Here is a 65,631-nt window from a genome sequence, read left to right on the forward strand (position 1 = left end):
CTGTTCTGAAATGTGATTTGTCCTTTTCATATGTGTTCATTTTTTTAATGGTATCCTTTGGTATATACGGTTGTGACTACTTTCTTCCACTATTTGATCTGAGGAAGTGGGTCTGGCCCACGAAAGCTCATCATCCAATAAACCATCTTGTTAGTCTTTAAAGTGCTACATTGTCCTGCATTTTGCTGGAGACTGGAGACGTGGAAGGACGGGCCCAGCGAGCGCTTGGGGGGAGCCGAGGTGCAAATCACCCCGGGCCTGGGGCTAGTGTGAGGGCGAGGGGGATTCCCCCGACCCTGCACCCCGGAGCAGCCAGAACAGCCGGGAGACTAGAGGGGGGTTTCCTGGGTGTCCAGCACAGCCCAGCACAGACGGGACCTGGCTACCGGGGGCAGGGCCAGGATGGCTCAGGCCCTGGGGTTAGGGGTCCAGGGCCCCAGCTTAGCCTGTTCTCTCCATGCTTCCCAGACAGCCCTGCCCCCCCAGCCCTGCCCCCCAGCCAGGTGCTGCTCTCCCCCCCTCCCTTTGTCTCTCCCTGGGTGTCTGGGTGAATCCACATTTGGGAGAGTCAGTGAGAATCTCCCATCCCAGCGCAGGGGACCCCGGTCACAGAGCAGACAGCCCCCCCCCCCCCCCCCCCGCGCCACAGCTGGTCCCTTGGGACTGGGAGAACCCAAGATGGGGGATGGGTTATAACCTCTCCCCTGTGTAAGGGGGGGGCTGGGGGGAGGTGGGGGATGGGTTATAACCTCTCCCCTGTGTAAGGGGGGGGCTGGGGGGAGGTGGGGGATGGGTTATAACCTCTCCCCTGTGTAAGGGGGGGGCTGGGGGGAGGTGGGGGATGGGTTATAACCTCTCCCCTGTGTAAGGGGGGGGCTGGGGGGAGGTGGGGGATGGGTTATAACCTCTCCTCTGTGTAAGGGGGGGCTTCGGGGAGGTGGGGGATGGGTTATAACCTCTCCCCTGGGCTGGGGGGCACAGGGAGCACTGGGGCGTCTGAGGGGATTTGCTGGGAGGCTTTTTGCTGGCCGGGGCGCAGCTGAGGTGCTCGGTGTGGCTGGTTTGGTGCCTTATACGAAGGGGAACACCGGGTCTCTGCTCTCCACTCTATCCCCACAGGTGGCCCCTTGCAGGGGTCAGGTCCGGCCACCAGGGCAGGCTGTCGGCCAGTTGCAGCCACACCTGCCCTGGGGTCTGTGCAGGGTCACACCCCCCAGACCACCCCCAGTGCTAAAGGGGAAACTGAGGCGCACACACTGTATTCAGAGAACACCTGCAGAACCTCCCCACGAGGTGACACACGGCCCTGCTCTTCCCCTGGGGGTGTGCCTGGCTGGCCCCATCTCTCTCCCAGGAGGTTTCACCTCTCCCAGCTCAGCCCCTCCTGGGCCACAGCAGCCAGATCTGCAGCCGGGTCTGGGGGGGCGAGACTCAGGGCCTGGAGAGGAGCACTGTGTGCCGGCCCAGACGAGCCAGGGTAACCCCCACAGCCCACGGAGCCGCACTGAGAAAGTCACTCCGAGAGGAGGAGTTTGCTCTGTAGCCTGAGCAATAGCCGGCTGCCTTGTAGCTCAGTGGCGTCCAAATCTCTCACCACAACACTAGTCACTGGCCACACCGCTAGCCAATAGCCACATTGCTAGCCACACCACTAGCCATACCATTAGCCACTGGTCACACCACTAGCCCCGGCTACACTGCTAACCACTCCTCTAGCCACTGGCTACACCTCCAGCCACACCACTAGCCACTGGCCACACCGCTCGCCACATCTCCAGCCACTGGCCACACCCCTAGCCCCTGGCTACACTGCTAACCACTCCTCTAGCCACTGGCTACACCTCTAGCCACACCGCTAGCCAATAGCCACATTGCTAGCCACACCACTAGCCATACCATTAGCCACTGGTCACACCACTAGCCCCTGGCTACACTGCTAACCACTCCTCTAGCCACTGGCTACACCTCCAGCCACACCACTAGCCACTGGCCACACCGCTCGCCACATCTCCAGCCACTGGTCACACCACTAGCCCCGGCTACACTGCTAACCACTCCTCTAGCCACTGACTACACCTCTAGCCACACCGCTAGCCACTGGCCACACCGCTCGCCCCTGGCTACACTGCTAAGCACTCCTCTAGCCACTGGCTACACCTCCAGCCACACCACTAGCCACTGGCCACACCCCTAGCCTCTGGCTACACTGCTAACCACTCCTCTAGCCACTGACTACACCTCTAGCCACACCGCTAGCCACTGGCCACACCGCTCGCCCCTGGCTACACTGCTAAGCACTCCTCTAGCCACTGGCTACACCTCCAGCCACACCACTAGCCACTGGCCACACCCCTAGCATCTGGCTACACTGCTAACCACTCCTCTAGCCACTGGCTACACCTCCAGCCACACCGCTAGCCACTGACCACACCACTAGCCCCTGGCTACACTGCTAACCACTCCTCTAGCCACTGGCCACACCACTAGCCCCTGGCTACACTGCTAACCACTCCTCTAGCCACTGGCTACACCTCCAGCCACACCGCTAGCCACTGGCCACACCGCTCGCCCCTGGCTACACTGCTAACCACTCCTCTAGCCACTGGCTACACCTCTAGCCACACCGCTAGCCACTGGCCACACCGCTCGCCCCTGGCTACACTGCTAACCACTCCTCTAGCCACTGGCTACACCTCCAGCCACACCGCTAGCCACTGGCCACACCCCTAGCCCCTGGCTACACTGCTAACCACTCCTCTAGCCACTGGCTACACTGCTAACCACACCCCTAGCCCCTGGCTACACTGCTAACCACTCCTCTAGCCACTGGCTACACTGCTAACCACACCCCTAGCCCCTGGCTACACTGCTAACCACTCCTCTAGCCACTGGCTACACCTCCAGCCACACCGCTAGCCACTGACCACACCACTAGCCCCTGGCTACACTGCTAACCACTCCTCTAGCCACTGGCCACACCACTAGCCCCTGGCTACACTGCTAACCACTCCTCTAGCCACTGGCTACACCTCCAGCCACACCGCTAGCCACTGGCCACACCGCTCGCCCCTGGCTACACTGCTAACCACTCCTCTAGCCACTGGCTACACCTCTAGCCACACCGCTAGCCACTGGCCACACCGCTCGCCCCTGGCTACACTGCTAACCACTCCTCTAGCCACTGGCTACACCTCCAGCCACACCGCTAGCCACTGGCCACACCCCTAGCCCCTGGCTACACTGCTAACCACTCCTCTAGCCACTGGCTACACTGCTAACCACACCCCTAGCCCCTGGCTACACTGCTAACCACTCCTCTAGCCACTGGCTACACTGCTAACCACACCCCTAGCCCCTGGCTACACTGCTAACCACTCCTCTAGCCACTGGCTACACCTCCAGCCACACCACTAGCCACTGGCCACACCGCTCGCCACATCTCCAGCCACTGGTCACACCACTAGCCCCGGCTACACTGCTAACCACTCCTCTAGCCACTGGCTACACCTCCAGCCACACCACTAGCCACTGGCCACACCCCTAGCCTCTGGCTACACTGCTAACTACTCCTCTAGCCACTGGCTACACCTCCAGCCACACCGCTAGCCACTGGCCACACCACTAGCCCCTGGCTACACTGCTAACCACTCCTCTAGCCACTGGCTACACCTCCAGCCACACCGCTAGCCACTGGCCACACCGCTCGCCCCTGGCTACACTGCTAACCACTCCTCTAGCCACTGGCTACACCTCCAGCCACACCGCTAGCCACTGGCCACACCGCTCGCCACATCTCCAGCCACTGGCCACACCCCTAGCTACTGAGCCCACGTGGCCATTTTGCCAGTCGAGCGTGGCTAGGACTGGTTGGACACCACTGCATAGAGGCTCCTGCACCGGGCTCCAGAAGACCACAGTTGGGGTCCGCCCGTGGGCGTTACACCGGCGCCTGGGGCAGGGCACGTGCGGAGCGGCTTGGTGCCACGCGTGCCAGTGCCCTGGGAGGCCCAGCCTTCGCCGGGCTCGTGGCTTGGTAAGCACGGTGCAGGCCGTGGGAACCTGGCTGGCCCCAGATGGCCACGGGGCTGGCATGGGCAGAGCCAGGAAAGCCAGAGCGCTGCCAGCGCGGGAGCGGGTGGGTGCCAGGCTGTGCGGAGAGGCAGGGTAGGAGCCAGCCTGTGGGCTCTAGCGGGTGTGCGGGGTCTCACCTGGCAGCTCCTGAGTGCACCGGACCAGCATCCTTCGGCTGCCCAGGAGATCTCATGCCCCCATGGAGCCCATCCCCACACAGACCCCACGCCCCACGGATCCGCCCTCTGCCCCACACATCATGTCTCAGGGTCTGTCTACACTAGCCCCTAGTTCGAACTAGGGAGGCTAATGCAGCATTCGAACTGCAAATGAAGCCCGAGATTTAAATATCCCGGCTTCATTTGCATCTTGCCGTCAGTCACCATTTTGAAATGCCCCAGCCCAGACTAACGGCCGGCGGCCACAGGCAGCCGTCAAACGGCAATTCAGACGAGGTCTAGTTCGAAGGACCTGTCACTCCTCCGGGCCCTGGGTTACCGTCACCAACGTCCCTCCGGTGTGTACCGCCAGGGCTGTTCTGAGCACCCAGGCAGGCGCGGCAGTGCACCACCAGGACTCTCCCCTGCCGGCGGGGCGCTCTGCTAATCAGCTGGGTGGCCCTGAATCTTCCTGAGCCGCTGCCCATGAGCCCGGCTTACAGCATTACCAGGAGCACTGACGGGGCGCTGGCGTGCAGGCGGCCGTGCCGGGGGGAGGAGGGAGGGGTGCAGGCGGCCATGCCGGGGTGCAGAGGGCCATGCTGGGGTGCCAGGGTGAGGGTGCAGGCGGCCATACCGGGGTGCAGAGGGTCGTGCCGGGGTGAGGGTGCAGGCGGCCATACCAGGGTGCAGAGGGTCGTGCCGGGGTGAGGGTGCAGGTGGCCATGCCGGGGTGCAGAGGGTCGTGCCGGGGTGAGGGTGCAGGCGGCCATACCGGGGTGCAGAGGGCCGTGCCGGGGTGCCGGGGTGAGGGTGCAGGTGGCCATGCCGGGGTGCAGAGGGCCGTGCCGGGGTGAGGGTGCAGGCGGCCATACCAGGGTGCAGAGGGTCGTGCCAGGGTGCCGGGGTGAGGGTGCAGGTGGCCATGCCGGGGTGCAGAGGGTCGTGCCGGGGTGAGGGTGCAGGCGGCCATACCAGGGTGCAGAGGGTCGTGCCAGGGTGCCGGGGTGAGGGTGCAGGCGGCCATACCGGGGTGCAGAGGGCCGTGCCAGGGTGCCGGGGTGAGGGTGCAGGTGGTGGTGCCGGGGTGAGGGTGCAGGTGGTGGTGCCGGGGTGAGGGCGCAGGCGGCCATACCGGGGTGCAGAGGGCCGTGCCGGGGTGAGGGTGCAGGCGGCCATACCGGGGTGCAGAGGGCCGTGCCGGGGTGAGGGCGCAGGTGGCCATGCCGGGGTGCAGAGGGCCGTGCCGGGGTGAGGGCGCAGGCGGCCATACCGGGGTGCAGAGGGCCGTGCCGGGGTGAGGGCGCAGGCGGCCATACCGGGGTGCAGAGGGCCGTGCCGGGGTGAGGGTGCAGGCGGCCATGCCGGGGTGCAGAGGGCCGTGCCGGGGTGAGGGCGCAGGCGGCCATACCGGGGTGCAGAGGGCCGTGCCGGGGTGAGGGCGCAGGCGGCCATACCGGGGTGCAGAGGGCCGTGCCGGGGTGAGGGCGCAGGCGGCCATGCCGGGGTGCAGAGGGCCGTGCCGGGGTGAGGGCGCAGGCGGCCATACCTGGGTGCAGAGGGCCGTGCCGGGGTGAGGGTGCAGGTGGCCATACCGGGGTGCAGAGGGCCGTGCCGGGGTGAGGGTGCAGGCGGCCATGCCGGGGTGCAGAGGGCCGTGCCGGGGTGAGGGTGCAGAGGGCCGTGCCGGGGTGAGGGCGCAGGCGGCCATGCCGGGGTGCAGAGGGCCGTGCCGGGGTGAGGGTGCAGGCGGCCATGCCGGGGTGCAGAGGGCCGTGCCGGGGTGAGGGTGCAGGGGGCCATGCCGGGGTGCAGAGGGCCGTGCCGGGGTGAGGGTGCAGGCGGCCATGCCGGGGTGCAGAGGGCCGTGCCGGGGTGAGGGTGCAGGTGGCCATGCCGGGGTGCAGAGGGCCGTGCCGGGGTGAGGGTGCAGGCGGCCATGCCGGGGTGCAGAGGGCCGTGCCGGGGTGAGGGTGCAGGCGGCCATGCCGGGGTGCAGAGGGCCGTGCCGGGGTGAGGGCGCAGGCGGCCATGCCGGGGTGCAGAGGGCCGTGCCGGGGTGCCAGGGTGAGGGTGCAGAGGGCCGTGCCGGGGTGGGGGTGCAGGTGGCCATGCCGGGGTGCAGAGGGCCGTGCCGGGGTGAGGGTGCAGGCGGCCATGCCGGGGTGCAGAGGGCCGTGCCGGGGTGAGGGTGCAGGTGGCCATACCGGGGTGCAGAGGGCCGTGCCGGGGTGAGGGTGCAGGTGGGGGTGCCGGGGTGAGGGCGCAGGCGGCCATGCCGGGGTGCAGAGGGCCGTGCCGGGGTGAGGGCGCAGGCGGCCATGCCGGGGTGCAGAGGGCCGTGCCGGGGTGAGGGTGCAGGTGGTGGTGCCGGGGTGAGGGCGCAGGCGGCCACGCAGGAGGACCTAGGAGGGACACGTGCCCGCTGGCAGCCAGCAGAGAAGCTCCCGTCTCATGCTCCTGCCCGCGAGGGAGGCAGATTTATGGCTCCCAGCTGGGATTTGCTGCAGCGCCCGCCCCGGGGATCGATCGCTGCTCCCCCCACCAGGCGCACAGCCTGGCGCTGCTGAACCCGCGCTGGCCAGGCACTGGGGCAGATGGGGCCGGGGAGCCAATGAGACCCACGCCCCCCCCCCCGGCCAGGGATGTGAGATTCACCCCATGGCTCTACAAGCCCCTCAACTCCCCACAGCTCCCCCCGCGCCCCCCAGGCTGGTGCCTGCCCCAGCAGGACCCCGCCCAGAGCCCGTTTCCCGAGCGCCCTAAGGCCCCACGCCGAGGGGCTGGGGGGCTGCAGGGATTCTCCAGGTGATGTCGGTGCAAACTCAGGATGAGGGGCCCCTCTGGGGGTTGCCGGGGGTCCCTGGGCTCACAGCTGGGCAGCCTGGGGGTACGTGGCAGTCACAGGCCGGGGCGCAAAGCTCCTGGGGAGGGGCCAGCGACAGGGCACCCCAGCCCCTCAGGCAGCAGCTGGTCCTCAAGACCTGCCCCCCCGGCCCGCACTGGGGGTAACCGCCCCCCCCCCGCGGGATCCCTGCTGCTCTGCAGGAGCCAATTAAACCCCGAGTGCAGCAGGATCCGCACCCCTGCCAGGCGGAGTCGCAATCAGCGTGAAGAGCCCCCCCCACCCCCCCCCCAGCCCTCTGCCCCCCCGCACTACTCAGCCCCTCCCCCACTCCAGTCAGCCCTCCCGCTGCTCCCCCGCGCTGCTGCGCCCCAATCAGCCTTCCCGTCCCACGGCCCCTCCCCCGCAGCACGCAGCCCCCACCCCACGGCTCAGCCCCATCTCCTGCCCCTCCCCCGCAGCACGCAGCCCCCACCCCACGGCTCAGCCCCATCTCCTGCCCCTCCCCCGCAGCACGCAGCCCCCACCCCACGGCTCAGCCCCATCTCCTGCCCCTCCCCCGCAGCACGCAGCCCCCACCCCACGGCTCAGCCTCATCTCCTGCCCCTCCCCCGCAGCACGCAGCCCCCACCCCACGGCTCAGCCCCATCTCCTGCCCCTCCCCCGCAGCACGCAGCCCCCACCCCACGGCTCAGCCCCATCTCCTGCCCCTCCCCTGCAGCACGCAGCCCCCACCCCGGGCTGCCTCCCGCCCCAGCCCCTGCCCAGGCTGCCCCCAAACCCTGCTGGACCCCTGCCCCCCACTGACACACCCCAGGCTGGCTCCTCTCAGGGAAATGGGGCAAGGGCCTCCTGGGGTCTGGGGCAAGGCTGCGAGCCAGAGGGACCTTCCCCCGCTCAGGGCTGGCCCAGACTCCCACACGGGCTGCCCCCGGGAGGCTCCTCCGGATCCCTGACCTGGGGCCCCCGGTGCTGCCTGGACGGACCCTCGTGGGAGCCCTGTGCCGGCGCGTTGGGGTCCCCGCCTCCTGCACCCCCGAAAGGGCACGAACAGACTCCCCCAGCCGGTAGAACAGAGGGTCTGTCTACACTAGCACCCTATTCGTGGAACAAGGAGTAACGGTAGGAACAGGAAGCCTAGTCTGAACTACCTACTCCGTGCCGCGTGGAGCCGCGTGGAGCTGCGTGGAGCCGCGGGCACGGAGTCCGCACTAGCAGACATTTAAAAACGGCGGCGCCCGGCTTTATGCAAATGAAGCCTGGGAAATTCAAATCCCGGGCTTCATTTGCAACTCCGGTTGCCTACATTAACCACCCTAGTTCGAACTAGGGGCTAGTGTAGACAGACCCAGAGGTGGTTTATTGCCTCTCCAGGATACAGCCCAGCACAGATGTCACCAGGTTCCAGGGCAGGCCTAGGATGCCTCAGCCCCCCTTGATATGGGGGGGGGGGGTCTCGGCTTCTAAACCCCCCAGCCTGTTGCTGAGGCTGCTTCCTCCATGCTCCCAGACAGACACTTACTCCCTCTCCTCCAGCCCTGCCCCCCGGCCAGGGCAGCATCCACCTTCCTTTGTCCCTCTCCATGGGGGGTAGCTGGTCGGACAGGTTTGGAGCCCCCTTTGCATAACGACTCCTGTCACAGACAGCAGAGGTGGCCACAGCCCACTGCCCAGCATAGCAATGAACAAGGCACCCCCACTACATCACAAGCCCGTCTCCAGCCCCAGTGGCAGGGAGTCCCACAGGCCAGCCACGGGCCATGGGGGGGAGGGGCGCGGTGGCTGCAGCCCTGGGAGCCACGGGACACGGGGGAGGGGCGCGGTGGCTGCAGCCCGGGGAGCGACGGGACACGGGGGAGGGGCGCGGTGGCTGCAGCTCTGGGAGCCACGGGACACGGGGGAGGGGCGCGGTGGCTGCAGCCCGGGGAGCGACGGGACACGGGGGAGGGGCGCGGTGGCTGCAGCCCTGGGAGCCACGGGACACGGGGGAGGGGCGCGGTGGCTGCAGCCCTGGGAGCCACAGGCCATGGGGGGAGGGGCGCGGTGGCTGCAGCCCAGGGAGCCACGGGACACGGGGGAGGGGCGCGGTGGCTGCAGCCCTGGGAGCCACAGGCCATGGGGGGAGGGGCGCGGTGGCTGCAGCCCAGGGAGCCACGGGACACGGGGGAGGGGCGCGGTGGCTGCAGCCCGGGGAGCTACAGGCCATGGGGGGAGGGGCGCGGTGGCTGCAGCCCGGGGAGCCACGGGACACGGGGGAGGGGCGCGGTGGCTGCAGCCCTGGGAGCCACGGGACACGGGGGAGGGGCGCGGTGGCTGCAGCCCTGGGAGCCACGGGACACGGGGGAGGGGTGCAGTGGCTGCAGCCCTGGGAGCCACGGGACACGGGGGAGGGGCGCGGTGGCTGCAGCCCGGGGAGCCACGGGACACGGGGGAGGGGTGCGGTGGCTGCAGCCCAGGGAGCCACGGGCCATGGGGGGAGGGAGGGGGATGGCCGGCTGCGCAGGCAGGGGGGTCAGCACCAGGCCAGGGTACAGCCAGTGTCACTGGGCCCCGTGCCGGCCATGCCAGCCTGAGACGTCCCCCTGCGCCCTTGCTGCCCTGCCCGGCCGTGCCACAGGGCCCTGCGGAGCATCCTGCCCTGGGTCTGCCAGCGTCAGTGCCCGGCTCCGAGCCCCTGGAGCCAGGACAGTGCAGCTCAGCCCACCCCTCTGCCCGCGCTGGGTCCCCCAGCATCGCCCTGCACCGAAATGGGGATGTGCAAGGTGGGGCTGGGGGGGCACAGGGAGCACTGGGGTTTCTGAGGGGAGGGGGGGAGGGGTTATAACCTCTCTCCTGTGTAAGGGGGGGCTGGGGGGCACAGGGAGCACTGGGGTGTCTGAGGGGAGGTGGGGGATGGGTTATAACCTCTCCCCTGTGTACGGTGGGACTGGGGGGCACAGGGAGCACTGGGGTGTCTGAGGGGAGGTGGGGGATGGGTTAGAACCTCTCCGCTGTATAGGGGGGGGCTGGGGGGCACAGGGAGCACTGGGGTGTCTGAGGGGTTTTGCTGGGGGGCCGCCGGGGGTCTCGGTGGCTGGTTTGGTGCCTTGTGGGGCGGGCCCCGGCCTGGCTGTCAGTGGCCCTGGATAGATCCTCTCCGAAGCGGCCCCAGGAACTGCTTGGGACACCGTGTGGAGCAGGCTGCAATGCGGAGAGCAGCAGGCCGCTGGCCCAGCCCCACCTCTGGCAGCCAGCCCCCAGGCCCTTGGCCCCCTGGCACAGTGCAGCCCCCACCCCTGCCAGCCAAGGCACCAACCCTCCTGGTCCTGTCCAGCTGCCCCCCCCTCCCCGCTCTTGGCCCCGTGTGACAAAGTGGGAGAATGTCTTCATGTTGTGCACAGACACGGTGCGTGCCTCAGTTTCCCTGCGCTCAGCATGTGTAACAAGGGGCCTAGCAGCCGGGGCTCTGGACAATGGCCTGGAGCCGGGAGCCGGGAGCCCAGCAACCAGTGACCCGGGGGGCAGGAGGCGTGGCCCAGCGTGGAAGGGGGGACAAAGGGCTGAGGAGAGGGGCCCAGGCCGGCGGGGATTCCAGCGGCTGGTTGGGAGGAGGGGGCTGCGGGACCCCGGAGCCGGCTGGCCCTGGCTGGGGACACTGCTGCCTTGGGGGGGGTCGAGGCCAGGAGGGGGAGGGGCTGAACCCCGAGAAGGGGCAGTCGGCCCCGGGGACCGGACGGAGCCGAGCGCCTGGGGCTGGGAGTGCGAGACCCCTGGCAGCTCAGGCCCCGGCTCCTGCCTGCTCCCCGCGGACCAGGGACCCTTCGCTTCCTGCTGCCTGCGCCTCCCGTGGCCCCCGGCCCGCGGCCCCTGCCCCCCCAGTGCCCCCCCTCCGGCCCGCGGCCCCTGCCCCCCCAGCCCTGCCGGGGCCCCTCCTCCGGCCCGCGGCCCCTGCCCCCCCAGTGCCCCTCCTCCGGCCCGCGGCCCCTGCCCCCCCAGCCCTGCCGGGGCCCCTCCTCCGGCCCACGGCCCCTGCCCCCCCAGTGCCCCTCCTCCGGCCCGCGGCCCCTGCCCCCCCAGTGCCCCTCCTCCGGCCCACGGCCCCTGCCCCCCCAGCCCTGCCGGGGCCCCCTCTGGCCCGCGGCCCCTGCCCCCCCAGTGCCCCCCCTCCGGCCCGCGGCCCCTGCCCCCCCAGTGCCCCTCCTCCGGCCCACGGCCCCTGCCCCTCCAGTGCCCCTCCTCCTGCCCATGGCCCCTGCCCCCCCAGCCCTGCCAGTGCCCCCCTCCAGCCCGCAGCCCCTGCCCCCCCAGCCCTGCCAGTGCCCCCCTCCAGCCCACGGCCCCTGCCCCCCCAGCCCTGCCGGGGCCCCCCCTCTGGCCCGCGGCCCCTGCCCCCCCAGTGCCCCTCCTCCGGCCCGCGGCCCCTGCCCCTCCAGTGCCCCTCCTCCTGCCCATGGCCCCTGCCCCCCCAGCCCTGCCAGTGCCCCCCCTCCAGCCCGCAGCCCCTGCCCCCCAGCCCTGCCAGTGCCCCTCCTCCACCCTGTAGCCCCTGCCCCCCAGCCCTGCTGGTGCCCCTCAATCCCGACCCACAGCCTCTGCCCCCCCAGGCCTACCGGTGCTCCTCCTCCAGCCTACAGCCCGTAGCCCCCAACCCTGCCCCACAGCCCCAAGTGCTCCTGTGCGGAAGGTGAGATTTATGCCCAGGCTCGGGCTGTAAATATGGATCAATAATTTAAGGGGGTAAAATTATTAATAGAAAATAAAAAACCCGCGAGCATCTGAGGCCTCAAAGTCAGAGTGAAGGTCACTGCAGAACCCTGCAGGGGCAGGCACGGGGGGGGCTGGGGGAGGGGCTGCTGGGGGGCTGGGGGGCGAGGCTGGGGGGAGGGGCTGCTAGGGGGATGGGGGATGGGCTGGAGGGAGGGGCTGCTGGGGGGCTGGGGGCGGGGCTGGAGGGAGGGGCTGCTGGGGGGCTGGGGGGCGGGGCTGGAGGGAGGGGCTGCTAGGGGGATGGGGGATGGGCTGGAGGGAGGGGCTGCTGGGGTCTGGGGGTGGGGCTGGAGGGAGGGGCTGCGGAGGGATGGGGGGATGGGCTGGAGGGAGGGGCTGCTAGGGGGATGGGGGATGGGCTGGAGGGAGGGGCTGCTGTGGTCTGGGGGTGGGGCTGGAGGGAGGGGCTGCGGAGGGATGGGGGGATGGGCTGGAGGGAGGGGCTGCGGAGGGATGGGGGGATGGGCTGGAGGGAGGGGCTGCTGGGGGGATGGCCTGGAGGGAAGGGCTGCTGGGGGAATGGGCTGGAGGGAGGGGCTGCTGGGGGGCTGGGGGGCGGGGCTGGAGGGAGGGGCTGCTGGGGGGCAAGGCTGGGGGGAGGGGCTGCTGGGGGTTGGGGGGCGGGGCTGGAGGGAGGGGCTGCTGAGGGGTTGGGGGGCGTTGCTGGAGGGAGGGGGGGATCATAAGAACGGCCAGACGGGGTCAGAGCAAAGGCCCATCCAGCCCAGTGTCCTGTCTGCCCACAGTGGCCAGGGCCAGGTGCCCCAGAGGGAGGGGACACAGCAGATCATCCTCATGTGATCCCTCTCCCGTCATCCATTTCCAGACAGAGGCCAGGGACACCGTCCCTACCCAGCCTGGCTAACAGTCACTGATGGACCCAACCTCCATGAATCTACCTAGCTCTTTTTGGAAGTCCTGGTATTCACAATATCCTCAGGCGAGGAGTTCCACAGGTTAACTATGTGCTGAGTGAAGAAAAACTTCCTTTGGTTTGTTTTAAACCTGCTGCCTGTTCATTTCATTGGGTGGCCCCTAGGTCTTAGGTTGTGGGAATAAGTAAATAACTTTTCCTTGGTCACTTTTCCCACACCACTCATGATTTTATAGCCCTCTGTCACATCCCCCTCAGTCTCCTCTTTTCTAAGCTGAAAAGTCCCCGTCTCTTTAACCTCTCTTCGTATGGGACCCGTCCAAACCCCTCCGCATTGTAGTTGCCCTTTTCTGAACCTTTTCCAAGGCCAGTGTATCTTTTCTGAGCTGAGGCGACCACGTCTGTGCGCAGGATTCCAGGTGTGGGCGTCCCGCGGTTCTAGAGAGATAAGAAATAAGATATTTTCTGTCTTATCTTCTATCCCTTTTGAAATGTGCAGCCCCCTTTCTCCTGCCTGGGCCACGTGGGAGCAGGTCACACTCCCAGGTGAGTGCCCCGGGGTGGTGGTGTTAGTCGGGGATTCCCTCTCCACCCCCTGGCTCCTACAGAAGATACAAGGGCCGTGCCTCCACCTGGCTGGCCCTGGACACACGTATGGTGCCTTGGGAGCCGCAGGAATCTGGACCTCACCCGGGACAACCATTCCAAACAGTGTCCGTCTCCTCGGCCACACAGAACGAACCCGCCCTGCTTCACAACAGACGGAAAGTGAACAAGCCAGTTCACAAAGCAGCGGGCAGGAAGGGGACGTGTGTGGCTGGATCTGCTCTCCTGCTTGTCCCACCCGGCGCCCGCCCTGCTCCGGAGTCAGAGTTCCCCACACGTGCCGGCGTGGACGCGCTTGGAGGGCTGCAGCTGGAGTGGAGTCGGCTCTGGGCCGGTCCTGCGAGTGCCAGCTGCAAAAATCCCTCTGCCACTGGAGCAGCCCCACCAAATGCCGGCAGCTCCGGTTCCCTGGGCTGCTCACTCGGCCTCCCTTTGGGCCAGGGCAGTCTGTTCTCCGAGGTCCGTCCCAGGCAGCACTTTCCCAAACGCCCAGTGTGAGGGCGCGCGGGGGACCCCGACCCTGCACCCCACCCGCAGCCAAACGTGGCTCCGCCGGCCAGGAGAGCAGGGGGTTCATTGGTTCTCAGGGGCACGGCGCAGCGCAGGATCACATTAGCGCAGACACGGCGAGCAGGAGCCGTATTCCTCTCGGGCCCCCTTAACTCCCTTCCTGCTCCCTGTCTCCTTCATCTTCCCCCGCCCAGACTGACCCACCCCCCAGCAACTGGTCCCTCAGCCCCCAGGCGGCCCCGCCCCTCACTTTGTTCAGGTCCCACCCCCTAGCCGGGTGTCAGGCGGCTGGGCCATGCCCTCAGGGACCACCCCCCGCTGGGTCACTCACCCCCCAGAGCCTCTGCAGAGTCGGGGGTCACCCAGCCCAGCACGGACAGGCAGACACACAAGGTTACACAGTAGACGTCACCCCCAGTTACTCAGAGTCACCTCCTGGGCAGGTTTGTGTCACCCCTCTCAGCCACAGGCACAGCCAGAGTCTCTCCCCTCCAGAGACAATCAGCAGCCCCTGAAGCAGTCTGCTAGGTCCAACCCCGCAGGCTCAGTCCCAGGCTATAGCTGCAACACAACAGGCTCCACACCAGCCTGGCTCCTCTGTCCCCAGAATGGAGAGCCCCTCTCCCAACATGCCCAGACAAGCCCCACTTCCCCGTTACCTCAAGGGCTCATGGGAGTTGTTGTCTCTAGGGCTAGATTGCAGCACACAGGATCCTCCCAGAAAACGTCAGAGGCCCCTTTAGTAAGGGGACGAGCAATGTTTCCGAACAGTCTGTTCGCTTTTCTGGCTGCTGCTGCGCACAGAGCGGATGTTTGCAGAGAACTCTCCACAGTGGCGCCAAGATCTCTCGCTCGAGTAGCCGGAGCCAGATTAGTCCCCATCACATCGCATGTCTCGTTGGGACTATTCTTTCCAATGCGCGTTACTTGACATTTAGCCACATTCCATTTCATTGGCCAGTTTGTAGCCCAGTCACTCAGTTTGGTGAGATCCTTTTGGAGCTCGTCCCAGTCTGCTTTGGTCTGAACCGTCTCGAGCAGTTTGGGATCATCCCTGTTTCCCCCTTTCTCCAGGTCATTAATAAATAAGTTGAATAGGACGGTCCCAGGACAGACCCTTGGGGGACCCCACTGGTCACCTCTCTCCTCTCGGAAAACTGACCATTGATTCCTCCCCTTTGTTTCCTGCCTTTTAACCAGTTCTCAGTCCATGTGTGGCTCTTCCTTGAGGTTGGGCTGGAGAGAGGGAGCTGCTGGGGGGATGGGAGGGGGCAGGGGGCAGGCAGAGCCCCCCTGGCTGCAGGGAGACACAGATGTGCCAGGCTGTGAGGGGGAACAGGGGGGACCAGGCTGTGGCGCAGTGGGGGGCTGTCTGCTCTGTGACCCGGGGCCCCCTGCGCTGGGATGGGAGATTCTCACTGACTCTCCCAATGTGGATTCACCCAGACACCCAGGCTCAGCTGCCCAGGGAGAGACAAAGGGAGGGGGGCGGAGACCAGCACCTGGCTCGGGGGCAGGGCTGGGGGGGGGCAGGGGCTGTCTGGGAAGCATGGAGAGAACAGGCTAGGCTGGGGCCCTGGGGCGATGGGCCCTAACCCAAGGGTCTGGGGCATCCTGGCCCTGCCCCCGGTAGCCACGTCCCGTCTGTGCTGGGCTGTGTCCTGGAGGAGCAATAAACCCCCGGGACCGTACAGGCCACGTGTGGGCGTGACCTGAGAGCCGGTGACACCCGCCCGGCCAGGGGGAGGGGGAGGGCCCCTGGAGCGCAGGGGCTGCAGCGAAGGAGCTGCGAGAAGCAGGCGCCGGCGTGCCCAGGCGGGCCAGGCTGAGCTGGGCACAGCTGCTGCTTCCCCGTCACTGCGGCTCGGGGGCACTGCCAGGCCCCCCCGCTGGCTGGCAGGCGGCCAGGTGGCCGCACCTGGCGGGGAGAATGGCTGCAAACGAGGGGGAGGAGCCGGCGCAGCGGCCAGGACGCGAGTGGCAGCAGGAGCGATGAGGCTAATATTGCGCAGCCATCTGGTGGGCACGGCGCCCGGGGCAGCGCCACTCAGCAGCGCCAGGGCCCCACGGAGACCCAGCCCAGCCCCAGAGCTGCTCCAGGCAGGTGCCCATCCTGGGGGCTCAGGGCTCCCTGTCGGCCAGACCCCTAGTCCCAGGCGGAAGGAAGGACCAATCCCAGGCCTGGCTCCAGGGAGCCCAGGGAACAGGCAGCCGGCGCCCAGCTGTCCTGCCAGGGGCGGAGCCAACTTGTCCTGCAGCCTCCCCCCACGGCCCAGCTCTGCCCGGCCCATGGCCCCTCTGCCCCAGCGCCTGGCTCTGACGGGACCCGAGCAGGGGAGCGGCCCAAGGGGCTGGCGCAGCTGCCTGGCACCTGCAGGTCAGAGCGCGGCCACCTCACTTGGGTCTCCTGCGCACCGAGTGGAGCCGCACAGCGAATTGAGGGCCATCCCAGCCACAAGCCACGCCCCTCCTGGCCACGAGCCCTGCTCAGCCACAAACCCCGCCCCTCCCAGCCATGAACCCCGCCCCTCCTGACCACAAGCCCTGCTCAGCCACGAGCCCCGCCCCTCCTGACCACGAGCCCTGCTCAGCCACGAGCCCCGCCCCTCCCAGCCACGAGCCACGCCCCTCCTGGCCACGAGCCCTGCTCAGCCATGAGCCCCGCCCCTCCCAGCCACGAGCCACGCCCCTCCTGGCCACGAGCCCTGCTCAGCCATGAGCCCCACCCCTCCCAGCCACGAGCCACGCCCCTCCTGGCCACGAGCCCCACCCCTCCCGGCAATGAGCCCCACCTCTCCTGACCACAAGCCCTGCTCAGCCATGAGCCACGCCCCTCCTGGCCACCAGCCCTGCTCAGCCACGAGCCCCGCCCCACCCAGCCACGAGCCACGCCCCACCCAGCCACGAGCCACGCCCCACCCAGCCACGAGCCCCGCCCCACCCAGCCACGAGCCACGCCCCTCCTGGCCACGAGCCCCACCCCTCCCGGCAATGAGCCCCACCTCTCCTGACCACAAGCCCTGCTCAGCCATGAGCCCCGCCCCTCCCAGCCACGAGCCACGCCCCTCCTGGCCACCAGCCCTGCTCAGCCACGAGCCCCGCCCCTCCCAGCCACGAGCCACGCCCCTCCTGGCCACGAGCCCCACCCCTCCCAGCAACGAGCCCCACCCCTCCTGACCACGAGCCCTGCTCAGCCATGAGCCCCGCCCCTCCCAGCCACGAGCCACGCCCCTCCTGGCCACGAGCCCTGCTCAGCCACGAGCCCCGCCCCTCCTGGCCACGAGTCCCACCCCTCCCGGCCATGAGCCCCACCCCTCCCGGCCACGAGTCCTACCCCTCCCGGCCACGAGCCCTGCTCAGCCATGAGCCCTGCCCGGTCTGAACATGAGCCCCGCGCCACCGGAACACAAGCCCCGCCCCAGTAGTGGGGTAGCTGCTCCTTGTGACAAGGGCAGAGCATCACTGGGAAGACCTCAGTCCAGTCTGAGAGTGGGGGCTGGAGCCCAGGGCCCCAGTGTTGGGGAGGAACGGTTGAGGGGAGCAGGGGCTGCACGGGGTGGGAGAGGGGAGGAAGGGGCTGCACAGGGCGGGGAAGGGGAGGGTAGGGGAGGGGAGGGGAGAGGAGCGGGGGCTGCACGGGGCAGGGGAGGGGAGGGGAGGGGAGAGGAGCAGGGGCTGCACGGGGTGGGAGAGGGGAGGCAGGGGCTGCACGGGGCAGGTGAGGGGAGGGGAGGGGAGAGGAGCAGGGGCTGCACGGGGCAGGTGAGGGGAGGGGAGGGGAGAGGAGCAGGGGCTGCACGGGGTGGGAGAGGGGAGGAAGGGGCTGCACGGGGCGGGGAAGGGGAGGGGAGGGGAGGCAGGGGCTGCACGGGGTGGGTGAGGGGAGAGGAGGGGAGGGGAGCAGGGGCTGCATGGGGCGGGGGAGGGGAGGGGAGCAGGGGCTGCACGGGGCTGGTGAGAGGAGGGGAGAGGAGCAGGGGCTGCACGGGGCAGGGGAGGGGAGGGGAGAGGCGCAGGGGCTGCACGGGGCAGGGGAGGGGAGGGGAGAGGAGCAGGGGCTGCACGGGGCGGGGGAGGGGAGGGGAGAGGAGCAGGGACTGCACGGGGCGGGGGAGGGGAGGGGAGCAGGGGCTGCACGGGGCGGGGGAGGGGAGGGGAGCAGGGGCTGCACGGGGCGGGGGAGGGGAGAGGAGCAGGGGCTGCACGGGGCGGGGGAGGGGAGGGGAGCAGGGGCTGCACGGGGTGGGGGAGGGGAGGGCACACGAGGAGGGGCCATTGGTGGATGGGGAGCGTGGGGGGAGCCCTAGGGCGGAGGGGGGGAGGCCACACAGGGATCTCTGAATGTCACTTCTGTGCCCTCTGCCCCACCAGCTCTGCCCCTTTGCCCCGCCCCTCGGCGCAGAGCCCGCCCCCAGCAGGGGCGCCAGGCCGGACAGACCGAGTGCCCTGCCCCCGGGTCACCCGCCTGCCCGAGCTGCTCCTCCAGCCCAGCCCCCGCCCTGCGGCCCCTAACCACAGCCCCTCCGCCTGCCCCACAGCACGTGGGGCACCCGCCTGCCCCTGCCCCGGGGCCCCACAGCACGGCTCTAACCCCAGCAGTGACTACGGGAGCCAACTCCCAGCCTAGCTCCCGCTGCGGCCCCGAGCCGGAAACGGCCGGTGGGGCCCCCAGCTCCCGCTGCCGGCCGAGGGGGGGTCTGCAGCCCCCTCCCAAATGCCCCCCACTGCAGCCAGGAGCCCTTCAGCTCAGACCCACGCGCCCTGCCCCCAGCCAGAGGGCCCCAGGAGCCCTTTGAATTGGACCCACGCGCCCCCCCCCCGGGGCCAGAGGGTCCTAGGAACGGTTCAGCTCGGCCCCACACGGCCCCCCCGAGCCAGAGGGTCCTAGGAACAGTTCAGCTCAGCCCCCACACGCCCCCCCCCAGCCAGAGGGCCCCTGGAACGGTTCAGCTCGGCCCCACACGGCCCCCCCCAGCCAGAGGGTCCTAGGAACGGTTCAGCTCGGCCCCACACGGCCCCCCCCAGCCAGAGGGTCCCAGGAACGGTTCAGCTCGGCCCCACACGGCCCCCCCAGCCAGAGGGTCCTAGGAACGGTTCAGCTCGGCCCCACACGGCCCCCCCAGCCAGAGGGCCCCAGGAACGGTTCAGCTCGGCCCCACACGGCCCCCCCAGTCAGAGGGTCCCAGGAACGGTTCAGCTCGGCCCCACACGCCCCCCCCAGCCAGAGGGTCCCAGGAACGGTTCAGCTCGGCCCCACACGGCCCCCCCAGCCAGAGGGTCCTAGGAACGGTTCAGCTCGGCCCCACACAGCCCCCCCAGTCAGAGGGTCCCAGGAACGGTTCAGCTCGGCCCCACACGCCCCCCCCAGCCAGAGGGTCCCAGGAACGGTTCAGCTCGACCCCACACGGCCCCCCCCAGTCAGAGGGTCCCAGGAATGGTTCAGCTCGGCCCCACACGGCCCCCCCAGTCAGAGGGTCCCAGGAACGGTTCAGCTCGGCCCCACACGGCCCCCCCAGTCAGAGGGTCCCAGGAACGGTTCAGCTCGGCCCCACACGGCCCCCCCAGCCAGAGGGCCCCAGGAACGGTTCAGCTCGGCCCCACACGGCCCCCCCAGTCAGAGGGTCCCAGGAACGGTTCAGCTCGGCCCCACACGGCCCCCCCAGCCAGAGGGTCCTAGGAACGGTTCAGCTCGGCCCCACACGGCCCCCCCAGCCAGAGGGTCCTAGGAACGGTTCAGCTCGGCCCCACACGGCCCCCCCAGTCAGAGGGTCCCAGGAACGGTTCAGCTCGGCCCCACACGGCCCCCCCCAGTCAGAGGGTCCCAGGAACGGTTCAGCTCGGCCCCACACGGCCCCCCCAGTCAGAGGGTCCCAGGAACGGTTCAGCTCGGCCCCACACGGCCCCCCCAGTCAGAGGGTCCCAGAAACGGTTCAGCTCGGCCCCACACGCCCCCCCCAGCCAGAGGGTCCTAGGAACGGTTCAGCTCGACCCCACACGGCCCCCCCCAGTCAGAGGGTCCCAGGAACGGTTCAGCTCGACCCCACACGGCCCCCCCAGCCAGAGGGTCCTAGGAACGGTTCAGCTCGACCCCACACGGCCCCCCCAGCCAGAGGGTCCTAGGAACGGTTCAGCTCGGCCCCACACGGCCCCCCCAGTCAGAGGGTCCCAGGAACGGTTCAGCTCGGCCCCACACGCCCCCCCCAGCCAGAGGGTCCTAGGAACGGTTCAGCTCGGCCCCACACGGCCCCCCCCAGCCAGAGGGTCCCAGGAACGGTTCAGCTCGGCCCCACACGGCCCCCCCAGTCAGAGGGTCCCAGGAACGGTTCAGCTCGGCCCCACACGCCCCCCCCAGCCAGAGGGTCCTAGGAACGGTTCAGCTCGGCCCCACACGCCCCCCCCAGCCAGAGGGTCCCAGGAACGGTTCAGCTCGGCCCCACGCGCCCCCCCCAGCCAGAGGGTCCTAGGAACGGTTCAGCTCGGCCCCACGCGCCCCCCCCAGCCAGAGGGTCCCAGGAACGGTTCAGCTCGGCCCCACGCGCCCCCCCCAGCCAGAGGGTCCCAGGAACGGTTCAGCTCGACCCCACACGGCCCCCCCCAGTCAGAGGGTCCCAGGAACGGTTCAGCTCGGCCCCACGCGCCCCCCCCAGCCAGAGGGTCCTAGGAACGGTTCAGCTCGGCCCCACACGGCCCCCCCCAGCCAGAGGGTCCTAGGAACGGTTCAGCTCGGCCCCACACGGCCCCCCCCAGCCAGAGGGTCCTAGGAACGGTTCAGCTCGGCCCCACACGGCCCCCCCCAGCCAGAGGGTCCTAGGAACGGTTCAGCTCGGCCCCACACGGCCCCCCCCAGCCAGAGGGTCCCAGGAACGGTTCAGCTCGGCCCCACACGGCCCCCCCCAGCCAGAGGGTCCCAGGAACGGTTCAGCTCGGCCCCACACGGCCCCCCCCAGCCAGAGGGTCCTAGGAACGGTTCAGCTCGGCCCCACACGCCCCCCCCAGCCAGAGGGTCCTAGGAACGGTTCAGCTCGGCCCCACACGGCCCCCCCCAGCCAGAGGGTCCTAGGAACGGTTCAGCTCGGCCCCACACGCCCCCCCCAGCCAGAGGGTCCTAGGAACGGTTCAGCTCGGCCCCACACGGCCCCCCCAGCCAGAGGGTCCCAGGAACGGTTCAGCTCAACCCCACACGGCCCCCCCAGTCAGAGGGTCCCAGGAACGGTTCAGCTCGGCCCCACACGGCCCCCCCAGCCAAAGGGTCCTAGGAACGGTTCAGCTCGGCCCCACACGGCCCCCCCAGTCAGAGGGTCCCAGGAACGGTTCAGCTCGGCCCCACACGCCCCCCCCAGCCAGAGGGTCCTAGGAACGGTTCAGCTCGGCCCCACACGGCCCCCCCCAGCCAGAGGGTCCCAGGAACGGTTCAGCTCGACCCCACACGGCCCCCCCCAGCCAGAGGGTCCTAGGAACGGTTCAGCTCGACCCCACACGGCCCCCCCCAGCCAGAGGGTCCTAGGAACGGTTCAGCTCAGCCCCACACGCCCCCCCCAGCCAGAGGGTCCTAGGAACGGTTCAGCTCGGCCCCACACGGCCCCCCCCAGTCAGAGGGTCCCAGGAACGGTTCAGCTCAACCCCACACGGCCCCCCCAGTCAGAGGGTCCCAGGAACGGTTCAGCTCAGCCCCACACGGCCCCCCCAGTCAGAGGGTCCCAGGAACGGTTCAGCTCGACCCCACACGGCCCCCCCAGTCAGAGGGTCCCAGGAACGGTTCAGCTCGGCCCCACACGGCCCCCCCAGCCAGAGGGCCCCAGGAGCCCTTTGAATTGGACCCACGCGCCCCCCCGAGCCAGAGGGTCCTAGGAACGGTTCAGCTCGACCCCACACGGCCCCCCCCAGCCAGAGGGTCCTAGGAACGGTTCAGCTCGACCCCATACGGCCCCCCCAGTCAGAGGGTCCTAGGAACGGTTCAGCTCGACCCCACACGGCCCCCCCCAGCCAGAGGGTCCTAGGAACGGTTCAGCTCGGCCCCACACGGCCCCCCCCAGCCAGAGGGTCCTAGGAACGGTTCAGCTCGACCCCACACGGCCCCCCCCAGCCAGAGGGTCCCAGGAACGGTTCAGCTCGACCCCACACGGCCCCCCCCAGCCAGAGGGTCCTAGGAACGGTTCAGCTCGACCCCACACGGCCCCCCCCAGCCAGAGGGTCCTAGGAACGGTTCAGCTCGGCCCCACACGCCCCCCCCAGCCAGAGGGTCCTAGGAACGGTTCAGCTCGGCCCCACACGGCCCCCCCCAGTCAGAGGGTCCCAGGAACGGTTCAGCTCAACCCCACACGGCCCCCCCAGTCAGAGGGTCCCAGGAACGGTTCAGCTCAGCCCCACACGGCCCCCCCAGTCAGAGGGTCCCAGGAACGGTTCAGCTCGACCCCACACGGCCCCCCCAGTCAGAGGGTCCCAGGAACGGTTCAGCTCGGCCCCACACGGCCCCCCCAGCCAGAGGGCCCCAGGAGCCCTTTGAATTGGACCCACGCGCCCCCCCGAGCCAGAGGGTCCTAGGAACGGTTCAGCTCGACCCCACACGGCCCCCCCCAGCCAGAGGGTCCTAGGAACGGTTCAGCTCGACCCCATACGGCCCCCCCAGTCAGAGGGTCCTAGGAACGGTTCAGCTCGACCCCACACGGCCCCCCCCAGCCAGAGGGTCCTAGGAACGGTTCAGCTCGGCCCCACACGGCCCCCCCCAGCCAGAGGGTCCTAGGAACGGTTCAGCTCGACCCCACACGGCCCCCCCCAGCCAGAGGGTCCTAGGAACGGTTCAGCTCGACCCCACACGGCCCCCCCCAGCCAGAGGGTCCTAGGAACGGTTCAGCTCGGCCCCACACGCCCCCCCCAGCCAGAGGGTCCTAGGAATGGTTCAGCTCGGCCCCACACGGCCCCCCCCAGCCAGAGGGTCCCAGGAACGGTTCAGCTCAACCCCACACGGCCCCCCCAGTCAGAGGGTCCCAGGAACGGTTCAGCTCAGCCCCACACGGCCCCCCCAGTCAGAGGGTCCCAGGAACGGTTCAGCTCGACCCCACACGGCCCCCCCAGTCAGAGGGTCCCAGGAACAGTTCAGCTCGGCCCCACACGGCCCCCCCAGCCAGAGGGTCCTAGGAACGGTTCAGCTCGGCCCCACAAGGCCCCCCCCAGCCAGAGGGTCCCAGGAACGGTTCAGCTCGGCCCCACACGCCCCCCCCCAGCCAGAGGGCCCCAGGAACGGTTCAGCTCGGCCCCACACGCCCCCCCCCAGCCAGAGGGTCCCAGGAACGGTTCAGCTCGGCCCCACACGGCCCCCCCCAGCCAGAGGGTCCCAGGAACGGTTCAGCTCAGCCCCACACGGCCCCCCCAGCCAGAGGGTCCCAGGAACGGTTCAGCTCGGCCCCACACGCCCCCCCAGCCAGAGGGCCCCAGGAACGGTTCAGCTCGGCCCCACACGCCCCCCCCAGCCAGAGGGTCCCAGGAACGGTTCAGCTCGGCCCCACACGCCCCCCCCCAGCCAGAGGGTCCCAGGAACGGTTCAGCTCGGCCCCACACGGCCCCCCCCAGCCAGAGGGTCCCAGGAACGGTTCAGCTCGGCCCCACACGGCCCCCCCCAGCCAGAGGGTCCCAGGAACGGTTCAGCTCGGCCCCACACGCCCCCCCCAGCCAGAGGGCCCCAGGAACGGTTCAGCTCGGCCCCACACGCCCCCCCCCAGCCAGAGGGTCCCAGGAACAGTTCAGCTCTGCCCCACACGTGTCCCCCCTGGCCGGAGGGCCCCAGGAATGGTTCAGCTCGGCCCCACACCCCCCCCCCCCCAGCCAGAGGGCCCCAGGAACGGTTCAGCTCGGCCCCACACGTGTCCCCCCCCCCCCCCGGCCGGAGGGCGCGGCCGCACTCACGGTCTGGAAGTCGCTGGCGTTGCAGGCCTCGCTGTCGAACTTGCAGCTCAGCAGCATGTGCCCGGGGTCCAGCCGGTGGCCCGCGCGCCCGTAGAGCTCCCGCAGGTCGAAGGGCCGGTGCTGCTCCTCCGCGCTGGGCGCCAGCCTCCCGGCCAGCAGCTGCTGCCCCTCGGGCGCCAGTGGCTGCTGCCTGCTGTCCAGCAGCCCCAGCAGCTCCCCGGCCCAGAGCAGGTCATGGCTGGAGAGCTGGGAGAGGCGGGCCGGGTTGAGGGGGCAGAGGGTGACGGCGGGGAAGGGGATGCGGGGCACCGTCTCCTCCTCCAGCTGCGTGTTGTGCGGGTACTGGCGGTAGAGGTGGACGCGCTCGGCGTAGGTGTGCAGCAGCAGGGCCAGCGAGCCCAGGAAGGCCACTGTCCACAGCAGGTGCCGGCCCTCGTAGGGCCCGTGCGCGAAGATGTGCCGGATGCCGTGGAGCGTGGAGCGGCTGGCGAACTGCTCCAGGCTGGGGGGGCAGGGCTGGGGGGCTGGCGGGGCGGCCGGCTCCACCCGGTAGGAGCCGCAGGCCGGGCGCAGGGCTGGGCAGCTCTGCAGGTGATGCCCTGTGCCCAGTCTGGGGGTGTTCCGGTGCTGGGCGGGCATCCCGCAGGGCCCCTCTGCCCACATGGCCACGGCACGGCAGGACCCTCGCCCGGCCCCTCTCCACGGCGCGGCGAGCGCGGCTGCCCTGGGCGCGGCAGGACTCTCGCTCAGCCCCTCTGCAGGGAGTGGCTGGAGGCAGCCCAGCGTTAGCGGCCGGCCCCCCGGGAGCCGCTGGCGGGAAGCAGGCTAAGTGCTCAGACCGCAGAGGCGCTCAGCTCTCCACGTGGCCCGGAACCGCCTGGCAGGGCAGGGAAACGCAGGCTGGGCCCACAGGCACCTCAGTGCTCCTCTGCCAAGCAGCAGCCCCTGCGCTTTGGGCCAGCAGGCTGGGGGGAGGCCGCCCGGACGCCCCACTCTCTGCAGCACAGAAAGTGGGGGATGGCCAGGACGGGTCCCAGGATGGCGGGTGGGTAGGCGCAGGGCGGGTCCTGGGGCTGGGGGGGGGGGGACGGCCAGGGCGGGTCCCAGGATGGCGGGTGGGTAGGCGCAGGGCGGGTCCTGGGGCTGGGGGGGGGGGACGGCCAGGGCGGGTCCCAGGATGGCGGGTGGGTAGGCGCAGGGCGGGTCCCGGGGCTGGGGGGGGGGACGGCCAGGGCGGGTCCCAGGATGGCGGGTGGGTAGGCGCAGGGCGGGTCCTGGGACTGGGGGGGGACGGCCAGGGCGGGTCCTGGGGTTGGGGGGGGGGGACGGCCAGGGCGGGTCCCAGGATGGCGGGTGGGTAGGCGCAGGGCAGGTCCTGGGGCTGGGGGGGGGGGGGACGGCCAGGGCGGGTCCCAGGATGGCGGGTGGGTAGGCACAGGGCGGGTCCTGGGGCTGGGGGGGGGGGGGACGGCCAGGGCGGGTCCCAGGATGGCAGGTGGGTAGGTGCAGGGCGGGTCCTGGGGATGGGGGGGGACGGCCAGGGTGGGTCCTGGGGTTGGGGGGGACGGCCAGGGCGGGTCCCAGGATGGCGGGTGGGTAGGCGCAGGGCGGGTCCTGGGGCTGGGGGGGGGACGGCCAGGGCGGGTCCCAGGATGGCGGGTGGGTAGGCGCAGGGCGGGTCCTGGGGCTGGGGGGGGACGGCCAGGGCGGGTCCCAGGATGGCGGGTGGGTAGGCGCAGGGCGGGTCCCGGGGCTGGGGGGGGGGACGGCCAGGGCGGGTCCCAGGATGGCGGGTGGGTAGGCGCAGGGCGGGTCCCGGGGCTGGGGGGGGGACGGCCAGGGCGGGTCCCAGGATGGCGGGTGGGTAGGCACAGGGCGGGTCCTGGGGCTGGGGGTGGACGGCCAGGGCGGGTCCCAGGATGGCAGGTGGGTAGGCACAGGGCGGGTCCTGGGGCTGGGGGGGGACGGCCAGGGCGGGTCCCAGGATGGCGGGTGGGTAGGCGCAGGGCGGGTCCCAGGATGGCGGGTGGGTAGGCGCAGGGCGGGTCCCGGGGCTGGGGAGGGGGACGGCCAGGGCGGGTCCCAGGATGGCGGGTGGGTAGGCGCAGGGCGGGTCCTGGGGCTGGGGGGGACCAGTTTGTTCTCTCACCCCTCAGCCCTGCCGGCTACAGAGAACGGCTCCGCTCCGGGAATCTCCCCGTCTCCTCAGCACACGTCACCTCCCTTCCCCACGAGCCCGTCGGCCCGGGTGCCCCGCCAGCTCCCCCAGCACCCGGCCCTGCTCGGGGTGCACGTCCAAGAAGTTGCTGTGACGTCGGCTCTTCACACTCGCCTTGGCTGCCCTGCCGGCACCCGGGAGCAGCCGCTCCATGTTCCTGCCTGTTTTCCTCAGTAGGCCCCGGCCTCCCCCTCGGGACGGTCCATTTCCCCCGCTCGCCGGCCCTCTGCCGCTCTGGGGCGGACTTTGGGGCCTCGTTCTGCTCCTGTTCAAAAGTGGGTGGATGAGACATTGGAGCCTCCATGCGGCATGTGCTCCAGGCTTCCTTGCACCGTGGAGGCGTTTCACTGTGCCCATCCCTTTCGTCTCCATGCAGGGACTCGGGGGTGCCTCAGTTTCCCCGGGCACTGCGGCACTGGGGAGGCAGGTTCAGTCTCTCCCGTCCCGAGGCCCAGGGCACAGCAGAGAGCACTGGCCAGGGATGCAGGACACACATGGGGGCGGGGCGGCCTGGCACCAGTGGCGGGTGGGAGTTAGTGTTCGGCTGACTCAGGGCGGGGGAGTCCAGCTGGCTTGGGGGGCTGGGCAGGCTCTGGGCCCCTTTCCCCAGGCTGGGCTGTGCTGGGTCCCTGGGAGCCAATGAGCCGTCTGCTCTCCAGCCAGCTGGGAGTCCCCTCTGGCTGGGGGGGCGCAGGGCCGGGAGCTCCCCCGTGACGGCGGGTTGGGGTCCCCCGTCTCCTGCACCCCGAAATGGCACAAACAGACTGCACCGGCCAGTGGAATTGAGGGTGGTTTATTGCTCCTCCAGCACAGCACAGCACAGCACAGATGTAATCTGGTCACAGAGCTGGGCTAGGATGCCTCAGGCCCCCTTGAGATGGGGGAGACTGGGCCCCTAAATTCCAGCCCCTTCCCCTAAGCTCTCCTCCATCCTCTCAGACAGCCAGCAACCAACTAACCCTCTTCCAGCCCTGCCCCCAAGCCAGGGCAGCATCCACCTTCCTTTGTTCCTCTCCATGGGGGGTGTCTGGCCACTGGTTCAACCAGTTTGGCCTTACCTCTGCCTAGTGAGGTTTTCCCTGCTGGGTCTTGCTCCAGACAGCAGGGGTCACCACATCCCAGCAAGTACCCCCACTACGTCACAGTTCTCCCCCTCCGAGAGCGAACTGAGCAGGGTCATTCCGCTCGTGACCTAGGGAAGTTCGGGTCCTCTGCGTGGGAACCCGCCCTGGGGACATGGGTGCTCCCCTTGACTCAGGCCGGCCGTGGCGAGGACCCACATGAGCTGGCTTCCCTCTGTCCACTCGCCACCCCGCTCCAGGGCGACTGGCACAGGCCTGTCCTCGGGGGTCACACCCACCCTTCCGCTGGCCTTGATCTCTGGCCAGGGTCTCTCGGGCCGGGGCCATGAGCCCAGCGAGCCTTCTCTGGACAGCCAGGGCAGCTCCCACCTCCGACGCTCCATCCAGGGAGGTCTTCCCCTCCCATAACTCTCTCAGCAAGCCCAGAGGGTCTATCTGGGGTAGAAACCCCCAAGCCGCTTTCCTACTGTCTTGGGCCTTCCCGCCCCTCTGGCAGGAGTCACAGGACCGGCAGTACCGCTGCACGGCTGTAAAGATTCCCGGCCAATAGAAGTGCTGGAGCAGCCTCAGCCGGGTGCTCCGGATCCCCCGGTGGCCCCCAACGGGGACGTCGTGGGCCAAATACAGCAGCTTGAAGCGATACTTTTGGGGGACGACCAGCTGCCGCGGGACCCCCCATGCCCTCGCCTTCCTGGGGGGAAGCCATTCCCGGAACAGGAGTCCCTGCTCCCGCAGGAATCTCTCCTGGCCACCTCTCCCCCGGGGCTGAGCTGCACGGAGGCCAGCCTGGTCCCTCAGCCTCTGCAAGGAGGGGTCTGCCTGCACCTCAGCCTGGAATTCAGCTGCTGAGGCAGGGAGCGGGACCTGTCCCCCACCTCTGCCTAGGTCCGGAGTCCCAGCCTGGCTGGACCCCGTGTCCACTGGGATGGGACCCTGAGGCTGCTGCCAGGAGTCCTTCCCTGGACCCACGTTGTCAGCCCCCTGCTGGCTCTGGCTCCGGGTAGTGACTAGAGCCCGCTGGGATTCATGGGGCCACTCCTCTAGGTCATTCCCCATCAGCACCTCGGTGGGCAAGTGCGGGTGCACCCCCACTTCCTTGAGGCCTTCCTTGGCCCCCCATTTCAGATGCACCCTGGCTACAGGCACCTTAAACGGGGACCCGTCTATGCCCTTCAGGGTCAGCTGGGTGTGGGGTAGTATCCGCTCTGGGGCCACTATGTCGGATCGGGCCAGAGTCACCTCCGCCCCCGTGTCCCAGAAGCCCGTCACCTTCCTACCATCCACCTCCAGGGGTATGAGGCACTCGCTCCGCAGGGGCCGTCCTGCCCCCACCCGGTACACGGAGAAATCCGCCTCCTGAGAATCAGACCTCCCAGGGGAGGTGCACTGAGCATCCTTCCCCTCTCACACCCGGACCGGCTCTCCGTGAACTCATCCGCCAGCCTCCCGGCCTCCTGGGGGTTCTCTGGTCTCCGGTCCTTGAGCCACAGCCTCAGTTTGGGTGGGCACGCTTCACAGAACTGCTCCATCAGGACCAGCTTGAGCAGCTCCTCTGCAGTCTGGGCTCCGACTCCAGACACCCACTTGCGGCAGTATTGCACCAGGCGGGAGGCCAGGTCCACATAGGTCTCCCGTGGCCCTTTCTGTACCCCCCGGAACTTCTTCCTGTACATCTCGGGGGTCAGCCCGAACTTGTGCAGCAGGGCCTCCTTGACTCGGTTGTAATCCCCTGGCTGTAGGTCCTCCAGCTGACTGAGCACTCCGGCCACCTCCTGGCTCAGTGCGGGGATGAGCTCCTGCAGCCAGTCAGCTGGGGGGACCCGTTGCAGTCCACAGGCCCTCTCAAAGGCACTGAGGAACCCGTCTATGTCGCCCACGTCCTTCAATTGGGCCACCACGAGCCTCTCCAAGCGTCTGGCAGTCCTGGGACCCTGGAGCCCATCCGCACTTGGCGCAGCCGGTGCCCCGCTGGTTCTCCGCTCTGCCATGGCCAGCTCATGCTGTCGCTGCCTCTCTCGATCTTGGCGCTCCTTCTCTCGATCTTGGCGCTCCCTCTCTCGATCCTCCACTTCCAATTCCTTGATCCGCAGCTGGATCTCCAGCCGCCGCAGCTCCGCTGGGCTGGCCCCTGCCCTAGATGGGCTACGGCTTGCAGGCCTCCCGGGAGATGCTGTCTCATCTCTCCGGTGGGTTCCAGCGCTCCTCCCCCTCTCTGAGCCTGACACACTCTCAGGGGGGGTCTGGCTGCTTCCCCTGGGGACAAGATCCTGGCCCTGTGGCTGGTCATTCTCTTCCAGCTGGGCAATCAGCTGGGCCTTGGTTGCTTTCCGCACAGGCAAGCCCCTCTCTCTGCACAGCCCCACCAGCTCTGCCCTCAGGAGTCGGGCGTAGGCCATCTGCCCGCTGGGCCCCTCGGTGCAGACTCACCAGTCTAGGGCTGCAGCACCCCACGATTCCCAGGAACCGCTTCGCTCTGTCTCCAGCACGCCTGGCTCCAGGGCTCTTGCTTCTACTGCGCCTTGTTGCTTGCCGCTGGGAGCTTCATCCACGGGGTGCAGTGCATCCCACTCCTGACACCAGTGTGACGGCGCGTTGGGGTCCCCCGTCTCCTGCACCCCAAAATGGCACAAACAGACTGTACCAGCCAGTGGAATTGAGGGTGGTTTATTGCTCCTCCAGCACAGCACAGCACAGATGTAATCTGGTCACAGAGCTGGGCTAGGATGCCTCAGGCCCCCTTGAGATGGGGGAGACTGGGCCCCTAAATTCCAGCCCCTTCCCCTAAGCTCTCCTCCATCCTCTCAGACAGCCAGCAACCAACTAACCCTCTTCCAGCCCTGCCCCCCAGCCAGGGCAGCATCCACCTTCCTTTGTTCCTCTCCATGGGGGGTGTCTGGCCACTGGTTCAACAAGTTTGGCCTTACCTCTGCCTAGTGAGGTTTTCCCTGCTGGGTCTTGCTCCAGACAGCAGGGGTCACCACAGCCCAGCAATTACCCCCACTACGTCACACTCCCCCACCTCATGACACACGCGAGGGGAGGGTCTCACAGGCAGCCCTGAGCGAGGGCCAGGCTGGATCACTCGCCCCAGCCCAGCCAGGGCACCGGGGACTTGGCCTGGGCTCAGTCAGGGCCAGGGGCATTGGAAGCAGGGGCCAGTGGGGGTGGGGCAGAGGGCAGCTGTGGAGTCAGTCGGGGGGGGGGATTGGACAGGGGGCCGGGGACAGCTGGGGGGGGATTGGACAGGGGGCCGGGGACAGCTGGGGGTCAGTCAGGGGGGGAATTGGACGGGGGGCCAGGGACAGCTGGGGGGGGATTGGACAGGGGGTCGGGGACAGCTGGGAGTCAGTCGCGGGGGATTGGCCGGGGGCCGGGGACAGCCGGGGGTCAGTCGGGGGGGATTGGCTGGAGGGCCGGGGACAGCTGGGGCTCAGTCGTGGGGGATTGGACGGGGGCTGGGGACAGCCGGGGGTCAGTCGGGGGGGTTAGACGGGGGGCCGGGGCTCAGTCGCGGGGGATTGGACGGGGGCCGGGGACAGCCGGGGGTCAGTCGGGGGGGGTTGGACGGGGGGCTGGGGACAGCCGGGGGTCAGTCGGGGGGGATTGGACGGGGGGCTGGGGACAGCCGGGGGTCAGTCGGGGGGGGTTGGACGGGGGGCTGGGGACAGCCGGAGGGCCAGGCACAGCCGGGGGTCAGTCAGGAGCAGTGGGGGTCAGCCGGGCCAGGGGTCGGGGCAGAGGCCGACTCCTCCTTCCAGCTCCCACCGGCCATGCTCTGACATCCGCTCCGGGGTCGGCGATCCCGGTGACACGGGCGCAGCCTGGCAGCCTGCCAGGTGCGACACCGGCTTAGTGCTGCCTCCTACAAACGAGCGGTTAATTATCATAATCTGGTAATTGAGAAAAATCTAATTACGCGTAGCTAATGGATTTAGATCTGTGCAGGGACCAGGCCCTGGGCCCGCCTGGTGCCGGTGCTGCCACGGGGGCCCTGCAGACGCCGCCTGGCGCTGGGGCCCAGGACTCCGGTGTCGGAGCCGACCCAGGGCGGGGCGCGGCGCTTGGGCCGTGGGGCAGGCGGCGGCGCCGGGCAGGGTGTGCTGGGGGCACAGGCCTGGGCCTCCGTCCGTGCACCACGAACCCACCAGTCTAACACCCCGGGGGCAGGGCTTCCGTGGCAGCGGCTCAGCAGCTCTCTGCTGGAGCCCCCGTCCCGCCACCCGCCCTGAAGGAGCCCGGAGGAGCTGGGCTACTCCCCTTTATAGCTGGGCCCCAGTTGGAGCATGCCCAGTGGGGCCGTGGGGCGTGGTCTGGGCCTAACGCGAGATTAACCCTCTCAGGACCAGTGCAGGGCCGATGTGCCCATCGCAGGACTGGCTGGGTCCATGGACCATAGAGCAGTGACCGACCCGACCCCAATGTCGCCCCTTAGCGCCCGGCCTGGCTTCTCCCACCGGGCTTTGCTGGAGACAAGCAGGAAACCCCTCGAGGAGCTTTTCTCACTCTGCACAGCAGCATGTGCAGCTCCACAGCCAGCCACAGCGCAGGAGCCCACTGATGGGGTGCAGGGCTGTGGGGCAGTGTCTGTGGAGAGGGGGGCTCCGGGGGTGCGGGGCTGTGGGGCAGTGTCTGCGGCGAGGGGGGCTTCGGGGGTGCAGGGCTGTGGGGCAGTGTCTGCGGCGAGGGGGGCTCCGGGGGTGCGGGCAGACACAGGACCCCTGCGGGGCCGGGCGCAGGGCGTGGAGCCGGTGCCAGAGCAGGGACAGGACCGGCTGGGTCAGCACCAGCGCGCTGCCTCGCAAGGGGAGACACCGGAGCGGCCCCCCCGTCTTCGAGCCGCCCCCCCGGCCCGAGCCCTCGACCCAGCGACCCGGGCGGAGGAGACGGCTCGGCAGGTCGCCAGGAGGAGCGCGGCGCCGAACACGGGGCCGGGGCCGGGGCCAGGCGGGTGCAAGGGCAGGACATGGAGCCGCGTGCGTCTCAGCGGCTGGACAAGGGCGGGGCAGAGGATCCGGGGGGCGGAGCTTGGCGGGCTCAGCGCTCTGGGGGAGGTGGCGCCTCTCGAAAGCGGCTTTGCTGTGATTGGTGTGTCATCGCCCCCGCCCAGAGCCCCCCCGAGCCCCGCCCCGAGCCCCGCCCTGAGCCCCAAAGCCCCGCCCAGAGCCCTCGAGCCCTGCCCTGAGCCCCCAAGCCCCACCCAAGCCCCACCTCGAGCCCCGCCCTGAGCCCCCAAGCCCCGCCCCGAGCCCCGCCCTGAGCCCCAAAGCCCCGCCCAGAGCCCTCGAGCCCTGCCCTGAGCCCCCAAGCCCCACCCAAGCCCCACCTCGAGCCCCGCCCTGAGCCCCCAAGCCCCGCCCCGAGCCCTGTCCTGAGCCCCAGAGCCCCGCCCAGAGCCCCGCCCTGAGCCCCACAGCCCCGCCCTGAGCCCCCGAGCCCCGCCCTGAGCCCCCGAGCCCCGCCCTGAGCCCCGCCCTGAGCCCCCAAGTCCCGCCACAAGCCCCACCTCGAGTCCCGCCCTGAGTCCCCGAGCCCCGCCCAGAGCCCCGCCCAGAGCCCCCAGAGCCCCGCCCCGAGCCCGCTGACTCCTAGCCTACTGCAGCCGCCCGAGTGCCCCGGGGCTGGCTTGGCTCCTGGCAACAGGGCTACCAGCTGGTGCTGCATCAACATCCCTGCAGCCCGGAGGGGGGGGACACTGCTTGAGGGGGCTGGGGGGAGGTGCTGATCAGTGGGGCTGGGGAAGGGGAGGAGCTAATCGAGGTCATTAATGAAAACGTTAAACGAGATGCGCCAGGGAGCTACCTGCAGCGCCCCCGGGCAGTGCGACCCGCCCCGGAGAGCAGGGCCTCCCGGGATCCCGGGGGATGGGTTTGCTGCCCAGCACAGTGGCCTGGCCCCGGGCCCACAGGGAGAAGCCCCGGCCAGCCCCACAGGGCAGGGGAGCCCAGAGGCTGTGGGGCCGGAGGGGGCAGGCGGAGGTGCCAGGCTGGCTCTGGCTCCATGGCTATTGTGGGCAGCACACGCCCAGTGCGGGGGCTGATGCCTGGGGCTCTGGGTTCAGCCAGCTGGGCACAGGCAGAGCACGGCTGGCAGGGAGCCTGCAGCCTCGGAGGGAAGCCCTGGAGGCGTCTGAGCCGCCGTGGCGCTCTGGCGAGGTGCCAGGCAGCCGGCTGACTCTGCCCGAGCCCACGAGGCCAGAGCCGGATTTCCCCAGCTGTGTCGTGCGGCGCAGACACCCCCAGGCTGCTCGGGCGAAGGCATCCGGTGTCGGCGTGAAACCCGGCCCCCCACGCAGCGCCGCCTGGCACCTCGCCCGCCGGGCTGGCGAGCCCCCGAGTGCCCTGCCCCCGACGAGCCGTGCCAGCCCTTCCCGGCGGGGGGGGACAGGACGGGCGCGCTGGCTGCTGCCCTGCCTGCGGGTGACACGGAGCCCGGGCAGCTCCCCCCGACAGGACGCCCCGGCCAGCTCGGAGGGTGGGCAGGGCACGGTGCCCCCGCTGTCCTGAGTGGGGATGGGGCTGTGACGATGCGTCGGGGCCCCCCACTCTGCACCCCGCCCGCAGCCAGAGGGGACCCCACTGCCCTGGGGCTCTGCCCGGGTCTCTCTGGGCGGGCCTGTGAGCCCAGCGAGCCTTTCCCGGAAAGCCAGGGCGTCCCCCACCCCCGACGCTCCGTCCAGGCAGGTCTCCCCCTCCCGTAACTCTCTCAGCAAGCCCGGGGGGCCCTTCCCCTCTGCACCCTGGCTCTGTCGGGAGAGCCTGGCAGACCCTCGGGGAGCCTCCCTGTGCAGACAGCAGGGGGGCAGGGACTCGCCCCAGTCCTGTGGGTGCTGGTGCATAAAGGCCTCCAGCATCCGCTTCAGGGTCCCCTGGAACCTCCCCACCAGCCCGCTGGGCCGGGAGTGATACCCTGGGGCCCAGGTGAGCTGGGCCCCGTGCGTCCCCCACAAGCCCTGGAGCGGGGCCGACATGAGCATCTTCCTGCACGTCTGGGGGGCAGCTCGAACGTGTGCAGCAGGGTCTGTTTGACCCGTTCGTAGTCGCCTGGCTGGCCCCTCCAGCCGGCTGAGCCCCCTGCGGCCTCCTGATCCAGCAAGGGGGGGAGGTGTCCCAGCCGGCCGGCCGGGGATCTGGTGCAGTTCACAGGCTCGCTCAAAGGAGCTGAGAGACCGTCCATGTCCCCCACGTCTTTACATCGGGCCAACACGAGCTTCTCCAAGCGACTGGCCGCCCCGGGCACCCTGGGGCCCTCCCCACTCAGCACAGCCGGGGGCCCTCCCCACTCACCGCAGCCGAGGCCCCTCTCCACTCACCGCAGCCGGGGGCCTCCCCACTCACCGCAGCCGGGGGCCTCCCCACTCAGCACAGCCGGGGGCCCTCCCCACTCACCGCAGCCGGGGGCCCTCCCCACTCACCGCAGCCGAGGCCCCTCCCCACTCACCGCAGCCGGGGGCCTCCCCACTCACCACAGCCGGGGGCCCTCCCCACTCAGCACAGCCGGGGGCCCTCCCCACTCACCGCAGCCGAGGCCCCTCCCCACTCACCGCAGCCGGGGGCCCTCCCCACTCACCGCAGCCGGGGGCCTCCCCACTCACCGCAGCCGGGGGCCCTCCCCACTCACCACAGCCGGGGGCCTCCCCACTCAGCACAGCCGGGGGCCCTCCCCACTCACCGCAGCCGGGGGCTCTCCCCACTCACCGCAGCCGGGGCCCTCCCCACTCAGCACAGCCGGGGGCCCTCCCCACTCACCACAGCCGGGGCCCTCCCCACTCACCGCAGCCGGGGGCCCTCTGTGATGGTGCGTTGGGGGTTCCCCGTCTCCTGCACCCCGAAATGGCATGAACAGACTTCACCAGCCAGTGGAATTGAGGGTGGTTTATTGTTCCTCCAGCACAGCGCAGCACAGATGTAATCTGGTTACAGGAACTGGGGCTAAGAGGCCTCAGTGCCCCCCCTTGAGATAGGGGAGTCCCAGCCCCCTCCCCAGCTCCTTATCCTCTGCCTTCCAGATAGGAACTAACCACCTCTCCTCCAGCCCTGCCCCCAGCCAGGGCAGCATCCACCTTCCTTTGTTTCTCCCCATGGGGGGCCGCAGGTCAGACAGGTTTTTGAGTCACCTTTGCATAATGAGGCTTTCCCTGCTGGGTCTTGCTCCAGACAGCAGGGGTCACCACAGCCCAGCAAGTACCCCCACTACGTCACAGTTCTCCCCCCTCCGAGAGCGAACTGAGCAGGGTCACTCCGCTCGTGACCTAGGGAAGTTCGGGCCCCCCCACAGGACAGCGCGTCGGCGATGATGTTGGCGCTCCCCTTGACGTGGATCACTTCCATGTCGCAGTCCTGCAGGAGCAGGCTCCACCGCAGCAGCTTGGCGTTCGTCCCTTTCATCTGGGGCAGCCAGGTCAGGGGGCAGTGGTCGGTGAACACCGTGAAACGCCGGCCAAACAGGTACGGCTGCAGCTTTTGCAGGGCCCACACCATGGCCAGGCATTCCCTCTCTACGGTCGCGTAGCTCCGCTCCCGGGGCAGCAGCTTCCTGCTCAGGTACACGATGGGGTGACGTTCCCCTTTCTCGTCCGCCTGCATCAGCCCCGCCCCCAGCCCGGTGTCCGAGGCGTCAGTAAACACGATAAAGGGCTTGTCGAAGTCTGGGTTTACCAGCACTGGGGCCTTGGCCAGGGCTCCCTTCAGTGCACAGAGAGCCCTCTGGCACTGCTCCGTCCAGACCACCCTGTCGGGCCTCCCCTTCCTGCACAGCTCTGTGATCGGGGCAGCGATGGAGCTGAAGTTGGGCACAAACCTCCGGTAGTACCCCGCCATCCCAATGAAAGCCTGGACCTGCTTCTTGGTCTGGGGCACAGGCCAGTCCCGGATGGCCTCCACTTTGGCCGGCTCTGGCTTCAAGCAGCCGCTCCCCACCTTATGGCCCAGGTAGGACACTTCGGCCATTCCAACCTTGCACTTCCCAGCCTTTACGGTCAGCCCAGCCTCCCTCAGCCGATCCAGTACCTGGCTGACCTGGGCCACGTGGTCCTCCCAGGACTGGCTGAAGACGCAGATGTCATCGATGTACGCTAGGGCACAGTTCTCCATTCCCCTCAGCAGCTGGTCCACCAGGCGCTGGAAGGTGGCCGGCGCCCCTTTGAGGCCAAAGGGTAGGACCAGGAACTCATAGAGCCCCAGCGGCGTGATGAAAGCCGATTTCAGTCTGGCCTCCTGGTCTAGCGGCACCTGCCAGTAGCCCTTGGTGAGGTCCAGGGTGGTGAGATAGCGAGCTCCCCCCAGCTTGTCCAGGAGCTCGTCGGGCCTTGGCATCGGGTAGGCGTCGGACACCGTGATGGCGTTGAGCTTCCGGTAGTCCACGCAGAACCGGATCGACCCGTCCTTCTTGGGAACCAGCACCACGGGAGAGGCCCAGGGGCTGGAGGATGGCTGGATCACCCCCAGGGCCAACATGTCCTGGACCTCTCTCTCCAGGTCCTGGGCTGTTTTCCCTGTGACTCTGAATGGGGAGCAGCGCACCGGGGGGTGAGTGCCCGTCTGCACCCGGTGGACAGCCAGGTTGGTGAGACCAGGCTTGTCGGAGAACAGCTGCTGGTGGGAGCGCAGCACCTCCCGGATCTCGGCCTGCTGGGCCGGGGTGAGCTGGTCCGAGAGGGAAATTGACTCCAGCGAAGAGTCCTCTTCGGTCCCAGGGAACAGGCCCACCAGGGGATCCTCCCCCTGCTCCTCCCAGGGCTTACACACGGCCAGCACCAAGTTCTCCCTGTCCCAGTACGGCTTCATCATGTTAACATGATATACCCGCTGGCCGCGCGTCCGGCCCGTCAGCTCCACCACGTAGTTCACCTCGTTCAGCTGCTTAACCACCTTGAAGGGGCCGTCCCAGGCGGCTTGCAGCTTGTTCTTCCGCACGGGGATCAGGACCATCACCTGGTCCCCGGTAGCGTAGGCGCGGGCCCGTGCATTGCGGTCGTACCAGACCTTCTGCTTCCTCTGGGCCCTGCTCAGGTTCTCTCTGGCCAGGCCCATGAGCTCGGCAAGTCTTTCCCGGAATGTCAGGACGTATTCCACGACCGGCTCACCCTCCGGGGAGACCTTCCCCTCCCACTCGTCTTTCAGTAAGTCCAGGGGGCCCCTCACTCGCCTCCCATATAACAGCTCGAACGGCGAGAACCCCGTGGACTCCTGGGGCACTTCCCTGCATGCAAACAGCAGGTGGGGTAGGTACTTGTCCCAGTCCTGCGGGTGTTTGTGCATAAAGGTCCGTAGCATCTGCTTCAGAGTCCCATTGAACCTCTCCACCAACCCGTTGGTCTGGGGGTGATACGCCGAGGCCCAGGTGTGTTGCACCCCACTCTTCTCCCACAAGCACCGGAGCAGGGCCGACATGAAGTTGGATCCCTGGTCCGTGAGAACCTCCTGGGGAAACCCCACCCTGCTGAAAATGGTCAGCAGTGCGTCTGCCACCGTGTCTGCCTCGATGGAGGGCAGGGCCACGGCCTCGGGGTAGCGGGTGGCGAAGTCCACCACCACCAGGATGTATTTCTTCCCTGTCCGGGTCGCTCTGTTGAAGGGCCCCACAATATCCATCGCCACCTTCTGGAAAGGCTCCTCTATGATGGGCAGGGGTCTCAATGCAGCTTTCCTCCTGTCTTGGGCCTTCCCCACTCGCTGGCAGGAGTCGCAGGACCGGCAGTACCGCTGGACAGCTGCAAACATCCCCGGCCAGTAGAAGTTCTGGAGCAGCCTCAGCCGCGTGCGCCGGATCCCCTGGTGTCCCGAGAACGGGATGTCATGGGCCAGGTGTAGCAGCTTGCGGCGATACCTTTGGGGAACCACCAGCTGCCGCTGGAGCCCCCACTTGCCTACCGTCCCGGGGGAAAGCCATTCCCGGTACAGAAATCCCCTCTCCCACCGGAACTTCTCCTGGCAATCTCCTCCTAGGGGTTGAGCGGCACCCAGGTCAGCCCGGTCCCTCAGGGCCTGCAGGGAGGGATCCGCTCGCACCTCCGCCTGGAATTCAGCGGCTGGGGCTGGGACAGGGCCGTGGTTCCCCCCACTGCCTAGGTCCAAATCTAGGTCTGCTGGGACGGGGCCCTGGGCCCCCTGTTGGGGAACCTCCTCGAGTTCCGGGCCGCAAGCCCCTCGCTTGCTCTGGCTACGGGTGGTGACCAGCGTCCTGTGGGGTCCGTCTGGCCACTCCTCTAGGTCACCCCCCATTAGCACGTCGGTGGGCAAGTGCGGGTGCACCCCCACTTCCTTGGGGCCCTCCTTGGCCTCCCATTTCAGATGCACCCTGGCTACGGGTACCTTAAAGGGGGTGCCGCCTATGCCCCTCAGTGTCAGCTGAGTGTCGGGTAGCATACGGTCTGGGGCCACTATGTCGGGCCAGGCCAGCGTCACCTCCGCCCCCGTGTCCCAGAAACCCGTCACCTTCCTGCCATCCACCTCCAGGGGTACGAGGCAGTCCCTCCGTACGGGCCGCCCCGCCCCCACCCGGTGCACAGATAAATCTGTCTCCCGAGGGTCAGACCTCCCAGGGGAGGTGCACTGAGCATCCTTCCCCCCTCCCCGAGCGGAGGTTTGCCGGCCAGCCCCTGCCTCTGGGGCAGCCTGCCCTTCCTCCCGCCCCAGCCAGTTAACCCTGGAACGTCCCAGGTCATGGGACCTGTTCTTGCGCCTGGTGCATTGAGCCCTCTTGTGGCCTCGTTGCCCACAGCTATGGCAAGTTAGGTTCTGTGGGCCCATTCGGGTCGGCTCTGCCCGGGCCCTGGCTGGTTTTCTGGGGTATCGATGACTGATCCTGGTCCCTGGGGCTCGCCTCGGAGGTGTCTCTCTCCGCTGCTCCGCCGAGAACCGGTCTCTGCGCGATTCTCTTTCTCTCCGGGACTCCCGTTCACCCCCGGACCGGCTCTCCATGAACTCATCCGCCAGCCTCCCGGCCTCCTGGGGGTTCTCTGGTCTCCGGTCCTTGAGCCACAGCCTCAGTTTGGGTGGGCACGCTTCATAGAGCTGCTCCATCAGGACCAGCTTGAGCAGCTCCTCTGCGGTCTGGGCTCCGACTCCAGACACCCACTTGCGGCAGTATTGCGCCAGGCGGGAGGCCAGATCCACATAGGTCTCCCGTGGCCCTTTCTGTACCCCCCGGAACTTCTTCCTGTACATCTCGGGGGTCAGCCCGAACTTGTGCAGCAGGGCCTCCTTGACTCGGTTGTAATCCCCTGGCTGTAGGTCCTCCAGCTGACTGAGCACTCCGGCCGCCTCCTGGTTCAGTGCGGGGATGAGCTCCTGCAGCCAGTCAGCTGGGGGAACCCGTTGCAGTCCACAGGCCCTCTCAAAGGAGCTGAGGAACCCGTCTATGTCGCCCACGTCCTTCAATTGGGCCACCGTGAGCCTCTCCAAGCACATGGCAGCCCCGGGACCCTGGGGCCCATCCGTACTTGGCGCAGCCGGTGCCCCGCCGGTTCTCCGCTCTGCCATGGCCAGCTCATGCTGTCACTGCCTCTCTCAGTCCTGGCGGTCCTTCTCTCGGTCCTGTACTTCCAATTCCTTCATCCGCAGCTGGATCTCCAGCCGCCGCAGCTCCGCTGGGCTGGCCCCTGCCCTAGATGGGCTACGGCTTGCAGGCCTCCCGGGAGACGCTGTCTCATCTCTCCGGTGGGTTCCAGCGCTCCTCCCCCTCTCTGAGCCTGACACACTGTCAGGGGGGGTCTGGCTGCTTCCCCTGGGGACAAGATCCTGGCCCTGTGGCTGGTCATTCTCTTCCAGCTGGGCAATCAGCTGGGCCTTGGTTGCTTTCTGCACAGGCAAGCCCCTCTCTCTGCACAGCCCCACCAGCTCTGCCTTCAAGAGTCGGGCGTAGGCCATCTGCCCGCTGGTCCCCTCGGTGCAGACTCACCAGTCTAGTGCTGCAGCGCCCCACGATTCCCAGGAACCGCTTCGCTCTGTCTCCAGCACGCCTGGCTCCAGGGCTCTTGCTTCTACTGCGCCTTGTCGCTTGCCGCTGGAAGCTCCATCCACGGGGTGCAGTGCATCCCACTCCTGACACCAGTGTGACGGCACGTTGGGGGTTCCCCGTCTCCTGCACCCCGAAATGGCACAAACAAACTGCACCAGCCGGTGGAATTGAGGGTGGTTTATTGCTCCTCCAGCACAGCGCAGCACAGATGTAATCTGGTTACAGGAACTGGGGCTAAGAGGCCTCAGTGCCCCCCCTTGAGATAGGGGAGTCCCAGCCCCCTCCTCAGCTCCTTATTCCCTGCCTTCCAGATAGGAACTAACTACCCCTCTTCCAGCCCTGCCCCCCAGCCAGGGCAGCATCCACCTTCCTTTGTTCCTCTCCATGGGGGGTGTCTGGCCCCTGGTTCAACAAGTTTGGCCTTACCTCTGCCTAGTGAGGTTTTCCCTGCTGGGTCTTGCTCCAGACAGCAGGGGTCACCACAGCCCAGCAAGTACCCCCACTACGTCACAGTTCTCCCCACTCAGCACAGCCAGGGGCCCTCCCCACTCACCGCAGCCGGGGGCCCTCCCCACTCACCACAGCCGGGGGCCTCCCCACTCACCACAGCCGGGGGCCTCCCCACTCACCACAGCCGGGGGCCCTCCCCACTCACCACAGCCTGGGGCCCTCCCCACTCACCGCAGCCGGGGGCCCTCCCCACTCACCGCAGCCGGGGGCCCTCCCCACTCACCACAGCCTGGGGCCCTCCCCACTGACCACAGCCTGGGGCCCTCCCCACTCACCACAGCCTGGGGCCCTCCCCACTCACCGCAGCCGGGGGCCCTCCCCACTCACCGCAGCCGGGGGCCCTCCCGACTCACCACAGCCGGGGGCCCTCCCCACTCACCACAGCCTGGGGCCCTCCCCACTCACCGCAGCCGGGGGCCCTCCCCACTCACCACAGCCTGGGGCCCTCCCCACTCACCGCAGCCGGGGGCCCTCCCCACTCACCACAGCCTGGGGCCCTCCCCACTCACCGCAGCCGGGGGCCCTCCCCACTCACCGCAGCCGGGGGCCCTCCCGACTCACCACAGCCGGGGGCCCTCCCCACTCACCGCAGCCGGGGGCCCTCCCCACTCACCGCAGCTGGGACCCTCCCCACTCACCGCAGCCGGGGGCCCTCCCCACTCAGCACAGCCGGGGGCCTCCCCACTCACCGCAGCCGGGGGCCCTCCCCACTCACCACAGCCAGGGGCCCTCCCCACTCACCACAGCCGGGGGCCCTCCCCACTCACCACAGCCTGGGGCCCTCCCCACTCACCGCAGCCGGGGGCCCTCCCCACTCACCACAGCCGGGGGCTCTCCCCACTCACCGCAGCCGGGGGCCCTCCCCACTCACCACAGCCTGGGGCCCTCCCCACTCACCGCAGCCGGGGGCCCTCCCCACTCACCACAGCCTGGGGCCCTCCCCACTCACCGCAGCCGGGGGCCCTCCCCACTCACCGCAGCCGGGGGCCCTCCCCACTCACCGCAGCCGGGGTCCCTCCCCACTCACCGCAGCCGGGGGCCCTCCCGACTCACCGCAGCCGGGGGCCCTCCCCACTCACCGCAGCCGGGGGCCCTCCCCACTCACCGCAGCCGGGGGCCCTCCCCACTCACCGCAGCTGGGACCCTCCCCACTCACCGCAGCCGGGGGCCCTCCCCACTCAGCACAGCCGGGGGCCTCCCCACTCACCGCAGCCGGGGGCCCTCCCCACTCACCGCAGCCAGGGGCCCTCCCCACTCACCACAGCCGGGGGCCCTCCCCACTCACCACAGCCTGGGGCCCTCCCCACTCACCGCAGCCGGGGGCCCTCCCCACTCACCGCAGCCGGGGGCCCTCCCCACTCACCACAGCCGGGGGCCCTCCCCACTCACCGCAGCCGGGGGCCCTCCCCACTCACCGCAGCCGGGGGCCCTCCCCACTCACCACAGCCGGGGGCCCTCCCCACTCACCACAGCCGGGGGCCCTCCCCACTCACCGCAGCCGGGGGCCCTCCCCACTCACCGCAGCCGGGGGCCCTCCCCACTCAGCGCAGCCGGGGGCCCTCCCCACTCAGCGCAGCCGGGGGCCCTCCCCACTCACCGCAGCCGGGGGCCTCCCCACTCACCACAGCCTGGGGCCCTCCCCACTCACCGCAGCCGCGGGCCCTCCCCACTCAGCACAGCCGGAGGCCCTCCCCACTCACCACAGCCGGGGGCCCTCCCCACTCACCGCAGCCGGGGGCCCTCCCCACTCACCGCAGCCGGGGGCCCTCCCCACTCACCGCAGCCGGGGCCCCTCCCCACTCACCGCAGCCGGGGCCCCTCCCCACTCACCGCAGCCAGGGGCCCTCCCCACTCACCGCAGCCAGGGGCCCTCCCCACTCACCGCAGCCGGGGCCCTCCCCACTCAGCACAGCCGGGGGCCCTCCCCACTCACCGCAGCCTGGGGCCCTCCCCACTCACCGCAGCCGGGGCCCCTCCCCACTCACCGCAGCCGGGGGCCCTCCCCACTCACCACAGCCGGGGCCCTCCCCACTCAGCACAGCCGGGGGCCCTCCCCACTCACCACAGCCAGGGGCCCTCCCCACTCACCACAGCTGGGGGCCCTCCCCACTCACCACAGCTGGGGGCCCTCCCCACTCAGCACAGCCGGGGGCCCTCCCCACTCAGCACAGCCGGGGGCCCTCCCCACTCACCGCAGCCGGGGGCCCTCCCCACTCACCGCAGCCTGGGGCCCTCCCCACTCACCGCAGCCGGGGGCCCTCCCCACTCACCACAGCCGGGGGCCCTCCCCACTCACCGCAGCCGGGGGCCCTCCCCACTCACCGCAGCCGGGGGCCTCCCCACTCACCACAGCCTGGGGCCCTCCCCACTCACCGCAGCCGCGGGCCCTCCCCACTCAGCACAGCCGGAGGCCCTCCCCACTCACCACAGCCGGGGGCCCTCCCCACTCACCACAGCCGGGGGCCTTCCCCACTCACCGCAGCCGGGGGCCCTCCCCACTCACCGCAGCCGGGGGCCCTCCCCACTCACCGCAGCCGGGGCCCCTCCCCACTCACCGCAGCCGGGGCCCCTCCCCACTCACCGCAGCCAGGGGCCCTCCCCACTCACCGCAGCCAGGGGCCCTCCCCACTCAGCACAGCCGGGGCCCTCCCCACTCAGCACAGCCGGGGGCCCTCCCCACTCACCGCAGCCTGGGGCCCTCCCCACTCACCGCAGCCGGGGCCCCTCCCCACTCACCGCAGCCGGGGGCCCTCCCCACTCACCGCAGCCGGGGCCCCTCCCCACTCACCGCAGCCGGGGCCCTCCCCACTCACCGCAGCCGGGGCCCCTCCCCACTCACCGCAGCCGGGGCCCTCCCCACTCAGCACAGCCGGGGGCCCTCCCCACTCACCACAGCCAGGGGCCCTCCCCACTCACCACAGCTGGGGGCCCTCCCCACTCAGCACAGCCGGGGGCCCTCCCCACTCAGCACAGCCGGGGGCCCTCCCCACTCACCGCAGCCGGGGGCCCTCCCCACTCACCACAGCCGGGGGCCCTCCCCACTCACCGCAGCCGGGGGCCCTCCCCACTCAGCACAGCCGGGGCCCTCCCCACTCACCACAGGCGGGGCCCTCCCCACTCAGCACAGCCGGGGGCCCTCCCCACTCAGCACAGCCGGGGCCCTCGGCGTCTCTCTGCCATGGCCAGCTCATGCCACTGCTGCCTCTCTCGGTCCTGCACCTCCAGTTCCTTTAGCTGCAGCTCGATCTCCAGCCCCACAGCTCTGCCGGAGGGGACCCCGCCCTCAATGAACCGCTGCTGGCGGAGCGTGGCCTGGTGGCACCGCGTCTCTCTGGCGGGATCCAGCCCCCATCCGGTCTGAGAGCCTGAGGCGCTCCCAGGGGTGTCTGGCTGCTCCCCGCCGGGCAGGATCCAGGCCCCTGGACGGGTCATTCTCTTCCAGCTGGGCAATCAGCCGAGCCTGGGCTGCTTTCCCTCTGCACAGCCCCCCCAGCTCTGCCCTCAGGAGTCGGGTGCAGCCATCGCCCTGCGGATCCCTGGGGCAGATACGCCGGCCGAGTGCTGCTGGCAGCTCCCTCCGCGGGTGCAGAGCACCCCACCCCTGTGCCGGCGCGTCGGGGACCCCGCCCCTGACACCCCTGTGCCGGCGCGTCGGGGACCCCGCCCCTGACACCCCTGTGCCGGCGCGTCGGGGACCCCGGCCCTGACACCCCTGTGCCGGCGCGTCGGGGACCCCGGCCCTGACACCCCTGTGCCGGCGCGTCGGGGACCCCGCCCCTGACACCCCTGTGCCGGCGCGTCGGGGACCCCGCCCCTGACACCTCTGTGCCGGCGCGTCGGGGACCCCGCCCCTGACACCTCTGTGCCGGCGCGTCGGGGACCCCGCCCCTGACACTCCTGTGCCGGCGCGTCGGGGACCCCGGCCCTGACACTCCTGTGCCGGCGCGTCGGGGACCCCGCCCCTGACACCCCTGTGCCGGCGCGTCGGGGACCCCGGCCCTGACACCCCTGTGCCGGCGCGTCGGGGACCCCGGCCCTGACACCCCTGTGCCGGCGCGTCGGGGACCCCGGCCCTGACACCCCTGTGCCGGCGCGTCGGGGACCCCGGCCCTGACACCCCTGTGCCGGCGCGTCGGGGACCCCGCCCCTGACACCCCTGTGCCGGCGCGTCGGGGACCCCGCCCCTGACACCCCTGTGCCGGCGCGTCGGGGACCCCGCCCCTGACACTCCTGTGCCGGCGCGTCGGGGACCCCGCCCCTGACACTCCTGTGCCGGCGCGTCGGGGACCCCGCCCCTGACACCCCTGTGCCGGCGCGTCGGGGACCCCGCCCCTGACACCCCTGTGCCGGCGCGTCGGGGACCCCGCCCCTGACACCCCTGTGCCGGCGCGTCGGGGACCCCGCCCCTGACACCTCTGTGCCGGCGCGTCGGGGACCCCGCCCCTGACACCCCTGTGCCGGCGCGTCGGGGACCCCGCCCCTGACACCCCTGTGCCGGCGCGTCGGGGACCCCGCCCCTGACACTCCTGTGCCGGCGCGTCGGGGACCCCGCCCCTGACACCCCTGTGCCGGCGCGTCGGGGACCCCGGCCCTGACACCCCTGTGCCGGCGCGTCGGGGACCCCGCCCCTGACACCCCTGTGCCGGCGCGTCGGGGACCCCGGCCCTGACACCCCTGTGCCGGCGCGTCGGGGACCCCGGCCCTGACACCCCTGTGCCGGCGCGTCGGGGACCCCGCCCCTGACACCCCTGTGCCGGCGCGTCGGGGACCCCGGCCCTGACACCCCTGTGCCGGCGCGTCGGGGACCCCGGCCCTGACACCCCTGTGCCGGCGCGTCGGGGACCCCGGCCCTGACACCCCTGTGCCGGCGCGTCGGGGACCCCGCCCCTGACACCCCTGTGCCGGCGCGTCGGGGACCCCGCCCCTGACACCCCTGTGCCGGCGCGTCGGGGACCCCGGCCCTGACACCCCTGTGCCGGCGCGTCGGGGACCCCGCCCCTGACACCCCTGTGCCGGCGCGTCGGGGACCCCGGCCCTGACACCCCTGTGCCGGCGCGTCGGGGACCCCGGCCCTGACACCCCTGTGCCGGCGCGTCGGGGACCCCACTCCTGACACCCCTGTGCCGGCGCGTCGGGGACCCCACTCCTGACACCCCTGTGCCGGCGCGTCGGGGACCCCGGCCCTGACACCCCTGTGCCGGCGCGTCGGGGACCCCGCCCCTGACACTCCTGTGCCGGCGCGTCGGGGACCCCGCCCCTGACACTCCTGTGCCGGCGCGTCGGGGACCCCGCCCCTGACACTCTTGTGCCGGCGCGTCGGGGACCCCGGCCCTGACACTCCTGTGCCGGCGCGTCGGGGACCCCGCCCCTGACACCCCTGTGCCGGCGCGTCGGGGACCCCGGCCCTGACACCCCTGTGCCGGCGCGTCGGGGACCCCGGCCCTGACACCCCTGTGCCGGCGCGTCGGGGACCCCGCCCCTGACACCCCTGTGCCGGCGCGTCGGGGACCCCGGCCCTGACACCCCTGTGCCGGCGCGTCGGGGACCCCGGCCCTGACACCCCTGTGCCGGCGCGTCGGGGACCCCGCCCCTGACACCCCTGTGCCGGCGCGTCGGGGACCCCGCCCCTGACACCCCTGTGCCGGCGCGTCGGGGACCCCGCCCCTGACACTCCTGTGCCGGCGCGTCGGGGACCCCGCCCCTGACACCCCTGTGCCGGCGCGTCGGGGACCCCGCCCCTGACACCCCTGTGCCGGCGCGTCGGGGACCCCGCCCCTGACACCCCTGTGCCGGCGCGTCGGGGACCCCGCCCCTGACACCCCTGTGCCGGCGCGTCGGGGACCCCGCCCCTGACACCCCTGTGCCGGCGCGTCGGGGACCCCGCCCCTGACACCCCTGTGCCGGCGCGTCGGGGACCCCGCCCCTGACACCTCTGTGCCGGCGCGTCGGGGACCCCCCCCCTGACACCCCTGTGCCGGCGCGTCGGGGACCCCGCCCCTGACACCCCTGTGCCGGCGCGTCGGGGACCCCGCCCCTGACACCCCTGTGCCGGCGCGTCGGGGACCCCGCCCCTGACACCCCTGTGCCGGCGCGTCGGGGACCCCGGCCCTGACACCCCTGTGCCGGCGCGTCGGGGACCCCGGCCCTGACACCCCTGTGCCGGCGCGTCGGGGACCCCACTCCTGACACCCCTGTGCCGGCGCGTCGGGGACCCCGGCCCTGACACCCCTGTGCCGGCGCGTCGGGGACCCCGCCCCTGACACTCCTGTGCCGGCGCGTCGGGGACCCCGGCCCTGACACCCCTGTGCCGGCGCGTCGGGGACCCCGGCCCTGACACCCCTGTGCCGGCGCGTCGGGGACCCCGCCCCTGACACTCCTGTGCCGGCGCGTCGGGGACCCCGCCCCTGACACCCCTGTGCCGGCGCGTCGGGGACCCCGCCCCTGACACCCCTGTGCCGGCGCGTCGGGGACCCCGCCCCTGACACCCCTGTGCCGGCGCGCCGGGGACCCCGCCCCTGACACTCCTGTGCCGGCGCGTCGGGGACCCCGCCCCTGACACCCCTGTGCCGGCGCGTCGGGGACCCCGCCCCTGACACCCCTGTGCCGGCGCGTCGGGGACCCCGCCCCTGACACCCCTGTGCCGGCGCGTCGGGGACCCCGGCCCTGACACCCCTGTGCCGGCGCGTCGGGGACCCCGCCCCTGACACCCCTGTGCCGGCGCGTCGGGGACCCCGCCCCTGACACTCCTGTGCCGGCGCGTCGGGGACCCCGCCCCTGACACCCCTGTGCCGGCGCGTCGGGGACCCCGCCCCTGACACTCCTGTGCCGGCGCGTCGGGGACCCCGCCCCTGACACCCCTGTGCCGGCGCGTCGGGGACCCCGCCCCTGACACTCCTGTGCCGGCGCGTCGGGGACCCCGGCCCTGACACCCCTGTGCCGGCGCGTCGGGGACCCCGCCCCTGACACCCCTGTGCTGGCGCGTCGGGGACCCCGGCCCTGACACCCCTGTGCCGGCGCGTCGGGGACCCCGGCCCCGCCCCCGCCCGCAGAGTAGAAGGTTTCTCCGTTCTCAGCCGTAGGCGCGATGTCCCCACAGGGGCCAGGGGCTCACGGCCTGCTCTCCTCCGCTTCCCCCAGCCCCCCGCCCTGCCCCCAGCCAGGTGGCGTCTCTCCCCCGGAAGGAGCCTTGTTCCCTGCCCAGCCTGGGCCTGGGTGTCTGGCCAATGCACGTGGGGGGCTCCGTGGGAATCGCAGCCCAGCGCAGCCCCCCACAATGTCACACCTGGGCACCCCCCAGCTCAGGTTACGGGGAGCCCAGGCCAGTCTGGATGCGCTGGGCTGGGGCAGCCTCCCACAGTGAGTCACACCCGCACCCCCCCCCCCAGCCTGGCACCCGTGCAGCACCTAGGGAAACTGAGGCACACGGGGTTACCACAAGGGAGTAGAATCACATGCACCAGAACAGAGCGAACAGTGAATACAACCCCCACGTCCTCACCCCCCCCCCTTCCTTCTGTGCTCTGGCTTCCTCCCACCCGCCGCAAAGGCTGGGACTGAGCCAATCCCAGTGCCCCACACACACCCCTCAACCCCCCCGCCCAGCACCCCTCAAACCCCCCCGCCCAGCACCCCTCACAGCCCCCCACTGCCCCCTCACACCCCTCACAGCCCCCCCACCCAGCACCCCTCACAGCCCCCCACACCCCTCACAGCCCCCCCGCCCAGCACCCCTCAAACCCCCCCACCCAGCACCCCTCACATCCCCCCACTGCCCCCTCACACTCCTCACAGCCCCCCCGCCCAGCACCCCTCACAGCCCCCCACTGCCCAGCACCCCTCACAGCCCCCCACTGCCCCCTCACACCCCTCACAGCCCCCCCGCCCAGCACCCCTCACGGCCCCCCACTGCCCCCTCACACCCCTCACAGCCCCCCCGCCCAGCACCCCTCACAGCCCCCCACTGCCCCCTCACACCCCTCACAGCCCCCCCGCCCAGCACCCCTCACGGCCCCCCACTGCCCCCTCACACCCCTCAACCCCCCGCCCAGCAGCCCTCACAGCCCCCCCGCCCAGCACCCCTCACAGCCCCCCACTGCCCCCTCACACCCCTCACAGCCCCCCCGCCCAGCACCCCTCACAGCCCCCCACACCCCTCACAGCCCCCCCGCCCAGCACCCCTCACATCCCCCCACTGCCCCCTCACACTCCTCACAGCCCCCCCGCCCAGCACCCCTCACAGCCCCCCACTGCCCCCTCACACCCCTCACAGCCCCCCCGCCCAGCACCCCTCACAGCCCCCCACTGCCCCCTCACACTCCTCACAGCCCCCCTGCCCAGCACCCCTCACGGCCCCCCACTGCCCCCTCACACCCCTCAACCCCCCCGCCCAGCACCCCTCAAACCCCCCCCGCCCAGCACCCCTCACAGCCCCCCACTGCCCAGCACCCCTCACAGCCCTCCACTGCCCCCTCACACCCCCCCGCCCAGCACCCCTCACAGCCCCCCACTGCCCCCCACACCCCTCACAGCCCCCCCACCCAGCACCCCTCACGGCCCCCTCTGCCCAGCACCCTGACACAGCCCCCCACTGCCCCCTCACAGCCCCCCCGCCCAGCACCCCTCAAACCCCCCCACCCAGCACCCCTCACAGCCCCCCACTGCCCCCTCACACTCCTCACAGCCCCCCCGCCCAGCACCCCTCACGGCCCCCCACTGCCCCCTCACACCCCTCAACCCCCCCGCCCAGCACCCCTCAAACCCCCCCGCCCAGCACCCCTCACAGCCCCCCACTGCCCCCTCACACCCCTCACAGCCCCCCACTGCCCAGCCCCTCTCACAGCCCCCCACTGCCCCCTCACACCCCTCACAGCCCCCCGCCCAGCACCCCTCACAGCCCCCCACTGCCCAGCCCCTCTCACAGCCCCCCCACTGCAGCAGGGCGCTGTGAGGGGGCCGCGGGCTGCCTGGAGGCAGGACACCCCGTCCCGCACAGGGGCTGGGGGGAGGTGCCCCAGGGCCAGGCAAAGGGCTGCAGGGAAGCGTTTCACAGGCTGGCTGGGACGCCCCCCCCCAGCTGATCTCAGTGGCTGAGCCAGCCCCCTCCCCCGCCCCCGCCCACCTGGGCCCTCACCTGCCACACGGCCCTTCCTGGCCTCCCACGGGGCCTTTCCCTCCGGGCCGGGTCCGCAGGCAACGAGCCAGCTCCCTGCTGCCCAGCCCTGAGCCCCGTGGGCTCCGCCGCCCCCGCCCCGAAATCCCGCCCAGGCGCTCGGCTGCCCCTCCCCCCAGCCTCTCTGGGTACCCCCCAGTCCCAGCCTTGCCCGGCTGCCCCGCTCACTCACACCCCAGAAAGCATCGCTCCTCCCCTGCCCGGCCCCAGCGCCCAGCCCCCTCTGCGCCCGGCGGGGGGTCCAGGCTGCCCTGGGGGGCTGGCGCCGGAGCCCCCAGTGGCGGGCGAGGGGAGGGGTGGCAGCCGGCGAGGGAGGCCAAGCCCGTGGAGCGCCCGGCTGCGGTGCCTGGCATGGGCCCCGTTTGCCCGGCCCCCCGCAGGGCACTGCCAGGGTCCCTCCCCGCCTGCACCTGCCGGGATGCCCCCATGCCCACGCGGGCGCGGCCCTGGGAGTGCCGAGTCCCTCCAGGCGGGCGCTCGAGCCTGGCCCGGCGCCCCTAGATCGATGCTCTCCCGCCCGTTGGCCAAGCGCCCCCCTTTTATCTCCTGGCCCCGGCGCTGTCTGGCGCGGTAACGGCTCCCTGACCCGGGTACATCGCCGGGGAGCAGGCTGAGCCCCGCTTGCCTGCTGCCATGGAAACCAGCCGCCCCCAGCGCCAGGGCAGCCACCGGGCCATCCATCTGCCGGAGCTGCCGGAGAGGAGGCGCGCCCAGGCCTGGGGATGCCTCGGGCGCCTGGCAGAGCCCCCGGCTGCAGAGACAGGCCCCGGAGCCGGCCCAGCCCCCCCACGCTGCCCAGGGCAGGGGCGAGAGGCAGCCGGGCCGGCAGGGCTCAGTCGCCCGGCGCCGGCGCCACGCTGCAGGGACCGCTCTGCCACGGCCGAGTACCCGCGTGTCCCGGAGCCGCCCCGGCCTCGTTAGCATTCCCAGCCCTGGCTGCAAACGAGCTGCCTGCAGGGAAGGCGATAACGTTGAGCGGGCATGGGGGGGCGCTTGCCCCTCCCCCCCCCCCAGCCGAGCCAGGCCGCACCCCCCAGCGCCTCCGCTCTGCTCCCCTGGGGCTGGGCAGCCCCCCAAGGGAGACGAGCCAGGATCACGCAGCACCACAACGGGCCGGGCCGGACTCAGCGCCGACCCCAAAGCCCTGGCAGGGATCGACCCCCAGCAGGCCGGAGGGGCAGGAACTGGAGGGGATCAACCCCCAGCAGGCCAGGGGGGCAGGAACTGGGGGGATCGACCCCCAGCAGGCCGGGGGGGCAGGAACTGGGGGGATCGACCCCCAGCAGGCCGGGGGGGCAGGAACTGGGGGAATCAACCCCCAGCAGGCCAGGGGGGCAGGAACTGGGGGAATCAACCCCCAGCAGGCCGGGGGGGCAGGAACTGGGGGGATCGACCCCCAGCAGGCCGGGGGGGCAGGAACTGGGGGAATCAACCCCCAGCAGGCCGGGGGGGCAGGAACTGGAGGGGATCAACCCCCAGCAGGCCAGGGGGGCAGGAACTGGGGGAATCAACCCCCAGCAGGCCGGGGGGGCAGGAACTGGGAGGGATCGACCCCCAGCAGGCCGGGGGGGCAGGAACTGGGGGAATCAACCCCCAGCAGGCCGGGGGGGCAGGAACTGGGGGAATCAACCCCCAGCAGGCCGGGGGGCAGGAACTGGGGGGATCGACCCCCAGCAGGCCGGAGGGGCAGGAACTGGAGGGGATCAACCCCCAGCAGGCCAGGGGGGCAGGAACTGGGGGAATCAACCCCCAGCAGGCTGGGGGGGCAGGAACTGGGGGGATCAACCCCCAGCAGGCCGGGGGGCAGGAACTGGGGGGATCGACCCCCAGCAGGCCGGGGGGGCAGGAACTGGGGGGATCGACCCCCAGCAGGCCGGGGGGCAGGAACTGGGGGGAACGACCCCCAGCAGGCCGGGCGGGGAAGCGGGGGGACGCCGGAGGCCCATGGCGCAGGACGGGCGCTTGGGGGTCCCTCGGAGACGGAGCAGCGCTGGCGCGGGGGCGGCTCCACTTAGCGCGGATGCAGCCCGGAGCCCCGGGGGCCGCGATTGGATTTTCTTGGCCGTGCCGGCCGGATCGATCGGCCGTAATTAAAGTCGCTGCAAACTCTGACTCAGATTCAACCTTGTGGGGAAGGAGCCGGGGGAGCTTCTCTGTGAAACATGCTCTGCCCCCCATCCCCCGCCTGCCCCCCGGCCCGCCTGGCCGCCACCCCAGAGCCCCCCGCCTGCCCCCCGGCCCGCCTGCCCCCGGCCCGCCTGCCCCCCGGCCTGCCTGGCCGCCACCCCAGAGCCCCCCGCCTGCCCCCCGGCCCGCCTGCCCCCGGCCCGCCTGCCCCCCGGCCCGCCTGGCCGCCACCCCAGAGCCCCCCGCCTGCCCCCCGGCCCGCCTGGCCGCCACCCCAGAGCCCCCCGCCTGCCCCCCGGCCCGCCTGCCCCCGGCCCGCCTGCCCCCCGGCCCGCCTGGCCGCCACCCCAGAGCCCCCCGCCTGCCCCCCGGCCCGCCTGCCCCCCGGCCCGCCTGGCCGCCACCCCAGAGCCCCCCGCCTGCCCCCCGGCCCGCCTGGCCGCCACTCCAGAGCCCCCCGCCTGCTCCCGGCCCGCCTGCCCCCCGGCCCGCCTGGCCGCCACCCCAGAGCCCCCCGCCTGCTCCCGGCCCGCCTGCCCCCCGGCCCGCCTGGCCGCCACCCCAGAGCCCCCCGCCTGCTCCCGGCCCGCCTGCCCCCCGGCCCGCCTGGCCGCCACCCCAGAGCCCCCCGCCTGCTCCCGGCCCGCCTGCCCCCCGGCCCGCCTGGCCGCCACCCCAGAGCCCCCCGCCTGCCCCCCGGCCCGCCTGGCCGCCACCCCAGAGCCCCCCGCCTGCCCCCAGCCCGCCTGCCCCCCGGCCCGCCTGGCCGCCACCCCAGAACCCCCCCGCCTGTCCCCCGGCCCGCCTGGCCGCCACCCCAGAGCCCCCTGCCTGCCCCCCGGCCTGCCTGGCCGCTACCCCAGAGCCCCCTGCCTGCCCCCGGCCCGCCTGCCCCCGGCCCGCCTGCCCCCCGGCCCGCCTGGCCGCCACCCCAGAGCCCCCCGCCTGCCCCCCGGCCCGCCTGGCCGCCACCCCAAAGCCCCCTGCCTGCCCCCGGCCCGCCTGCCCCCCGGCCCGCCTGCCCCCCAGCCCGCCTGGCCGCCACCCCAGAGCCCCCCGCCTTCCCCCGGCCCGCCTGCCCCCCGGCCCGCCTGGCCGCCACCCCAGAGCCCCCCGCCTGCCCCCGGCCCGCCTGCCCCCCAGCCCGCCTGGCCGCCACCCCAGAGCCCCCCGCCTTCCCCCGGCCCGCCTGCCCCCCGGCCCGCCTGGCCGCCACCCCAGAGCCCCCCGCCTGCCCCCGGCCCCCCTGCCCCCCAGCCCGCCTGGCCGCCACCCCAGAGCCCCCTGCCTGCCCCCGGCCCGCCTGCCCCCCGGCCCGCCTGGCCGCCACCCCAGAGCCCCCTGCCTGCCCCCGGCCCGCCTGCCCCCCGGCCCGCCTGGCTGCCACCCCAGAGTCCCCCACCTGCCGGCCTGCCTGCTGCCCACATCCCCCCCACGGGCCCCCCTGCCAAACCCCCATGTCCTCCACCCCCCCCCCCCGCCAGCTGCCCGCTGCAGGTATCCCAGGCCAGCAGAGCTGTGCCGGGTGGTAGCAGTGCCAGGGGGGCTCCGAACCCTCGGGAAGGCAGCTGGGGGTGGGGAAGGGGGAGGTCTTCCGGCCTGGGGAGATGCTCTGGGTGTTTGCACCAGCATGGCTCCCCCACACTGCATCATGCACGCACACACACCCCACAGCGTCTCACGCACACACACACACACACACCTCACGCAGCGTCTCTCACACACACACACACACACACACATCCCACACAGCGTCTCTCAGACTCCCTACGAGTATCACACACACATACACACCCCACACAGCATCACACACACAGGGAGTGTCACACACACACACGCACCCCACACACAGCGTCACACACACACAGGCTGTCACCCCTCACAGATCCTCGCTCTCTCTCTCAGACACACACACACACACACACTGTCACTCACAGACACACAACTCCTTTCCCACACAAACAGCGTGTGACGGCGCGTTGGGGGTCCCCCGTCTCCTGCACCCCGAAATGGCACAAACAGACTGCACCAGCCGGGGGAATAGAGGAAGTTTATTGCCTCTCCAGGATACAGCACAGCACAGATGGAATCTGGTCACAGAGCTGGGCTAGGATGCCTCAGGCCCCCTTGAGATGGGGGAGACTGGGCCCCTAAACTCCAGCTCCTCTCCCTAGGCTGTCCCCTCCATGCTCCCAGCCAGCAACTAACCCACCCTCTTCCAGCCCTGCCCCCCAGCCAGGGCCGCATCCACCTTCCTTTGTTCCTCTCCATGGGGGGTGTCTGGTCACTGGTTTGCATAGTGACTCATCCTGTTTTGCTGGGTCGTGGTACCCAGGGCAGCCAGTGGGGGTTCCCCCAGAGCCAGCAGCATAGAAACCAGCCAGGTACCCCCACTACGTCACACAGCGTTTCTCATTCTCTTGCACACGCACACACAGCACCCCCTCGCACAAGCACACAGCACCCCCGCACACACAGCGCCCCCTCGCACACGCACAGCGCCCCCTCGCACACAGTGCTCCCTCACACAAGTACACAGCGCCCCCTCGCACACGCACACAGCGCCCCCACACACACAGCACCCCCTTGCACACGCACAGCACCCCCGCACACACAGCGCCCCTCACACAAGCACTCAGGGCTCCCGCACACAGTGCCCCCTTGCACACGCACAGCACCCCTGCACACACAGCACCCCTCGCACAAGCACACAGGGCCCCCGCACACAGCGCCCCCACGCACACGCACAGCACCCCCGCACACGCAGCGCCCCACGCACACGCACAGCACCCCCGCACACGCAGCATCCCTCGCACACACACAGCACCCCCGCACACGCAGCGCCCCTCGCACATGCACAGCACCCCCGCACACGCAGCGCCCCTCGCACACGCACAGCTCTCAGGGTACCGCTAGACTACGGGGCTTTCCCGGAGGCCCGCGAGAACACTGGCCCCGCGCCTGCTCGCCGCGTTGTTTTGCTCTCGGACCCCCGCCCCACGCGGAAGGAGGGGCTTTCCGGGGGAGGGTCCGAAACGTGGCCCAGTCTAGACGGGCCAAATGTCGGACAAGCCTCTTCCCACAGAAGTGCTGGGAGAGGCAGGAGACCCGCGGGCTGCCGCTTGCCAAGCGTTTTCCCACAGACCCTGGCAGTGCGGCCGTGCCCTCCCGTAGCCGCGCACCCCCACACCGACGGGGGGGGAGGGATGCCCAGCAGCGCTCACTGGCAGGACCCCGGGGGGCTGGGTGCGACCCCCCCGGACCGGCTCCCCGGGTGCCAGGCGGGTGCAGCGCGGCGGAGGAACGGCGGGACGGAGCCGGCCCAGCTCCCGTGCCCCAGGAGGACCCTGCCAGCGCCCGCCCTGCCGCACGGCTGCCCAGGGTGCCCCAGGGCGTGGGGCCGGGCCGGGTTCCCTCTTTGCTGCAGCCTGGGGCAAGCGGGGCCAGGGGGGGTCTGTGAGCAGGGGGCAGAGGCAGGGGAGGGCACCCCCTGCAGGATGGTCAGGGAGCCTCTGTTTGCCCCAGACCACCCCCGCCTCTGCAGGCCCAGCCGTGGGGCCCTGTGGGGAGAACAGGCTAGGGGCTGGCAGTGGGGCTTTGGGAATGGGCAGGGCCAGGAGGCTGGCAGAGGGGCTCTGGGGGCCAGGGCTCTGGGGCTGGCAGCAGTGCCATGGGGCTGGAAGTAGGGCTCTGCGAGGTAGCAGGTTATGGGGCAAGCAGTGGGGCTCTGTGGGGGCAGGGCTGTGGGGCTGGCCGTGGGGCTCTGTGGGGGGCAGTGCCGTGGGGCTAGCCATGGGGGGGCAGGGCCATGGGGCTGGCCGTGGGGTTCTGTGGGGGGCAGGGCCGTGGGGCTGGCCATGGGGCTCTGTGGGGGGCAGTGCCGTGGGGCTAGCCATGGGGGGGCAGGGCCGTGGGGCTGGCCGTGGGGCTCTGTGGGGGGCAGGGCCGTGGGGCTCTGTGGGGGGCAGGGCCGTGGGGCCGGCAGAGGAAGCTGCGGTTGCGCTGTGGGGAGGGTCCAGGCCCCAGCACACGGGAAGTGCCGTCTGCTCACGCAGCCCAGCCGCTTAGCATGCGCCGGGGCCGGCGGGCCCCAGACACGGCTCCACACGGGCCGGCACGCGCCGTCTCTGGGCCGCAGCCAGCAGCCCAAGGACGCCCCCCCAGCCACGCACAAGGGTATCGGGGCCAGGCGCCCCCAGCGCCACAAGGGGCATGCACCACAGCGCCCCCCGCTGGGTCCTGCCCCTCCCCTCCCCACGGCTCTACCCTCCAGCGCCCTGCCCCTCCCCACGGCGCCCCCTGCTGGGTCCTGCCCCTCCCCTCCCCACGGCTCTACCCTCCAGCGCCCTGCCCCTCCCCACGGCGCCCCCTGCTGGGTCCTGCCCCTCCCCACAGCTCTACCCTCCCCTCCAGCGCCCTGCCCCTCCCCACAGCGCCCCCTGCTTGACCCTGCCCCTCCCCTCCCCACGGCTCTACCCTCCAGCGCCCTGCCCCTCCCCACAGCGCCCCCTGCTGGGTCCTGCCCCTCCCCTCCCCACAGCTCTACCCTCCAGCACCCTGCCCCTCCCCACAGCGCCCCCTGCTTGACCCTGCCCCTCCCCATGGTGCTGCCTGCTGGGCAAAGCCAGGACAGCAGAGCGCTCCAAGGGGCTGGTTCGCCCATCCCCTGGAGGGCTCCGGGATCTGTTCCTGAGGCCCTGGCAGGGGCTTCTGCCCTCCCCTGCGGCTAGTGAGCGGCGCTGCCTGTTGAGCCGGGGGTGCTGCTCCCGCCAGGGATGGAGATGGGCGCAGAGCCCTGGGCCAGCCTGGCACGACCCCTCCGGCCCAGCAGGCTCCCATGCAGGGCGCTGCGGGGCACGGCCACGGGGTGGGCACCATGGGAAGGGAGCCAGGCAGCTGGCAGCTCGCCCTCAGCCTGGCGGGGGACCGTGTGTCCCAGGGCCCTGCCGCCCGACGGCCCCAGCTCCATGGCAGGGCCAGGCCCAGGGACACGGGCGAGATCCGGACACGAACCCGCAACCCGTGGGGAGGGCGCGCCCCCTGCTGGCGGCCAGCGGCACTGCAAGCCCAGGCCACGGAAGCAACACAAGTGCGGGGCCAGATCCCCTGTGCGCCCCTAGCACCCCCCAGCCAGGCCCCCCCATCCTCTCCAGCCCGGCAGCGCCCCCTGCCCCACAGCCAGGCCCCCCTTAACACCCCCCAGCCAGGCCCCCCCATCCTCTCCAGCCGGGCAGCGCCCCCTGCCCCACAGCCAGGCCCCCCTTAACGCCCCACAGCCAGGCCCCCCCATCCTCTCCAGCCGGGCAGCGCCCCCTGTCCCACAGCCAGGCCCCCTTAACGCCCCCCAGCCAGGCCCCCCCCATCCTCTCCAGCCCGGCAGCGCCCCCTGCCCCACAGCCAGGCCCCCCTTAACGCCCCCCAGCCAGGCCCCCCCATCCTCTCCAGCCCGGCAGCACCCCCTGCCCCACAGCCAGGCCCCCCTTAACACCCCCCAGCCAGGCCCCCCCCATCCTCTCCAGCCGGGCAGCGCCCCCTGCCCCACAGCCAGGCCCCCCTTAACACCCCCCAGCCAGGCCCCCCCATCCTCTCCAGCCGGGCAGCGCCCCCTGCCCCACAGCCAGGCTCCCCTTAATGCCCCCCAGCCAGGCCCCCTCATCTTCTCCAGCCGGGCAGCGCCCCCTGCCCCACAGCCAGGCCCCCCTTAACACCCCCCAGCCAGGCCCCCCCATCCTCTCCAGCCGGGCAGCGCCCCCACCCCGACAGCCAGGCTCCCCCTTAACACCCCCCAGCCAGGCCCCCCCATCCTCTCCAGCCGGGCAGCGCCCCCTGCCCCACAGCCAGGCTCCCCTTAGCACCCTCCAGCCAGGCCCCCCCATCCTCTCCAGCCGGGCAGCGCCCCCACCCCGACAGCCAGGCTCCCCTTAACACCCCCCAGCCAGGCCCCCCCATCCTCTCCAGCCGGGCAGCGCCCCCTGCCCCACAGCCAGGCCCCCCCTTAACACCTGCCAGCCAGGCCCCCCCCATCCTCTCCAGCCGGGCAGCGCCCCCTGCCCCACAGCCAGGCCCCCCTTAACACCTGCCAGCCAGGCCCCCCCCATCCTCTCCAGCCGGGCAGCGCCCCCTGCCCCACAGCCAGGCCCCCCCTTAACACCCCCCAGCCAGGCCCCCCCCATCCTCTCCAGCCGGGCAGCGCCCCCACCCCGACAGCCAGGCCCCCCCTTAACACTCCCCAGCCAGGCCCCCCCATCCTCTCCAGCCGGGCAGCGCCCCCACCCCGACAGCCAGGCCCCCCCTTAACACCCCCCAGCCAGGCCCCCCTCATCTTCTCCAGCCGGGCAGCGCCCCCTGCCCCACAGCCAGGCCCCCCCTTAACACTCCCCAGCCAGGCCCCCCCCATCCTCTCCAGCCGGGCAGCGCCCCCACCCCGACAGCCAGGCCCCCCTTAACACCCCCCAGCCAGCCCCCCCCATCCTCTCCAGCCGGGCAGCGCCCCCACCCCGACAGCCAGGCCCCCCCTTAACACCCCCCAGCCAGGCCCCCCTCATCTTCTCCAGCCGGGCAGCGCCCCCTGCCCCACAGCCAGGCCCCCCTTAACACCCCCCAGCCAGGCCCCCCCATCCTCTCCAGCCGGGCAGCGCCCCCTGCCCCACAGCCAGGCCCCCCCTTAACACCCCCCAGCCAGGCCCCCCCCATCCTCTCCAGCCGGGCAGCGCCCCCACCCCGACAGCACCGGCAGGGCTGGGGGCGGGGTTTCGGGGTGGGGAGTGAGGGGCACCGGCAGGGCTGGGGGCGGGGTTTCGGGGTGGGGAGTGAGGGGCACCGGCAGGCCTGGGGCTGGGGAGCCCAGGATGCAGCCGGGGCGGGAGGACAGGGCCGTGCCGGGGGGCCTGTCTGGGCTGCTCTCACCTGCCGGTCTCCTGTCTCCAGCGCTCGTCTCTGGCCCCCCAGGTGGTGGTGGCAAAGCGCCCGCGAGTGGAGGCTGCTGCTGGGGGTCCTGGGGCAGGAGCTGGGAGCCTGTTGGATCCTGTGCTCAGGCTGAGTGGCCCCTTGCCAGGGTTCCCGCGTGCCCCTCTGAGCCATGGGCAGCCCGCTTCTCGGGGCAGAGGGTCCTGGAGGCAGAATTCTGTGGGGCAGCCCCATGCTGGGGGTCTCCCCTGCGTGGCTGCGCCCCAGCCCCCGGCTGACTGGCCAGGAGGGAAAGTGGGGGCTGGGGGTTGGTGCCCCCTAGCTCAGAGCCCCGCTGTGCTGCAAGGCCTGGGGGGGATGGGTGGTTCGTGGGGGGCAGCTCAGCTCCAGTCCTGACTGACTCTGCCCCCAGGCGAGTGAGCCCACGGGGCCCCTCGCAGCCGGTGCTGTGGCCCCCCCTCTCCCCAGCGTGCCGGGGGCTGCCGGGCTCCACGTGTCCACCCCCCCCAGCTTGCAGCTGAGGGGCAACAGGAGCTGGGCCTGGCAGAGCCGCTCTGTGCTATGGGGCTGGCATCTGCCTGGCCCCTCCCAGCTCCACTCCCCACAGGGGGTGGGGGCTCAGGCTTCACTGGGGCAGGGCAAGGGGGCACTGCTAGGGGCTGGCTTGGGGAGTGGGAGGGAGCCTGTGTTGGCCCCCCCGACTCTCCTCCCCCCACAGAGCTGACGACGGTGTGGGGGGGCAGCGAGGACTCAGACGGCCACCCGGAGGGGGGGGGCTGGAGCCCTTCCCCTCCCCCCAGCACCTCTTCACTTCCCAAGCGGTGGGGAGCAGCACGGCCCCACTGGCCGGCTCCCTGCCCCGGGTGCAGCTGGGGGTGGGGTGTGCCCCAAGGCGGGGGCAGTGTGGGATACACTTTGCATAAGATCGTGTCCTTTGCCGTCTGTCTCTGGTGTGTTCTCAGAGACTCTCGGGGCCTTTCCCCTGGAGCCTTGCAGGGACACTCGTCTTGGGAGAGACCATGTCCACTGAGCTCCCCCTCCCCCACTGCCCTGGGGGGGTGAATGGAGACCGGAAGGGGAGCCCCTCCCGCAGCAGGTGCCAGGGTGGAGAGGGGCTGGGAGCCAGACCCAAGCCAGTCCCTGTGCAGTGAGCTCGTTAAGAAGACTGGACAGACAGACGCCTGGGAGTGGAGCAGCCAGCGCCTGCCCTTGGAAGGACCCTCTCTGGAGCAGCATTAGAAGAGACGGGGTGATGGCTAATTGGCTGCACGAGAGGGAGAAATAGGAGGCGTCTTGCAGAGGGACCCCGGGTTTCATCTTGTCAACATGGGAGCATCGATCCGGATCGGCAGAAGCCCGACTCCACCCCTCCCCCATCTAACTCACCTGGCCAGTGCCGTGAGGGGAGCAACTCTTGGGAACAAGGGGTCTGTCTACACTACCTAGTTCGAACTAGGGTGGTTAATGTAGTCAATCGAGTCGTGGAACGAGGAGTACCGGTAGTTGGAATTAGAAAGCCTCGTCCGAACTACCTACTCCGTGCCGCGTGGAGCCGCGTGGAGCCGCGTGGAGCTCACTAACGGGGATTTAAAAACGGCGGCGCCCGGCGAGATGCAAACGAAGCCCGGGATATTTAAATCCCAGGCTTCATTTGCAACTCCGGTTGTCTACATTAACCACCCTAGTTCGAACTAGGGGCTAGTGTAGACAGACCCAAGAAGACGGAGTGAGTGTGAGTGTGTGAGTGTGAGTGTGAGTGTATGTGAGTGTGTGTGAGTGTGAGCGTGAGTGTGAGTGTGAGGTGTCATATGCACATGACAAGTGTTGATCTATGGATGGTCAGTAACTGTGGCCTGTTGCCTTCTCCCCCTGAAAAAGACCCCGGGTGCTTCTTTAAAGCGCAGCAACAGGCATGTTGCTCGTCCGCCCAGGCTGACTCCCAGCTCTCGGCAGGTTATGCGCCCTGGGGCCTGCTCCGTCTGCGGCGGGCGCCCGCTTTGGGAGGGTGGTGCTGGCAGTGCCGCCTGCTCGTGCACACCGAGTGCCGTGGGCACTGCCCAAGCGTGTGCCCTAGGCCCCCGCGCCCTGCCCCGGGAGGTGAGTACGGGGGGCATGGAGGCTGAGGCTGGCAGGGGGCCTGTGGCCTGTGCCTCCCTCATCCTGTGCCCCCCACAGGGCGTCCTGGCCGACACGGCGCCCCCCATGGCCCCGCAGGTGCCCACCCTGGTGGTGCAGTGTGTGAGCAAGGTGGGGCCCAGGGGCCTGGCTGAGGTAGGACAGGGGAGCCGGGGGGAGCCACGGGGGGCTGGTCCCTGCTGTGGGACTGAGCCCCCTTCCCCCAGGCAGGGCTGTGCTGGGCACGGCTGGGGAGAGGCTCAGGGTCCCAACGGGGAAGGCAGAGGGTTCAGGAGGGGCTAGGGGTCCCAGCGGGGGAGGCAGAGGGCTGGGGAGGGGCTGGGGGGTCCCAGTGGGGGGGGGGAGGCAGGAGGCTGGGTGGCCTAGGGAGAGGCTGGGGGGTCCCAGCGGGGGAGGCAGGAGGCTGGGGGGCGAGGGGTCCCAGCGGGGGAGGCAGAGGGCTGGGGAGGGGCGAGGGGTCCCAGCGGGGGAGGCAGGAGGCTGGGGGGGCTGGGGAGGGGCGAGGGGTCCCAGCGGGGGAGGCAGGAGGCTGGGGGGGCTGGGGAGGGGCTGGGGGGAGGCAGGAGGCTGGGGAGGGGCGAGGGGTCCCAGCGGGGGAGGCAGGAGGCTGGGGGGGCTGGGGAGAGGCTGGGGGGTCCCAGCGGGGGAGGCAGGAGGCTGGGAGGCCTGGGGAGGGGCTAGGGGTCCCAGCGGGGGAGGCAGGAGGCTGGGGAGGGGCGAGGGGTGGGGGGGCTGGGGGGGCTGGGAAGGGGCGAGGGGTCCCAGCGGGGGAGGCAGGAGGCTGGGGGGGCTGGGGAGAGGCTGGGGGGTCCCAGCGGGGGAGGCAGGAGGCTGGGGGGGCTGGGGAGGAGTCCCAGCGGGGGAGGCAGGAGGCTGGGGAGGGGCGAGGGGTCCCAGCGGGGGAGGCAGGAGGCTGGGGGGGCTGGGGAGGGGCGAGGGGTCCCAGTGGGGGAGGCAGAGAGCTGGGGAGGGGCGAGGGGTCCCAGCGGGGGAGGCAGAGAGCTGGGGAGGGGCTAGGGGTCCCAGCAGGGAAGGCAGAGGGCTGGGGAGGGGTTAGGGGTCCCAGTGGGGGAGGCAGAGGGCTGGGGAGGGACTAGGGGGTCCCAGTGGGGGAGGCAGGAGGGGGGAGGCTGGGGGGGCTGGGGAGGGGCTGGGGAGGGGGGCTGGGGAGGGGTTAGGGGTCCCAGTGGGGGAGGCAGAGGGCTAGGGGGTCCCAGTGGGGGAGGCAGGAGGCTGGGGAGGCAGAGAGCTGGGGAGGGGCGAGGGGTCCCAGTGGGGGAGGCAGAGAGCTGGGGAGGGGCGAGGGGTCCCAGTGGGGGAGGCAGAGAGCTGGGGAGGGGCGAGGGGTCCCAGCAGGGAAGGCAGAGGGCTGGGAAGGGGCGAGGGGTCCCAGCGGGGGAGACAGAGAGCTGGGGAGGGGCGAGGGGTCCCAGCGGGGGAGGCGGGTGGCCTGGAGCACTGGGGGGCACATGATGCCAGAGCAGATCCGGCGGAGGGGGGGCGCCCTCACAGATCCATGCCCCTCTGGCTGTGGGTCCGTGTCCCTCTCCCTGCTGGCTGCCCTGATGCCTCGCTGGGCTGGGCTGGGCTGTGCACCGTCCCGCCGAGCCTGGGCCCAAGGCGCAAACGGCCATGCCCCAGCAATGGGGCCTGCTGGCCCTGGGGAGCCAGGCTGGGCTATGAGCCAGGCCTGCATTTGGGGTTCGCTGCTTGTGCCTGTGGGGCGCAGGAGTGTTCTGATGGGTGTCACGGCTCTCAGGTCCCGCCCACACTCGGCCTGTCCTGCCCCCCGGCCAGTGTCCTCCCCAGGTAACCGGGTCGCCTGGGCCCCTCTTCTCCCCTCGCTCCCCTCCCCGTCCAATGGTCGCCCCTCGCTGGGACCCGCTGGGCCGGTCGCTGGGGTCCCCCCTCTGCAGCCCCTTAGCCTCCCCCTGGCCAGAGCCGACCGTGCCTCTGAGCTGGGTCTGCTGGGCCCCAGGGCCCCTGCTGGGCTCCAGTTCTGGGCTGGGCCCTGAATAACAAACCCCCTCCCCCCGTTTCACGTTACTGGATTTTAAGGGGAGCAGCCAGGTCACTGCTGCACCCATGGGGGGGTTGCCCCAAAAGTTGGTACAAAGCGGCCATGTGAGGTGTCACATGAAAGCTTCTGTTCTACGGATTGTGTGTGAGATCCGTGTGCGCTATTCAGATGACGGTGTGAGATCCGTGTGCGCTATTCACGCGACGGTGTGAGATCCGTGTGCGCTATTCAGATGACGGTGTGAGATCCGTGTGCGCTATTCACGCGACGGTGTGAGATCCGTGTGCGCTATTCACGCGACGGTGTGAGATCCATGTGCGCTATTCACGCAACAGCGTGAGATCCGTGTGCGCTATTCACGCAACAGTGTGAGATCCGTGTGCGCTATTCACATAACGGTGTGAGATCCATGTGTGCTATTCACGCAACAGTGTGAGATCCGTGTGCGCTATTCACGCAACGGTGTGAGAGCCGTGTGTGTTATTCATGTAACAGTGTGAGATCCGTGTGTGTTATTCACGCAACAGTGTGAGATCCATGTGCGCTATTCACGCAACGGTGTGAGAGCCGTGTGTGTTATTCATGTAACAGTGTGAGATCCATGTGTGCTATTCACGCAACAGTGTGAGATCCGTGTGCGCTATTCACGCAACGGTGTGAGATCCATGTGCGCTATTCACGCAACGGTGTGAGAGCCGTGTGTGTTATTCATGTAACAGTGTGAGATCCGTGTGTGCTATTCACGTGACGGTGTGAGAGCCGTGTGTGTTATTCACGTAACAGTGTGAGATCCGTGTGTGCTACTCACGTAACAGTGTGAGATCCGTGTGTGTTATTCACGCGACAGTGTGAGATCCGTGTGTGTTATTCACATAACGGTGTGAGATCCATGTGTGCTATTCACGCAACGCAACGGTGTGAGATCCGTGTGTGTTATTCACGTAACAGTGTGAGATCCGTGTGTGCTATTCACGTGACGGTGTGAGATCCGTGTGTGCTACTCACGTGACGGTGTGAGATCCGTGTGTGCTACTCACGTAATGGTGTGAGATCTGTGTGTGGAGTTAGAAACGTGCTCCGTAGGGATGCTGGAAACTTCTCTGTCTGAGGCAGAGCACTGGGCCGGGAATGTTCGCTCAATGGCTGTGCTGATGAGCGAGGCTCCAGGGACAATAGATCGAAGTGCCAGACACACACCCGGGGAATGTCTTGATCTCCGCAAGCCAGCCAGGATAACGGTTGCTGACTTGGGACACAGGGATAGGTCACTGGACCATGTGACCTGCAGTGACCTGCTCTGCGCAGGAAGATGCCAGAGGAGGCCTATAAGCGCCATGTGGCCCCCTCTGTCTGGTCTTCAGCTCAGCTCCTGATCCCAGAGGCAGCCTTGCAGGGAACAAGGAGCCGGGAAGAACCGTGGACCCGTCCTGACATGGGATGTAACCAGAGACTCTTAAGCCAACAGCTGTAACATCTCTGCTAGAGCCTGCACCGAGAACTGGGAGATTCGCTGCATGTCATGTACTATCCCTTAACAACCTCACTCTCAGGCTTTTCTTTCCTTTAGTAATGAACCTTAGATTGTAGATTCTAAAGGTTTGGCCCAGCGTGGTCTTGTGGGTGAGGTCCAGAGTGTAAATTGACCTGGGACCTGTGGCTGGTTCCTTGGGGCTGGAGAACCCGTTCGGGGTAGGTGAGATCAGGTTCTAAAACCCCCACCTGTGTGTTAGGCCTGGGGCTGATTGGGCACAGAAAGAGCTGGGGAGTCCGAGGAGTTTGCTCATAAGGCTTCTGGCTGGCCAGGCAGGCCGCTGGAGCGCTCGGTGTGGCTGGTTTGTGGCCTGTTTGGGAAGGTCTCCAGCCTGGGGCTGTAGGGAGCCCTGGTTTTGAGCAATCCCCCTGAGCGGACGCTCTCAGTCGTGCCCAGACCTGCACTGGTCTGTCACAGTGGCGTAGTCGGCAGGATCCACAGATCTTGGTCAACTGAGCTTTGGATCAGGACCCCACGCTGCCTACATTTGATTTTTGGGCATGGAGAGTTTGGTTGGTTAAAGAGCCGCTGCAGTGAGTCAGCAACTGTATGAGAGTCTGGCCCGAGAGACTCTGAAGGAGCTGTGCTCAGACAGGCATTGACTTTAGGAAGAAAGCTACTAAACCAGAGCTGGCATTTTTGCTAATGTGGAACGACCAGCAGGCAAGAGAGTGGCTCCCACCCAATGCCACGGATGCAGTTGCAGAAGAAATTAGAAAGCAGCAGGCATTGAAGAAAATGGAGCTGGAACATCAGGACCCTGGCCGACCTCTGTCGAAGGGAGATGGAGGCGGCAGCAGAAAAGGAGAGAGTGGCCCGTGCAGGGCGAGGGGAAGGGGAGGGGGCGGCCCGGGCAGGGCGAGGGGAAGGGGAGGGGGCGGCCAGAGCAGGGCGAGGGGAAGGGGAGGGGGCGGCCAGAGCAGGGCGAGGGGAAGGGGAGGGGGCGGCCAGTGCAGGGCGAGGGGAAGGGGAGGGGGGCGGCACGCGCAGGGCGAGGGGAAGGGGAGGGGGCAGCCAGAGCAGGGCGAGGGGAAGGGGAGGGGGCGGCCAGAGCAGGGCGAGGGGAAGGGGAGGGGGCGGCCAGAGCAGGGCGAGGGGAAGGGGAGGGGGCGGCCAGAGCAGGGCGAGGGGAAGGGGAGGGGGCGGCCAGAGCAGGGCGAGGGGAAGGGGAGGGGGCGGCCCGCGCAGGGCGAGGGGAAGGGGAGGGGGCAGCCAGAGCAGGGCGAGGGGAAGGGGAGGGGGCGGCCAGAGCAGGGCGAGGGGAA

General features: G+C 70.4%; 1 protein-coding gene across 1 annotated transcript; it reads right to left on the reverse strand.

Annotated features, from left to right (window-relative positions):
• Positions 1–12,440: 12,440 nt before the first annotated feature.
• LOC149524027 (uncharacterized) lies at positions 12,441–38,388 on the reverse strand. Its single transcript, XM_089779585.1, has 2 exons — positions 34,781–38,388; positions 12,441–13,132 (listed from the first exon to the last, which is right to left on the reverse strand). The coding sequence occupies exon 1, from the start codon at positions 38,371–38,373 to the stop codon at positions 35,200–35,202; it is 3,174 nt and encodes a 1,057-aa protein (XP_089635711.1). The 5' UTR covers positions 38,374–38,388; the 3' UTR covers positions 12,441–13,132; positions 34,781–35,199.
• Positions 38,389–65,631: the final 27,243 nt, after the last annotated feature.

Source organism: Pelodiscus sinensis, chromosome 7, assembly GCF_052426305.1.
Source record: "Pelodiscus sinensis isolate ZL-2025 chromosome 7, ASM5242630v1, whole genome shotgun sequence".
Lineage (NCBI taxonomy): Eukaryota > Metazoa > Chordata > Testudines > Trionychidae > Pelodiscus > Pelodiscus sinensis.

Coding starts and splice junctions, on each gene's coding strand:
- LOC149524027 (XM_089779585.1), bottom strand. CDS start 38,373: ATGCTACCCGACACTCAGCTGACACTGAGGGGCATAGGCGGCACCCCC.